We start from the raw sequence: 72,089 nt of genomic DNA, 5'->3' as shown, positions 1-72,089 counted from the left end.
GAATATAATCTTTAGGGGACTCAGTTTCTCAAAGTATGGGTAAGTTTTGCTGGTGTTAAAGATTTTATAATAGGCCCAAATGATGAGCTCTGTGCAGCTGAGCAATATGTGTAAATGTTGGAGGATATCATTTATATGTATCCAAAATCCTCAAACTAGAAGGACAAATGGAATCAACACAAACTGTGAATCCTCCTTTGTGTTGCACACCTTCCTGACTTATATATTGGAACTATATTGTTGTTCCTTCATTGTTGCTGGGTCAACCCTGGAGCCCCTTTCTTAACAATAGTGTGGGTATTTCTCTCTGCCTGGACTGCTGTGCCGAAGAAGGCAGCTCACCATTTTGGTAAGGACAACTGGGGCTTGGCACCTCATTATACCTTTTGTCAGTGAAGCCCACATCCTGTGATTAATTTTTTAAAACTCAAATCTTTTGAATGTAACAAAGCAAGCCTAAACCTTGGAGTTTGAGGAAGGACTATCAAATTATTATAAATGTGGAAACAATGCCAGAGTGAGTTGGCAGTGAATCAATTGGTAGCAAAGTTATTGTTTAGTATGATATGTATGGAGGTAATTTAACTGCTTCCCATGTGTTTGATGGTTTTTGTTCCCTTGATTAGTTTTTCTCGTTGTTGTTTCTGCAACTAAATTGCTCTGAACAAGGCAAATTTGAAGCTGAGAAATAAGCATTTGATAGAATTCTGCATAACTCCTCCAGTCCGTCAGTGCAGGCGAAATTACGATTTAAAGCTGAGAATATTTTCCTTTCAAGAGGCAAGAGGGGGAGGCTTTGTTAGAATCTGTCCAACTAAAAAGGAAAACCAAGACACAAAAGAAGACATTGAAGTTACTGCTTCCAAAAAAAAGGCAACTCTAATAAATAAATGAATCAGCTCTAAATCCTGTAATGTGGAGCTTTGGCAAGTCGTTAAGCATGATGGTCGTGTTCTACTTAACAATAATAGTCAATGCTTGAACTCCAGCACTCATTTCTGCGACAAAAGGTGGAAATGAAAATTATAGACTTTAATGATTTGGTTAAATTGCTTTTGGAGATGGATTCTGTTGGAATTACTTTTGGCCTCCCTTCTACTTCTCAGATCAAGTTAGCAATTCTGTTTCAATTTAAAGTAAACCTTGAGAAGGTCTGCCATGGAATGAAGCCCCTGTAAATCCATTTAAATTGATCTTTTAGAGGGATAGTATGTGGTACTGGGATGTATTAGGACAAGCTTATGAAGCAATGCCACTGAGGATATATTTAATGGTGCAGCACTTAAACTGTTGAAGCAGTTTTTGAAAATTAGCTGAGTGTCGTTCCCTCGGTGATACCTCATATTCTTTTGATTTCCCACTTCTTAAATATACTGAACAATTAGTTTTGGGGAAAAAAAGTAATATTGGAATGTTCACAATATTACAGTCAAGAGTTGGAACAATATTGACCTAGCTTTTTGCAGAATACAAATGGTTCGTTTTAAAAAAAAAATCAGTGATGGGGGGGGGGGGGGGGGGTGGGGGCGCATGGGGCCTTTGATTTCAGCACACACTGTACCGCAGTTTTCACTGGCATTAGATAGGGATGTGATGAATACCAAGTCTGCACACCACATCCCCAATTTTGCTAGCCCCATTGCAGAAGAAGATATTTCCCACTTGTAGAGTCATAGAGAACTACAGCACAGGGAAAGGCCCTTCAGCCCATTGCATCTGTGCTGGTCAAAGACAGATAAAATTCTTCAGAGACATGCTTCTGTTTGCAGTGAAGCAACATGTTTTTTTTCTATGATCTCGTTTTCAATGATTCAATGTTTATTTTCACAAGATCAAGAAATGTGGAGTGTTTGACCCTTCCATTATTGATGCTTTAGTGATGTCTTGATCCACAATCTATAAGGTTGTAGGAACTATAGCTTTTTCTTGTCAAAAAGTGATTTGTAAATGGGTATATTAATGAGCAGTTCCACACACACTGCTGTTTCTATACAGCTCATGGTTCTATATGTGGAATATATCGGGTGAATGGGCATGGAATGGTGACTAAGAGAGTGGGTGGGGGTCATGGCATTAAGGAGTCAACAGAGATGGAAAGGATATAGCAGGCATTGGTAAGATCATTCCAATTAGCCTTTCAATACTGCTCCTGAAGTCAAACATTGGATCACGACTCCTCTGAGGGCTTGTGAACCGCTTGACATTCAGCGGCTGCCCTGACTCCACTGAATCTACGTGGAAGTAATGTGTGCAGTTCTGAAATCTACATTTCCAACAGAAGGTGGTGTGAATCTGGAACTCACTGACCATGAGAGTTGTAAAGACATAAACCTTCATAACATTTAAGCAGTGTTTCGATGCGCACTTGTGATACCAAGGCATCAAGGTTATAGGCCAGGTGTTGGAAATGGGATTAGAATAGTGCTGAAAAAGGGTCACTCAATCCAAAACGCTAACTCTAATTTCTCTCCACAGGTGCTGCCAGACCTGCTGAGCTTTTCCAGCAAGCTTTGTTTTTGTTTCTTATTTACAACATCTACAGTTCTTCCAGTTTTTGTTTAGAATAGTTCAATATTGTTTTTGAATAGCGTGGATGCAGTGGGACAAAGGATTTTTTTTTGTGCTGTGGATCTCAATGATTCAAGAGTAGGAAATGTCTCCCCCTGCAATGATGCTAGCAAAATCAGGGGGTGAATAGTGCAGGCTTGGTATCCACAACATGCCTATCCAGTGCCAGTGAAATCTGCAGTACAGTGAATGCTGAAATCAAAGGCCACCCATTGGCTTTTAATGAAGTCAGAGTCATTTGCATTCTGCAAAATCTGAGTAACTGCTAAAATGCCAAATATTAAACAATCGCACCAGAAGAAATGGATGCTGATTAGTCAGAAAGTTGACTCTAATTGGCTGAGCTATTACCATGATGACAGTAAAATGTGAATTACTGGGTCCCCTAAATCCTGGATAATTCAAAAAATGACTGGTGCAAGGCTTGGACATGTTTCTTTCACTTGCAGAATGCAGGTTCCTGTAAGTGAATGCCCACCTTGACAGCTTGATTTAGAAAAAGATAGAGAATACCCAAGCTGCCCTGTTGGATCGTGATTACCCTGGTCAGGTTTTCCTGTGCAGTGTATCTTACAAACTCACAAACGTGACACTAGTTTTGGCCCTGAAAAAGAATCTGGTCTGCTTCAAATCATTCTAACAGATGAAGTATTTTTTCAAAAAAAAAAAATGCAAAATATGTAAGTAAGCTCTCAAATAAAATCAAAATACTGTGGATGATAATGATATGGAATAAAAACAAAAGTAAGTGAGTCCTTTCTTTCTAGGGGCTGTTTAGCTCAGTTGGCAAGACTGCTGGCTTGCATCACAAATGATCAATTCCCACACGAGTTGAGGTTACCATGAAAGACTCTTTTCATACTCTCCCCTCACCTAAGGTGTGGTAACCCTTAGGGTAAACTATCACCAGTCATCTCTCTCTCTCTCTCTCTCTGTAATGCAAGAACAGCTCAATGGCCTGGTAGGTGTGTGGGACTTCATTGTTGCAAATGTACTGCAGCATTGTTTCCATGTCTGTTACATTGAATGGGAGGAAGGATTGCACGCTGGCTACATAGACAAAGAATCATCAAAATTAATCTTTTAATACTTCAAAACTGAAAGCTAAGAAGCAAATCCTGGTCTATGTGAGGTATCTATGCAATATGTTTTGGTGTATGAAAGCTTTAATTGCCTGCACAATCTCAATGATTTTCTGAAGTACGATGAGAAAATGTATGCCAAACGCCTTGAGGATGTTTACTGCATTGAAAGTGTTATATAAATTCAAGTTGTTATAAGTGTATTCCATTAAATTTTAGTATAGGACTAATCAACCATAGCCAAAAGCAATTCAATTGATCAAGATTTAAATAGAGAAACAATAACTGAGCAGTGATTTAATAGCCATGCGATTTATTCAATGCTGTATGCATGGTAATATTCAGGTGCTGCATATTAGAAAATGTAACAGCAAAAGTTGTTTGAAATGAAATGCAGCATTTTTCAGCCTCCTGTACAGGGTCACTGTTAGCATCACTGATGCAAGGTTTTGCTGGGCTCAAAGAAAGCTGTCCTAACAAATGGAGTGATCTCTCACGATGGTGTGGATTTGCCCTTTTCTAATAATCTATTGCCACGTCCTAGGGATCTCTAGGCAACTAGCAATGATAATGACATCAAGCGGGGTAAACAGCCAATCACATCAAAGTAATCCATCAATCACAGACAGCAAACCAGGAAGCAACATTTACGCAAAAATTGCAGATACTGAAAACCTGAAATAAAAGCAGAATATGCTGGAGTATTTCCAGTGCTGTCTATTAATGTTTTTGATTGAGGGAATAAACTGACCAAAAGACTGTAACTACAAACTGGAAGAGACCATTCAGTGCCTCGAGCCTCCTCTGCCATTCAATAAGATCTGACATTCCTCCCATCCACTTTCTGGCCTCTCTCTGTAATCCTTGATTCCCCAATTGATCAAGAATCTCTCTATCTCAGCCTTAAATATGCACAATGACTTTGACCCCACAGCTCTCTGTGGCAATAAATTCCAAAGACTCTCAACCTTCTGAGCGAAGAAATTCCTCCTCATCTCAGTCTTAAATTAGCGCCCCTTTATTCTGAGACAGTGCCCTCTGGTCCTAGACTTTCCCATGAGGGGAAATATCCTCTCAGCATTGACGCTGCATTTAAACTGCACTGAAATTTCTTCACTTTGCACAAATTTAATGGAAAATGAAATGTGTTTAGTCATTTATCTGTTGTGTGGTTAATCACAGAGCCAAGCTGTAACCTTGTTACCGATTAGATGACTTTCTTTAAGCCCACCTTCAAGTTTAGTTCAGCTTAAACATCAGACACCCTGTGACAATGTGCGTTATTGTGTGGAATGCATCACAGCTGAAGGCTGAATGGTCTTGGCAGTCCCACTGCTGCTGGGGATCACATGGAGAGAGGAGGCATTTCAGAAAGACTTTAAAAAGGCCCACGATCAGCCAACGAGATTGATGGGGGGTGTGGACTACAATGGACTACAAAGCAGGGCTGGAAATGTGTTGCTGGAAAAGTGCAGCAGGTCAGGCAGCATCCAAGGAACAGGAGAATCGACGTTTCGGGCATAAGCCCTTCTTCAGGAATCTACAAAGCAGGGCAGTAATTAGAAAGCAATTCCTGGTTTTTGCTTTTGCACACCAACTCCCCTGGCATTGGTTGTTAGCTGTTGTTCCTCAGTGGAGTGCGTGACAAGGAGTGTTAATGGACTGAGTGCATCAGTGAATAACTGCAGACTTGGGATTAGCATAGATCTTCTCCAGTAGCTTGCTGCTGCAGTTACCTTCCTGACATGGGGGATGGGGCAACATTGTTCAGGATTGGGAAATGAGGGGAGATGAGTTTTTCTCAGTGTATCTCTGATACTGTGCACTTTTGAGTTTTACCTCAAAATGTTTAGGATTAACAGGTAAGTACTGAACTCCATGACGTACCAGACAGTTTACTGTAGATGTCCTTACCAAACAAAGAACTACAGACACTGGAAATCTTAAACAAAATCAGACATAGTTGGAGAAACTGAGCAGATTTTAAGGAAGGGCTACAGGAGCCAAAATATTGCCTCTGCTTTCTCTCCACAGATACTGTCAGACCTGCTGAGTTTCTTCAACAATTTCTGACCGAAGAGTTTGCTGTGAATTTTAATTTTTTTCTAGTTCTGATGAGGTGTTGTCTATGAGAGAGTCCTGTCAAGGGACACACCTAGGTAAATAGAGTGGGATAGTGTGTTCGTCTCCGGTCATCAAGGGCAAAGTTTAATTCTCTCTTAATAGTGGCGTGATGACAGTGACATTTATGAGAAATTATTTCATAGAAAACAAAATGAAAGCATATCATGTGGTTTAGGAGATAAAATACTCTGAACATACTTAAGGGATATAATTAAACAATGATATTTAGAAGAATATATTTTTATCAGAATAAACTAGCTTTTTTAGAGCCAGAGAGGTTATTTGGAAGTTGGCATAATGTAATATTCTATTAAATTGCTGTAGGAAGGATGTTGTGAACCCTGGAATGATTTAGAAAAGATTTACAAGGATGTTGCCAGGATTGGAGGGATTGAGTTATAGGGAGAGGCTGAACAGGCTTGGGCTGTTTTCCCTGGAGTGTCGGAGGCTGAAAGGTGACCTTATCGAGGTTTAGAAGATCATGAGGGGCATGGATAGGGTAAATAGACAAGATCTTTTCCCCTGGATGGGGGAGTCCAAAACTAGTGGGCATAGGTTTAAGTTGAGAGGGGAAAGATTTAAAAGGGACTTAACAGGTGACTCTTTCATGCAGAGGGTGGTGTGTGTACAGAATGAACTGCCAGAGGAAGTGATGGTACAATTACAACATTTCAAAGGTAACTGGATGGGGATATGAATAGGAAGGGTTGAGAGGGACATTGACCAAATGCTAGGAAATGGGACCAGATTTATCCAGGATATCTGGTTGGTAAGGACATGTAGGACCAAAGGGCTGTCTCATTGCTGTACATCTGTATGACTCTAAAAACCTCATTACAAGGCCATTAACATGGCAGAATGTTTTCACAGACTAAATGAGCAAGCACTCATCAGTCATAAGAACAGAACATTCTGGAAATATTTGATAACATCTGTGAAGAGAGAAATTGTGTTAAGGTTTTGTGTCCATTTTGACTATCAGTCAGAGCTACATCCATTTGGATGCAACACAATAACTAACAGTTTTACCCTTCAAAGACATTACCAGAACTGCTTAGCTTGTCCACTGCTTCCTGTTTCCTATTTCAAATTTGCAACACCCACAATATTTTGTCTTTAGTTCTTCTCAGAACATTGATTTCACACTGCAGGGAGTTCAACGGTCCATCTTCTGCAGAATTGTAAATTCATTGGCAGCACCTTTCAAACTTGGACATTTAACTACACGTACACCAGAAGGCACTGCTAGTTTCAGAGCAGTACTCAGCTTGAACATTGACATTTTCACTATTATTGCAGCCACAAAATCTGGACCATAGTGTTTCAGAAAACTCCTGAGTCAAACCTAAATCAATAATATATTTGATAAAAGAAAATAAATTGTGATCAGGAAGGTGAACACATCTTGCTTGTAATTCTTTATCTCATTCTTATGCTGGAATATAGATTTAAGTTTTGCTAGGGGTCTTGGCAGTGTACTGAAAATGTCACCTGACCTACAATCCTGAGGCTTAGTCTGAAGCTCGGGGGAAATGGATTCAAACCCCACCTTGGCAGATCATGGAGTTTAAATTCAAACAACAAAATCTGGAATTGGAAACTAGTCTCAGAGATGATGACTGTGAAACTCAAAGATCATTGTCCAAAACAATCATCTGGTTCATTAATGTCATGAAGCTATCTGCAATCTTTATCCAGCCTAGTCTAGATGTGAGTCCAGCTATGTGGTTAACTATTAACTGCATCAGAAAGGGCCCAACAAGCCAATCATTTTGGGACATGTCGTGGTGGGAAATCCTCTTGGCATCCACCCTCCACTCTGGCTCCTAACAACCTGGTATTACTCACCATCTGGCACCCTACCATCTCAGTTAGTGCCCCTCAGTTAGCTTTGAAAATGGCTTGTGAACCATTATACTTCAGTGCATGGCACTTACTGCTACAACACAGGGGCATAGTTTCAGCACCAATCACTCCACTGTTAACTCTGTGGATCCCAGACCTGCCTGTGCTGCTTCAGCTCGGTAAACATCTGACCCAGTGTTTCAGCCAGATCACACCTCTGAAGGTAAATGGGTCAACTTGAAGTTTGATCTGGGCTTGAAATAGGGAGCCAGACTGGAATGTTTATATTTTCCCTTCTATTGTCATTCCATTGCAGAACTGACGTAACAAACCTGTACCTATCCATTGATTTATTTCATAGTTTAAAGAAAAAATTGCAGCACAAATGTGCTATGAGTGAAATATAATGACTTTTAAGCCTGTAGATTCAAAGAATCCTAATGTGTTTTAAAATGCATCTGTTTACTTACTATCATAAATGTTTTGAACATTATTATTCCTTCAGACAGCAATCTACATTTAAATGCTTTTGAATCACATTGACAGTTAGTTGTTAATCTGGCACAACATTAATAAAATGATCTACTTTTTTCAGTCTGGTGTTTTGTATTATTAAAACCAACTGAACCAAACAAAATGAATAAGTATTGGTAATGAATTAGGAACATCTTCTGAAATCTATATTTATATTAGAGCATTTTGTTTCGACAAAGGATTACAAAACTACTGCTCAGCCCCTAATCATCTAAGTATGAGAAATCATTTGAAACAGAGTTGAATCACAGTGTATAAAATAATCCAAAGCTCCATTGATGTAGATAGATTCCATTTTCTCAGCTCTTTTACTGATAACTGAGTGGAGTAAATCTCGTGTTTTTAAGAGATGATGAGTTGTTTACAATGGGTATCAAAGCATCACCACTGTTGTTTTGTGGATGACAATCTGTTACGTACAATTTATAGGTTAATTGTATATGAATTTCCAGATCTAAACTGCCAGTTGTGTTAAAAATGGCAGTACCAAATAAGCCATCTACTCTTTTCTTCTCTTTTACTTTAATTCACAGAAGCTATCAACAAACATATGGACCTAGACCCAATACACCGACCACTACAATGAACAACTGGAACTGGCAACTGGAAGCAGCAGGAACGGAACCTAATAAATTCCAGAAGACACAGTACAGCAGTGGTTCGCAGGAGGCTCCAAAGCCCTGAAGATGTTACCCAGACAGGGGACAAAACATCTGCAAATAAACTTCCCAGCTCGGCGACCATACCCACAACTACGACAACTCACAGAAAATTATTGTTCATGCCATTCAGTGTTTGGTTTTTAATTTCTTAAGCACAGCCAAAGATATTCCTTAATGTCTGTGTTTCCTAGGGCACTGTCCAAAATTAAACCATGAACTTTGACTTCAACAACACTAATGATTGCATTATTATCACACTTTCACCACTACTGGAAATCCCGAATACGTTACAGTTGTAATGCATCAAACATCTCAGTTATTATACACACAAACAGCCCTGCAAACAGCTTTGTGATCATTGCAGTATCAGACACTTCATACTGGAAAGAGTTATCTGACATCATGTGATAAGGTCCTCCCATCAGAATGCAAAGGACTGGGGCTGTTTTCCCTGGAGTGTCAGAGGCTGAGCAGCGACCTTATAGAGGTTTATAAAAACATGAGGGGCAAGGATAGGATAAATAGACAAGGTCTTTTCCCTCAGGTGGGGGAGTCCAGAACTAGAGGGCATGGGATAAGGGTGAGAGGTTAAGGATTTAAAAAGGACATAAGGGGCAACTTTTCCATGCAAAGAGTGGTACATAGAGCATAGAAAAAACATAGTACATAGAAAATACAGCGCAGTACAGGCCCTTTGGCCCTCGATGTTGCGCCGATCCGAGCCCACTTACCCTACACTAGCCCACTATCCTCCATATGCCTATCCAATGCCCGTTTAAATGCCCATAAAGAGGGAGAGTCCACCACTGCTACTGCCAGGGCATTCCATGAACTCACGACTCGCTGAGTAAAGAATCTACCCCTAACATCTGTCCTATACCTACTACTCCTTAATTTAAAGCTATGCCCCCTCATAATAGCTGACTCCATACGTGGAAAAAGGTTCTCATGGTCAACCCTATCTAAACCCCTAATCATCTTGTACACCTCTATCAAGTCACCCCTAAACCTTCTTTTCTCCAATGAAAACAGCCCTAAGTGCCTCAGCCTTTCCTCATACGATCTTCCTACCATACCAGGCAACATCCTGGTAAACCTCCTCTGCACCCGTTCCAGTGCCTCCACATCCTTCCTATAGTATGGCGACCAAAACTGCACACAATACTCCAGATGCAGCCGCATCAGAATCTTATACAACTGCAACATGACCTCAGGACTCCGGAACTCAATTCCTCTACCAATAAAAGCCAGTACGTCATATGCCTTCTTCACCGCACTATTTACCTGGGTGGCAACTTTCAGAGATCTGTGTACATGGACACCAAGATCCCTCTGCTCATCCACACTACCAAGTATCCGACCATTAACCCAGTACCCCATCCTTTTGTTACTCTTACCAAAGTGAATCACCTCACACTTACCTACATTGAACTCCATTTGCCACCTTTCTGCCCAGCTCTGCAACTTATCTATATCCGGCTGAAACCTGACACATCCTTCCTCACTGTCAACAACTCCACCGACTTTCGTATCATCCGCAAACTTGCTCACCCAACCTTCTAGCCCCTCCTCCAGGTCATTTATAAAAATGACAAACAGCAATGGTCCCAAAACAGATCCTTGCGGAACACCGCTAGTAACTGCACTCCAAGATGAACCTTTACCATCAACTACTACCCTCTGCCTTCTTCCAGCCAGCCAATTCCTAATCCAAACCTCAATGCCATACCTCCGTATTTTTTGCAGTAGCCTACCATGGGGAACCTTATCAAACGCCTTACTAAAATCCATATACATCACATCTACCGCTTTACCCTCGTTGACCTCCTTAGTCACCTTCTCAAAGAATTCAATAAGGTTTGTGAGGCACGACCTGCCCTTCACAAAACCATGCTGACTATCCTTGATCACATTATTCCTATCCAGATGTTCATAAATCCTATCCCTTACAATTCTCTCTAAGACTTTGCCCACAACACAAGTGAGACTCACCGGCCTATAGTTACTAGGGCTATCCCTACTCCCCTTCTTGAACAAGGGAACCACATTTGCTATCCTCCAGTCTTCTGGCACTATCCCTGTAGACAACGAGGACATAAAAATCAAGGCCAATGGCTCTGCAATCTCCTCCCTTGCTTCCCAGAGAATCCTCGGATAAATGCCATCAGGCCCAGGGGACTTATCTATTTTCACCCTTTCCAGAATTTCCAACACCTCTTCCCTACATACCTCAAAGCCGTCCATTCTAATTAATTGTGACTCAATATTCACATCAGCAACAATGTCCTGTTCCTGAGTGAATACTGACGAAAAGTATTCATTCAGTGTCTCCCAATCTCTTCAGCCTCCACACGCAACTTCCCACTACTATCCTTGACTGGACCTATTCCTACCCTAGTCATTCTTTTATTCCTGACATACCTATAGAAAGCCTTAGGGTTTTCCCTAATCCTACCAACTAAGGACTTTTCATGTCCCCTCCTTGCTGCTCTTAGCTCTCTCTTCAGATCCTTCCTGGCTTCCTTATGACTCTCAATCGCCCCAATTGAACCTTCACGCCTCATCTTTACATAGGCCGCCCTCTTCCATTTAACAAGGGATTCCAATTCCTTATTAAACCACGGCTCCCTCACACGACCCTTTCCTCCCTGCCTGACAGGTACATACTTATCAAGGACACTCAATAGTTGCTCCTTGAACAAGCTCCACATATCAATTGTGCCCATGCCTTGAAGCCTACTTTTCCAAGCCACGCATCCTAAGTCATGCCTCACCACATCATAATTTCCCTGCCCCCAGCTATAACTCTTGCCCTGCAGTGCACACTTATCCCTCTCCATCACTAGAGTAAAAATCACTGAATTGTGATCACTGTCCCCAAAGTGCTCACCTACCTCCAATTCAAACACCTGGCCTGGTTCTTTACCCAGAACCAAATCCAGTATGGCCTCACCTCTTGTTGGCCTGTCTACATATTGTGTCAGGAAACCCTCCTGCACACATTGGACAAACACTGACCCATCTAACGAACTCGAGCTACAGCTTTCCCAGTCGATATCTGGAAAGTTAAAGCCCCCATAACAACCACCCTATTACTTTCACTCTTCTCCTGAATCATCCTCGCAATCCTTTCTTCTACGTCTCTAGGACTATTAGGAGGCCTGTAGAAAACTCCTAACAGGGTGACCTCACCTTTCCTATTCCTAACCTCAGCCCAAACTACCTCAGATGGCGAGTCTTCATCCATCATCCTTTCCACCGCTGTAATACTATCTTTGACAAGCACCTCTGACACTACTAAAACATTTAAACCCTGGAACCTGCAACAGCCAATCCTGTCCCTGTTCTACCCATGTCTCCGTAATAGCCACAACATTGAAATCCCAGGTACCAACCCACGCTGCAAGTTCACCTACCTTATTTCGTATACTTCTTGCACTGAAGTATACACACTTCAATCCACTTTCCTGTTTACAGGCACCCTCTTTTGAGATTGATGCCATGTTCCTAACCTCCCTACACTCCAGGTCCTGCACACTAAAGCCCATGCCCCTGCAGAGTTAGTTTAAACCCCCGCCAAGAGCACTAGCAAACCTCCCCCCAAGGATACTGGTGCCCCTCAGGTTCAGGTGTAGACCATCCTCTTTATAGAGGTCCCACCTTCCCCAGAAAGAACCCCAGTTATCCAGATACTGGATTCCCTCCCTCCTGCACCATCCCTGCAGCCACGCATTTAACTGTTCTCTCTCCCTATTCCTCGACTCTCTATCACGTGGCACGGGTAACAAACCAGAGACAACAACTCTGATTGTTCTAACTCTGAGCTTCCAACCTAGCTCCCTGAAAGCCTGCCTAACATCCTCAGCCCTCCTCCTACATATGCTGTGTGTGCTGAATGAACTGCCAGAGGAAGTGGTGGAAGCTGGTACAATTACAACATTTTAAAAGGCACCTAAATGGCTATATGAATAGGAAGGGCTTAGAGGGATATGGGCTAAGTGCTGGCAAATGGGACTAGGTTTAGATAGGATATCTGGTCGGCATAGACCAATTGGACTGAAGGGTCAGTTTCCATGCTGTACATCTCTCTGATTCTATGGCTGTTCCTTGCAGGAGCTAACCAGTTCTAAGAGGTCCAGAGAGCAATATTGCAGGAGCAATTGTTCCACTGCTATGTCCATGTAGATTGAACTAGATAGCTCACCAGACACAATTATATATCTCAGATGTTATGTAATTAGTTATTAAGCATGACATAACAAAGCTTCACTGTTTATCAAAGTTCAGCCTGTCATCTGCTGTACATCTCATCAGAGCATTCTTCCCACAGGATATTAGTAAGTTAGAAGAAAGCAAATAAGAAGGAATAGTGGCAATGGGAAAGTGTGATGTGGCAGGAATGGATTCCTGGCAATTGTTCTGGGATAGAAGAGAGTTGTTCCACTAGGATGGGCTTAAGCTGTGCTAGGATTGTTGTCCTTGCAAATTAAAAAAACTAGGATTATAGAGAGGCTTTATCTAATTAAATTGGGGGAGGGAACAGGAGGAAGCAACATAAGATCACAAAGCAAGAAGAGATTGTGGCATTGCCAAATAACTACTTTGATAATGAGAACCTGGAAACAGCAGAGTTTAGAAGCATTAGAAAAAAGAAAAATTGGGTTATAAATGAAGTAAAATGCTGCCATGTCCTATGGAACTAATGGATTGTGTTCTATGATTTAAAAAAGTAGTGACGAACATATCTGATGTGCTGTGGTGAATCTTCAAGACTCCTTACATTATAGAAAAGTCCCAGAGGATTGAAAAATTGCTAATGTAACACCCATATTTAAAAAGGGAAGAGGAGAAAAAAACAGATAACTATTGACCACTTAGCTCAACATGAGGCAATTGGGAAATGTTAGAGTCTAAAATAAAGGATTTAAAGCAAAACGTTTAGAATTACATAACACAGTAATCAGAGTTAAAATGGCTTCATTAAGGGAAGGTCATGCCTGATAAATTTCTTCTTTCAGGAAGTAGCAAGCAGACTAAACAAAAGGAACCAGTAAACATAATATGCTTGCATTTCCAAAAGAGGTTCAATCAGGCGCTGCTCATAAGACAAGAGCCTGGTGTTACGGGAGTTATATCAGCATGGATAGAGGATTGGTTAACCAAGAGAAGACTAGCTGGGATAGAACAGGGTATTTTCAGGATGGCATTCTGTTACTAGTGGAGTGCCGCAGGGAACAGTGCTGGGGACGCAATTATTTACAATATATGTTTATGACGTGGATGTGGCAAGTGAATGTACCAAGCCATGTTTGTGGATTACACAAAAATAGATGAGAAGAAATGGTAAGGATGAACAACTAATCTACAGAGGAATATAGGCAGATTTAGCATCTGGGGACAAAAACTCGACAGATACAATGTAATGTGCGGATTTGTGAATTAATTCACTTTGGGGCAGGAAGAATAAAAGATTTGAATATTATGCAAATAAACAATGACTACAGAAAGCTTCAGCACTGAGGGATTTGGGAGCATAAATCACAAAAACCTAACATCCCAGTTCAACAGATGATAGGGAAATAATGGACTTTGGCCTTTATTTCAAAGGAAATGGAGTATAAAAATAAGGAAGTCTTGTGAAGGCAATATAAGGCACTAATCTGATCATATCTGGAATACTGTGATTTGTTATGGGATGAGTTAGCAGGAAGAAGTTCCCTTTGATAGAAATTCAGGAAAAGTCAAGGAATTTTAGATAAAAAAAGTCAACCACAGAACTCATTGGAGCAATATCCTCAATGAAGGACATGTAAGAGATAGAAGATGTTCCAATGGATTTAAAACAAAATACTATGGATGCAGGAATTCAGAAACCAATTAGGAGAATGCTGGAGAAGCTCACAAGTCTGGCAGCACCTGTGGAGAGAAATAGAATGGATGTTTCAAATCCAGTTTCACTCTCCTTCGGAATTGTGGAGAAATAGTTTACTGATCATTTAAGGTCAGGATCAAAATCAAGGTCAACAAAATGAAAATTTGCATAATAAAGACCTATCAACTTGCGATGTTTCTTTCTAATGGGTCTGTTTGATCGAATGGGATCAGTTAAAATTAGCCTCTTTGCGCTTTTCATTCAATGACTATTCTCTTTCTGGACTGTTGCATCTTTTCTCCCAACTTTACCAAAAGGGACGAGCAGCGTTTATCAAAATAGCAGATGGATGTGGGAAAACACTTACTGAAGGCAGCTAATTTCAGCATTTTAATATGAACTGATGTAGCTCACATGTTAAGAAACAGTTTACTTTACAAATGTAGTAGGAGTGAGATACAATGAATTTGAAGCTTAGTGGTTCATGGAACTATTATGCATTTTGTAAAATACACTTTCTTCTGCTATCTTGTATGTTTTTGACTGTGGTTAGCCCCAAAAAATCATAATTCACATTTAAATATTTTTCAACCATGTTGATAGTCAGTAGATTATTTGGTGCACAATGAATATAATGACATGTTTCTCAGTCTGAGACTTGAGGCAAGGCCCAGCGCAGACTGAAGGCCAACATAGAATCATCTGCTCCATCTGCTCGGCACGGAAGGACTGTAATTCTGAACTTTTTATCTCTTTATTTGTCTAATTTATTCCTAAGATTTTATACCTCAATACCTTTTATACATAAGATGGCATGAAGGTCTGCAATGCTGGACTTTTATTTCTTTATTTTTCTAATTTATTCTGAAGTATCGGTAGCTAGAGTCCTTTGTACCTAAGATGACGCCGTAAGTGGTGACTTGTAAACTTGCCACAGTATTCATGTGAGATGACTCAGTGGTTAGCCTTGCAGAACTAGGGACCTGGGTTTGATTCTAGCCTCAGGTGACTGTCTGTGTGGAATTTGCATATTCTCCTCCGGGTGCTCTGGTTTCCTTCCACAATCCAATTGTGTGTAGGTTAGGTGAATTGACATGGGAGTTGCAAGGTCAGTTTGGTTGGAATGGCCTGCATCTACACTGTAGTGATTCTATGCTTTTGTTTGAGTACATATGACAAGAAATATAACTCTTAAACTGTGTCATTAAGGTCAACTGAACCAAAATAAGTCATTAATTAGGAATGCCATTAGAAATTGGTATGTATATTAAAGCATTATGTTTTGACAAAGGATTATAAAGCTCATCCCCTGTCTTCTCAGTACAAGTCATTAATTGTAGCTTTTAAAGCAGAACTGACCTTGCTTGCATTAAGCAAAGTAAATTGAAAGCTCCATTCACAGTGATAGTATCATCTTAACTAGTTTTCAGATAGTTAAGTGAGGTAATACTTGTGTGATAACGTGATGACAAGCTACTGATAATGCATTGATAGTAACTTCAACAACAAATTGTGGTTCTTTGGTAAATTTGACATTGTTAAAAAAAACTCCTTCATGAGAGTGTCATCGAGCAAAATGTGACATCAAACCAACTAAAGTTAAGGCAGATAATCCAAAAGAAGTTGGATTTTAAGCAGCTGTAGAGGAGAGAGATATAGAGGTGGAAAGGTTTAGATACAGAGTTCCTGAGCTTAGCAATGTCACATCTGAGCTTTCACTTCTATTTTACTAGCAGAATCCCTTGACATTTATTTTCAGCTGTTTCTCTTCCTTCATTTTCGACTAAGTCATGACTCTTAGTACTGTGTGCCATTGATTTTCACTTGCTCAAATGAGTTGCATTTCATTATTTAATTTCTGTTCACAATGTGTAAGAATTACTGTGTAGGCTGGCAGTCATTAACTATCTCTAACTAATATTGAGAAGCTGGTCATGAGCTACTGCAAGAAAGATAGGGACTAATTACACTCATAGTTTTGATAGGAAGAGAATTCGAGGGTTTGGACTCAGCAACACCGAAAGAATGGTGTTACATTTCCAAGTCAGGATGGTGAATGATTGGGGAGGTGGGAACATGGAAATGGGGCGTTTCTATGTATCTGCTGCACTTGTCCTTCTAGATGGTAGAGGTCACAGGCTTGGATATCCACTGCTGAAAGAGCCATAATCTGTTAAATCTGTTGTGAAGGGCCTCAATTAATTTAGGATATGTGGTTGGTATGGATGAGTTGGACTGAAAGGTCTGTTTCTACACTGCACAGTTCTATGACTCTATATCTGAATGACTTTCAAGCTCACAATATTTGAAATGATGTAGATTGCCCATATTCTTCATAATCAATTACCCACCTTGAACACTCCTGATACTTAAAACAAAATCAAGAACTGTGGAAGCTGGAAATTTGAAACAAAAACAGAAATGCATGAATGAAATAAGTGCACAGAGGCTGGTACCCCATCACCAAGTCATCCTTTATTTCCATGTGCACAGCACACTGGCTGTGACCAGCCAATTCAGAGTCAGTCCCTGAAATCAGGAGATTCTCTGAATCCCCTGTCAGCCAGGGTTCCCAGCTTGGCCCAGGTTAACAACCTCAATCAAGAACCTCATCCACTTGGTTCCAATCACTACAAATGAGAAAGTCAATACATCTGTAGAGAGAAAACCAGTTGATGTTTTGAGTCCATGATATTTCATTAGAACAGATCCCTGGATTTGAAAAGTTAGCTCTGTTTTTTTCTCCATAGATACTGACAGGCACATTGAGTTTCTCAAATACTTTGTTCTTGTTTTGCATTTCCCAAACCTGTTCCATGCCTCTTCAATTCCCTCCATACCCCAGTTGCACCACCACCTCCAGCTTTACTCATGCACCCAATGACACCTTCATATTCACGTTTGATGGTCCACTATGGGCAGATGTCAGGAGCCACATGAAGGATAGAAAATTAAATAAATAGACAAGAATTTAAGAAAATTCTCATGTATACACTCTTAATATAGAAATAAATCTCCTCAAGTGGGTAATCTAGTATAAAAACAGACTTAAATTCAAGGACTGTGAGCTTCTTATAGCTCCTTAAAACTGTCAATCAAACTGTGAACTCAGTGCCACGCTGTGTCTTTTAGTGATGTGGAGATGTTGGTGTTTGACAGGCGTGGGCAAAGTTAAAAATCACATGACACCAGGTTATAGCCAACAGGTTTAGTTGAAAGCTTGTACTCTCAAATAAACCTGCTGGACGATAACCCGGTTAGAGACAGAAAAAAAAACTACAGATGCTGGAATCCAAGGTAGACAAGCAGGACTATAACCCAGTGCCATGTGAGTTTTAACTTTGTCTTTTAATGGCTTTACAAAAATGGAGAGGTGGAGTTCTTGCTGGTTCTCTAATCAGTGGGCAAGACACTTATTATTTACTCTAATATCGCCCAAGGAGCTGCAATATTGTTACAATGTAACCGTTGATGTGTATCAAAACATCAATTCATTTTTGTCTTTCTACCTGATTGCTATTTGATTAAAAGAGTGAAATTCTCATCAGTACCTCACTTTCTCGTCTGTAACGAGCTCATGTGATATTCTTTGGCACTAATAATTTGAGTTGAAGTTTTGGATCAGATCTTACCAAGGTAGTTTTGTAAAGCTCCACTTCTCTAGGGTAGAATGCTGGACACAAAGCTTGTGTGTTCAATTCTACTCTGCGACTGACTTCTCATTTTGTTCCCAGAGCTAGGCTCAATCCACATTGTGAGATTTTTAATCTGACTTTTCACATCGATATGCATTGTTTTGATTTATCGTAGACAGTTTCACAGAGTCAGTTTACATGCCTTGTGGTCTATTTCACTTTAACAGCGGTGTTCAGCTTGGCTGCGTGTGCTGGCAATTGTTTGGAGGAGGTTACACAGAGCACAGCGCACACCTATACATCAACTGTGTGCCTTGACTGATTGGTATTGCCCTGTAGCTACACTTTACTCACTCCATACAGCTTTGCCTGCCATATTTTTGAAATGTGCCTGTGTTTGACACATAACCCTGCAGATATGGATTCCCTGCTGATATTAATCGACAATCCTGATGGACCTGTGAGAAGTATTGTACTATGGATTGGAAATTGAGTTGAAGGTCTTTCTATCTTTTTCTCAAAGATTACTGATTAGTTTTTTCATTAGCACATGTAAGGAAATTGGGATGGTAGCATGTCTGGTAAGTTAGAAGTAATCAAAATCCTATCCCTGATCATACATTAATCCTAACCACTGTAATTAATGCAATGCACTTATGAGAGTGTTGTGCTGAATCCAATCAAATTTGGCTTCTCGACATGTTCCTGTCCTTATTGGAATTGGCAGTAATTTACTGGTGCCACATGCCAAATAGCTGTACAATGAAGCAATTATTTAAGAGCTTCTTTTAGAAAGACAACCCATATTGGTGAACTGAGAAGAGAGAACAAGATGATTTATAGATAATTTTTAATCAGTGTTTTAAGGTCTGAAAGCATAAGAAATCGGAACAGGAGTAGGCCATTCGGCCCCTCGAGTCTGCTCTGCCATTCATTAGGATCATGGTGATTCAGCATTCCTCATGGCTACTTTCCTGCCCTTTCCCTATCACCTCCGATTCCCAAACATCAAGAATCTATCTATCTAAGCCTTAATTATACACAAGGACTCTGACCCCACATCTCTATGTGGAGAGGAATTTCAAAGATTCAAAATCCTCTAATAAAAGAAAGTTCTCTTCATAAAGTCATACAGAATGGAAACAGACCGTTCTTCATATTGAATTGGCGTCTTTTTATTCTGAGGCGATACCCGGTGTTCTTAGACTCTCTCGTGAGGGAAACATCCTCCCTTGATATTTACCCTGTTAAGCCCCTTAAGAATCTTATTAGAATGATTACTCCAGTGAGTAAAGTCCCAACCTGTTTAGCCTCCAATGAAATTATATCGCTTCTTAAATAAGTGGAAAAAAACCTTTCACAATACTTCAGATGTAGTCCCACCAAGCACCTTGTACATTTGCAGTAAGACTTCCCTACTCTTACATCCCAAACTCGCTTGAAATAAAAGCCAACATTCATTTAGCCTTTCTGATTTCCTGCTATGAAACACATCTGGAGCAGGTAAGACTTGAAGTCAAAACTCCTGTATCAGAGGTAGGGGTGCTACCATTGTACATAGGAGATTCTCATGTGACAAATTCTAGATATTTTTAATTATCTTATTCAAATGTCTTATGACACATCACTGAAGCAGGTGGGCCTTTGACTTGGGTCTACCACTGTACCAAAAGAGCTTTCCAAACAATTTAGCATGAAGTAGATTACTGAGTAGGTAATTTGGAGTCAATAGGGACAAAATTGATCAGCACGGTGACACAAAATAAACTGATAGTAAACCAGTAGCTCATTTTACACCTCGTTCCATTTTTATTTCCATAAAAAAAGCGCAGGGAGTGATAATTAGTTACAAAGCAGGAAACAAATGGAAATTCTAAAGCTGCATTATGAGTGTGTGCCACCCTGGTCTGGTTAATATAGGGCAGATTAATTATTTTGCTTCACATCCAATTCTCCAGCCGTTTCATTATTGTAACTTTCTCATGTTTGGAGAAAGATCTTTTTTTAAAAAATCCTTGTAATTACTCCAAAGAGAAAACGGAAAAAAATACTGTGGAGAAGAAAATGAAAAATTCTCCAAATCTATGTCAAATATTGAAATTGCGCAATAGGTAATTGATTGCACCTACTAAGAAACTCAGTTAGACCTAACATACAGTTTGCGTTTTCAATATATTGTCCTACTTCAAATTTAAATTCAAAATGGTTAGTGTTTTTTTTATATCAATGTTACTCCAAGGTTAATGCTTTAGCTAGAGTAGATATTATTTCAACCACAAAGAACTACCTGAAAAACTGAGTGACAGGTAAACTTGTGAATAGAAAATTATGAACATAATTAAACTCCAGATAAATTCATAAAGGTAGATGGTTAACTTTAAAGACTCAAAATAGATAGCAACATACTTGACTACTTGAAGTGAGTCAAAACAAAGACATTGGTTTTGCTGGGTGACTGCATAGTATAGCAGAATTACAAGGAGCTGACTAAATATGTTCTGCCACAGGATGAAAGAGTTATAATAAATTGAAATATAAATTTTGTTTTTTTTTGGAAGTGACCAGATGTGGAAAATACTAAGTCCTTGTGAATTTGGGATGTGAGCTTGACCTGACAAAATGGTTGCTGTGAGGGCTGCCTTCACCATGGGAATGACTCTGAATAAAAATAATAAATTAACTCAGTACACAATAGGCAATAAAGCATTTCAAATCTGAGTGCCCTTTTCTCAGTTTGATGCCGTTGTGGAAAAAATTGTGATTCCTAACATCTCAGCGAGTGAAGATGAAATAAATTCTGACTGTATGATAGCTGCTTGAACCTGAAAGCTATCATGCAACCTTAGCTACAGGATGAAAAAAACAAGTAAGTCATAAAAAGTCAACAATGGCATCTTCACATAAATTATGCTAACACCTTAGAAAGTTTAAAGATTGAAATGATGTGCTGAATATTGAACACATTTAAATCATTTTATTGTCCAAACCTCATTGCATTTCTTAAAAAAAATCACTCATGAGATGTAAGCGTCACGGGCTGGGCCAGCATTTATTGCCCATCCCTAGTTGCCCTTGAGAAGGTGGGGGGTGAGCTGCCTTCTTGAATTGCTGCAGTCCATGTGCTGCAGACAGGTGCACAATGCCGTTCAGGAGGGAGTTCCAGGATTTTGTCTTGGCAATACAGAAGGAACGGAGATAGATTTCAAAGTCAGGATAGTGACTGTCTTGGAGGGGAACTTGCAGTTGGTGGTATTCCCATGTATCTGCTGCCCTTGTCCTTCTAAATGATCGTGATCATGGATTTGGATATAGTTGTGGTGAATTTCTGCTGCTGCTTCTGAGCATCGATGGTGGAAGGAACGAATGTTTGTGGATGCTGTACCAGTCAAGTGAGCTGCTTTCTCCTAGATGGTGTCAAGCTTCCTGAGTACTGTTAGAACTACACTCTTCCAGACAAGTATGGAGTCACAGTCCATTACATTGTTGACTTGCATCTTGTAGATGGTGGATAGGCTCTGGGGAGTCAGTGGGTAAGTTACTTTCTGTCAATTCTTAACCTCTGACCTGCTCTTGTAGGCAGTTTATTTATATAGCTCATTCATTTTGGGTTCTGGTCAATGGTAGCCCGTAGGGCATTAATTCTTGATCACTGATCCTTTACGAAACCACATTTAATGATATTTTAAGTTTAACTGCAATAGAAATCACTGTTAACACGTAAAATCAAACAACTGCCTGACATATTATCGAAACTCAAGTCTTGTAGTGCTTGTCCCAGTTAAATTTGATTCTGTTTCACTGTGTAGAATGCCATTAAAGATTAAACTCTTGGCTCAAGTTTTGTTTTTAAAAACTTGTGTATTTTAATGATGTGTTGGAACTAGCATGACTGAGAAATTTTGCAATCTAGCAGATTCCAACTGAAGTCATAGAATAGAATCCCTACAGTGTGGAAGCAGGTCATTCAGCCCATCAAATCCACACCAACCATCTAAAGAGCACCCCAACCAGATCTACTCTCCTACCCTATCTCTGTACATCCCATAGCCCATCCACCTCACCTGCACATAATTCCACTATGGGAGAGAAACTGCACCACTCGTAGGCAACCCACACAGACACGGGGAGAATGCGCAAACCCCACACAGACAGTTATCTAAGGATGGTATTGAACCTGGGGCCCTGAGGCTGTGAGGCAGTAGTGCTAACTGCTGGAGCCACTGTGCCCTTGGAAACAAAATTGAAGAGAAAAGATGGGGACTTGACAATTGCACTCAAGAGGTTGGAGTGTGGGCTGTGGAATCTCTTTTGACAAGAACTCCACTGACCAGCACAGAGGAGATGGGGCAGAGGAACAGAAGCACAGTTCCAGATCATCTTGCTCTGAAAAAATTGTCAGAGGTTGTCAAAGTGAAATAAAAAGACCAAAGTTCCTGCGTGAAACAGAGAGCACAATCTGTGTAACTGAAGCTATAGGGGCAGCATCATAGGATTCTATAGAGTCTGCACATGCCATCATTCAAAAAGTAGTATCTCTCACGGTGTGGCACTCCCTCAACAATTGACTGAAAGTGAATTTAAATCAGATGGACGAAGTCTCCAGAGTGCAGGTTGAACATAAAACTTTCTGACTTTCAGACAAGTGTGTGGTGAGTGAATAAAGGGATGGCACCCAATTATTCATTCTGACAGTTACAATCATCTTTACTCCCTGTTTCGAAAATATTCCGCCTATCATGAAATCACAGAGAAGGATGGTTGTTGCACTCTGTAATAATCAGTACGTTATTATATCCACAGCATGTGGTCTTTTGGGTACGTCTGGAACAATGTTAACTGGACTTTGACCCAAACATCAAGCAATCAGTTGGTTTAAACAGAATCTGTCTGACGTTTTGCTATATTCCTATAGGCTTCAAGGATTCAGCCTTCAGTTAGCATTTCAGAGCTCTGGAGAGGTGCCATCAGCAATGTCATTACAAGGTGTTCCAATTGTAGTAGCATAGTCCAAAAGCAGTATCCTTTCTTCAGCCAAATTGCCCAGCATCAAAGTGTTAATCTCTGATGCTTAGCTCTGCTGAACAGGTAATGGAGTGTGTACAACTTACACCAGAGTCCCAAAGCAACTGTTCTACAGGGAACTCGATCAGAGCAGGAGACTGCCAGGAGGACAATGGAAACAATTTAGGGATGTCCTCAAAGTTTCACTGAAGAGGAAGACATCCCTATTGTTTCATGGCAGACCCTGATTGTCACAAACCAGAATGGAGAAGCCGTATTCCCAGAAGACACCAAACATAATGAGAAGCATCATTGGGAAGGTGCAGAGGCAAAGTCAAGGCATCAGATGGAACACACAAACTTCCAAACAACTCATTCATCCAACCCTTCAAAAACCACCTTCCTCGCATTAGACAGAATCTGCAGAACACAAATTGAACTTATCAGCTATCTCATGACCTGTCAGACTGGAGTAGAAGCAAGTCATTCTCAACCTTGAGGGACTAAGGGTCTAAGCTGAAGAAGGAAATGCTCTCATGGTCACATGCTGATCTAATATGTCTTAATGCATAGCATTGCAAGAGGACATCCCTGTGTCTCTGACACTTATTGCTTTCATTTTTGTGACAGTCCCAAAGAAAATGAAGACAGCTCATTGACAATAACAAAAAGGCTTTTTTATTACATACAATTTAAAATTCATTTATGCAATGGAACAGTTCCATTCTTGTCCAGCCAGTTGCTTTTCTCATGAAGAATCTTATCTGTACAAATGGTTAATAACTGTTTGACCTCTTGACAAATGGTTCTGTTTGTTTGCCCATCTTGGACAAAGCATTAACATCTGGGTCTTTGTCAAACACTGTGCATATGTAATTAATTTACTTTCTCATCATTTTTGGATGACAGATCCATAATGATAGATTATTGTATTTGCTGCAAAGTGAGAAATATTGGAGCTGATGTTTATTTTCTTAATTTCAAGGCTCCCACGGGAGGTAGGATTATCATTATATGTAACACATGCTCTTGCATATGGATGTAACAGCTCTTTCCTTACAAAAGCAGAAATTGCTGGAGAAACCCAGGAGGTCTGAAAGCATCATGTGGAGAGAAAGCAGACATTGTGTTTTGGTTCGAGTGACCTATCTTCAAAACTCCTTATGTCAGAAGATTTGGTCAGGAAACATTTTTAAAACAGTAGAGTGGTAAAGTGTATTGAATTTGTAAATATTGTCAATTACCTTCATTAACCTTTAGAAATATGTATACGCTAATCTATTCAACTGCTTGAAGTTATAGGAGCAGGGTGCAGCGTTAGAATTCAGTAACAGCTGTGGGTTATGTAATTAAAGCATTATAAAGTATATGACACCAAAGTTTCCACTTGTGCATCTTCTCCCAGCAGTGACCAGTGGTTGCTGAAGCCCTTATATTTTTTTGTGACTTGCTCATGGGTCAAGGCCATAGCTTGTTGGGTAATCATTTATTGCTTGTCCCCAGTTGCCCTTGAGAAATTGGTGATGAGTTACCTTCTTGAACCATTGCAGTCCATGTAGGTAGACCCATAATGCCCTGAGGGAGGGGTTTCCAGGATTTTGACCCAGCAACACTGAAGAACAGAGATACATTTCCAAATCAGGATGGTGAGTGGCTTGGAGGGAGTTTATAGCAGGTGGTGTTCCCATGTACTGTGACTGCTTCTCTTGTCCTTCTAGATGGTAGTGGGCATGGGTTTAGAAAGTGTTCCCTAAGGATCCTTGGTGAATTATGTCGTGCACCTTGTAGATAGTACACAATGCTACTACTGACATCAGTAATGGAGGGAATGGATGCTTGTGAATGTAATGAATGTGATACCAATGATGTAGGCTGCTTTGTATCAAGCTTCGTGAGTGTTGCTGGAGCTGCATTCATCCAGGCAAGTGGGGAATATCACACAAGTGATTTACTCATTACTCCGGTGATAGCCTATATTAATCTCACTTTGTTAACATTCCCATGAAGCACTTTGGGACATTTCATCAGGGCTCAGGAACACAGATATATAATGGCTCAAGACTGAGTGCTAAAGGTCTAAGGGGAACCACTGTACTCATGGGTGGGATCAGTGACTCAAGCCAGGAGTTATACCAGGTCTCCTGAATTCCCTTCCTGCCCCTAGATTTCATTATATGAAAAATGCTATATGAATATAAGTTGTTGTTGTAGAACCCAGAGGCCAGATGCACTCTGAGACAGTGAAATCATGTTACCGTAAAGTTCCCACCCCACTGCCATTCAAATAAATCCACTCACATTGTCAAGTAAATTCTGCACACTCTTGAACAGACACTTACACAACATGCATCATTTGAACTGAAATTGGGTTTATACCATAAATGTCCTGATCTTTCTTGAATTTAACTCTGTTCTTATGCAATTCCTTTCAAACCTTCACCAATGGGATGCTGCTACTTAAGGCAGCTGTAACAGGATGACAGCGACAGAGATAATGCCATTTCTGTCAGCAATAAAGCGTATTCAGCACTTAGCTTTCTTCAACAAAGCAGCATTGTACAATCATTGGAAAAGTGTATTTTATTCCATTTCTTTGCAAAAACAGTATAAATTCTTTGCTCATATTTATTTTCTAACTGAGCACTCCATTGCAAACTGAAACCTTCAAAGAAATTCATCACTAACCTTCCGGTTTGTTTACTAAGTATTTCTTACCTATTCAATGGGGCACTCTGCAATTGTTTAATTGGCTTTCTAGTGTTTCACACCTGAAAATAATTAACTGGGATGTGTTTCACGAATGCAATTCTCTCTTTGGTCTTGATTCTTCTTATCTGCGTGGCTCCAGGACACAAATCACCAAATTCCTGATGAATCTGCATTGATAGAACTGTTTATCTGATAAATAATGCATACTTTCATATATTTATTTCAACTCAACAATGCAAGTTGGGAAAAAAACACGATTGTTGACATTCGAACGTGTGTAGGACCCTATCCAGGAGAAACATCAGAACAGAAGGAAGTTGCTGTTCCTCTTCCTCCTTACCTTGAGTCATAGAGTCAGACAGCACAGAAACAGATACTTCACTCTAACAAGTCCATGGTGAACATAAAGGAGGAGAAAGTGAGGACTGAAGATGCTGGAGATCAGAGCTGAAAATGTGTTGCTGGAAAAGCGCAGCAGGTCAGGCAGCATCCAAGGAACAGGAGAATCGACGTTTTCGGCATAAGCCTGAAGAAGGGCTTATGCCCGAAACGTCGATTCTCCTGTTCCTTGGATGCTGCCTGACCTGCTGCGCTTTTCCAGCAACACATTTTCAGCTCATGGTGAACTAAACCCAAACTAAATAATCCCACCTGCCTGTTCCTAGTCCATATCCTTCTATACCTTTCCTACTCATGTACTTATCCAAATATCTTTTAAACTTGCAACTGTATCCACATCTACCACTTCCTCTGGAAGTTCATCCCACACACGAACCACTCTGTCTAAAAGCGTTGCCCCTATCTTTTTAAAATCTCTGTCCTTTCATCTTAAAAATGTGCCCCCTATTCTAGAAGTACTCCATCTTTGGAAAAAGACAACTCATATTAACCCTACCTATACCCTTCACTATCTTTAGAAACTATCAAATCCATGCTGATCATTGAACAGCTCCCCTCAGCCTGACCCAACTATTCCACACTGGGTTTGCAGTTTTACAGTTTACAGCACTTCAAGCACATAATGTCATTTAGAGCATTGGCTGGCAGAGGAGTGTGAAGATTGGCCAATAGGCTCATTGCTTTTGATTCTACTTCAATAGGGAGGGATGGTTAACTAGGTGACCATTTTATTACAATCATTCCTCCTTATCCATGAGGGGTCCATTCCTGAAAACCCCTGCGAATGATGAACTTGCAAGTGAAAAGCTAAATAAATTATGATCGAAATAGGCTTAGGTTCCCAGACGCCAAGATTATGACTTTTCACTACTATTTGTTTCACCTTTTGAAATAAAATAATAATTGTTCCTGAAATTATGTTGCTAACTATGTAGAATATTTATAGAATGCGGTAGACTCATTGAGGAGCACAGCATTAGCCAACTCACAACTTCGAAACTACTCCAACACTTGCACGTTTTTTCTGAGTTTCATCACAACCTTCTTGGGTTTACGTACACCAGCACTACCATTTCACTTGGAAGCCATCATGAGAACACAAAGGACATAGGGGCAAGATGTATAGAAACAACTTTAATGAGACAAAGCAGGAGAAGGGAAAGGGAGGGTGATACTGAGAGTATCCAAGCGTGGGTTAGACGGAAGGGGTGAGTGAGCAGGTCCCGCAGTTATATTCATTTCTGCCCCTCTTCAGTAAGGCGGGATATGCCCACTGCGCACTATTTAAAATTATACCATGATAGTGGTCATGGATATGAAATATTTGCTTGTGGATCGTGATAAATTGTTTACTTATTTTTTGCAACAGATAGGCAAGCTTGTGAAAACTGACTTTGTGGATGCAGAGGGATGATTGCACAGTCGGTTCAGCTATAGCACAGTACTTCTGTTATTGTGCAATTCCATGTTATAAGAAAGTTGCGTAATAGCAGCACCATTTAAACTAATGATTTGGAGATGCCGGTGTTGGACTGGGGTGTACAAAATTAAAAATCACACAACACCAGGTTATAGTCCAACAGGTTTAATTGGAAGCACTAGCTTTCAGAGCATCACTCCTTCATCAGGTGGTTGTGGAGGACACAATTGTAAGGCACAGAATTTGTAGCAAAAATTTAAATTCTGTGCCGTACAATTGTGTACTCCACAACCACCTGATGAAGGAGTGATGCTCTGAAAGCTAGTGCTTCCAATTAAACCTGTTGGACTATAACCTGGTGTTGTGTGATTTTTAACATTTAAACTAATGGGGCTGCGATCATGTTATAATCAATACATGCTTTAAAACTTCATGCTTTAGCAACAGTGTCCCCATTTCATCAATAGTGTTATAGCGAATTTGCGTTAATGAAATGAGCATTATAGCAGAACAAACTGTATTTCCATTTTAAACAATTGCTCAAAGACTAAACTATCCTCAGCAGTCAACAGCTTTTGATAAATTGCTGCATTGAATTCACATCAAGGGCTCGATGTGCCCTTCAACATCTTCTATGATACTGCTGCTCAGCTTTCACTAAGTTGTACGTCTGTACGTACTCATCCGAGAATCATGTAGTCACCAAGACAAGGGAATAAAGCTTCCAACTGTATCCATGTATCCTGCAAAGCTTTCAGATCAGAGTAACCATGAGCATTTCTTACCTTTGTTTGAATCCCAAAGTCAGCAATCCACCTTTGTTCCAAACTGTCTGCCCCCCAAACCCCAACAATGTAATCACACTTCAGGGCTGTGCCTTTATCCAAGATGCTATCAGTTTTAGCACCTACATCCAGCTATTTGTCAGATTTTTGAAGATTTCCCAATCACCTAAGAGCATAGGTGCTGCTCGACACCGTTTGACTTATGAGCCGACTTTATCATTTAACAAGATTGCGGCTGATCTTTCTCATTAACTTTACATTTCCTCATTCTATTCATGTCCTTCAAGTCCCTCAGGTTCCAGAAATCCATCAATATCGGTCTTAAACACACTCATCAACTCGGCATTCATAGCTCTCTGGGGTAAAGAATAAATAAATATGTGCATAAGATTATCTTTTCCTCTTGTCTATATGACCGACCTCTTACTTTGACAAAGTGAACCTGTGCCTAGATTTTTTGACAAGTGACACTTTCTTAGCATTTACCCTGACCAGTGTAGAAATGTGAGGTCTGCACTGTTATGATACCAGCTGATGGTAATACTGGAGAAATCAGATCCCAAAGTGAAACCTGGCTGGATAGACCATGGTTGTTTTTTTTGAAAAACGATGACCATGGTGATCAGTTACTTTATTTCTTTTAATGAGAATGCCAATATACTTCTATATAGGCATGACCTCCTCAATTACACTGAACTGGACAATTCCCTCATTACAGCAACTGGTCTAGCAAAGCCCTGTTGCAATCCCTCTCAGGCTGATACATCCTTCCTTTGGTAAAGAGATCAAAGCTGCACGTGATATTTCAGATGTGACTTCACCGATGCCTTCTGCATTTGTAGAAGGATGTCTTTATTCACATATTCTAATGGTTGCTAACAGAAGTTAACATGACATTTGCCTTTGTCATTTCTTTCTGTACTTACTTTGGAACTTTGCATGATTCACTCATTCATCGTTGATAGGATGTGATAGTCCTATGTACTTTCCTTATTAAAATATAAATTGGTAAGAGAGAACTTGGGTATCGCTGGGGATAAACAGGCATGATTAGCTGAAACCTTTTACCTTGCACTCATCAGGATAATTTGCAAGAATAACAATTCAAGGAGAAAGCCAAAATATATACAGCATGAGACGAGAGTAGTTGCTATGTGGGTGTGCTTTCTTTTAGCATGACTCATATTCTTATAAGGTCTTTATGTGTAAAATATACTAAAGGCAAAATTAGTATTAGTTCAGGGAAATAGGGTTCTAATGCAAGTAGCAACAATGAAGATGAGATTAGCTGCAGAACAAGTTGCTGTTTTGCTATCTCACAATTAATTTAATTGCACAAAGAATTCATCAATGTGTTATTGAAATACATTCATCTTTACTTCAATATTCCTCAGGAATTTACAAACCAGCACTCCTTAATGTTCCACAGTTTGAGGACTCTTACTCGCAATCAGTCATTGAGCATCCTGTGATAAATTAATAGCTGTCACACAGTGCTACAAAAATCCACAGGCCAGTTTCCATTGGTGGCAGATAATCTAAATAAGTGAACAAAAATTAATTGAATTGATTAGTGACTCTAATGCCGTTTGCATATTTTATAAGATTAACTGCCTCTTTCATTATTAAAATCCACTTTATTTCATTTGGCTAAAAATATCTGCAAAAATGCAGCTCACTCCTTTGTCACTAACATCTACAGCCAGTACCTTGATTTTTAAAATTCATATGCAAATTAATTTTGATTAAATAATCCAGAAAGAAAACTATTAAAGCCAGGAAACACATAGCCTACATGAACATGTAAACAACATTTATGAATCACCTATAGTCCAATAATGTAAAACATGATATGGAGATACACGTGGAATAACTAAGTAAGATAACATCAGGAAGCTTATCCAAAACTGGGGATTGATTCAGGGTCTGTTGCAACTCCTTTCAATGGACAAACTGAACAAACAGGGGTGAGCATGAGAAACAGATTGAGGTACAGGTGCACAATCCTTTATCTGAAATGCTCGGGACCAGTTGGTTTTCAGAATTCAGAATTTTTCGAATTTCAGAGTAAGTGACAGTTTGATGGTGAAATTTTTTAAAATCTTACCGGAGGAACACACTCACTAAGATAACAGGCCTTGAGAGAGAATTCAGGCCTGGCGGCACTGGGCCATGCCCCCCATGTCACATCTGAGTGACATGCATTGAGTGGGTGTTGATTTGGGTTAACTGTTTACATGCTAAACAATGTGTTAATGAGAGAAAAAAACTTTGTACTTTGGAGCTTTTTGAATTTCAGAATTTTTGATAAAGCATAGTCTACCTGTAATTGGTGTGCACTGCCCAATAATGGAAAGGAATTCAGACAGGCATAAATGCTCTTGATGAATCCTGTATTCATTTTAAATTATTTTCAACCTTGTTCGCTCCTGTTGGAAATGAATGTACCTGATGACAGACACATGCCACGAGCAGGCTGCCACAGCAGAATGTTTTTTGCGACACAAACTGGATGGGTATAGTTGAGTTTTGCTTTACAGATAGAGCGGGTCTTCAGAATATTCCCTCTTCAAAAATATATACAGTGGATTCTGTGATCAAGCCATGTACAAAGCATTAGGATATAAATAAAGCATTTATGCAGCATTGTCTATGGAATTAGCAAACTTACTGTAATGCAATGCTTTTTGTTTAATAACTCCATACTCATGTACCTTTGCCTGTTTCTTTCGATTTGCAAAGTTACTGTCACATTCAGGAACCTGGTTCCAAGGGGTAATTTTCTGATGCCCGGCAAAGTGACCTTGTTTAACGTGTGAATTTGAGAGTTTGCATTGTAATTGATTTCACCTTTCACCTGCCAGTCATTCCAATTGCATTTTCTAAATGGAATATCACATTCGGATTGAACATTGTTCAAAAATGGTTGAACTGGGCTATCTTTTCATGGTCACCCACTACCTGTTGGATGTGAATAGTTCAATTTGATTCTCCTGAGAGCTGGATTTCTGATCCCTATTAATCCCATACAAGACTTTCAAGGTTCCTGCACAATATTTCATGGTGTCTCCACTAATCATGGTACTGAAACTCTGCTGGGATTAATCTGGAATTTAATTAAATGAGCCTCGATTACAGAGCTTTGTGATCACTTTAATTATGACCACTACTGGAGACCCTAAAGACCAACCTAATTTCCTCAATGAAAAGTAGTCTTTACGGGGATTTGACCATAACAAGGTTGAAAGTAATTTAAAATGAATACAGGATAATACCACAACTCTCAAAAGATGTGGTCTCAACACAACAAATTGCAATCATTTTGGCTTTACGTTTAATGACTGTTGCTGAGAGTTTCGATCATACAGTTTGATGTTATCTCTTTAACAAACCTGCAAACATTTGTAAATTGTAAACTGTTTCTTTAAAAACATAACAATCAAAATTTCAGAAACAAATAAAAAATTAATAAGAAATCAGCCCGCTATGGTGACTGGAGTACAGTGGTAATGTTCCTATCTCTGAGCTATGAGATAGGATTCAAGTCCTGCCTTAGATCCATACAACATGGAAACAGACCCTTCAGTCCTACTCATCCATGCTGGCCATGTTTCCCAAACTAAAGCAATCCCAGTTTCCTGCATTTGGCCCATATTCCTCTAAATTAAGGTGATTAATAAGGCAAATTGAATTTTGCCCTTCATTGCTAAATAGATTGAGTTTAAAAGTGGGAACGTTATGCTGCAGCCACACCTGGAGTACTGCGTTCAGTTTTTGGTCTACTTACTTGAGAAAGGATGTACAGAGGAGGGGATACAGAGGAGGTTGACTAGGTTGAATCTGGAGTTGAGGGGGTTGGTTTATTAGGATAGATTGAATAGACTGGGATTAATATTCATTGGAATTTAGAAGAATGAAGGGGAGTCTTATAGAAACATATAAAATTATGAAGGGAATAGATAAGATAGAAGTAGAGAGGATGTTGCCACTGGCAGGTGAAGCTAAGGCAAGAGGGCATAGCCTCAAGATTAGAGGGAGCAGATTTAGGACTGAATTGTAAAGGAACTACTTCACCCAGAGGATTGTGAATCTTTGGGATTCCATGCCCAGGGAAGTAGTTGAGGCTTCCTTATTGAATGTTTTTAAAGCTAAGAAAAATAATTTTTTGAACAGTAAAGGAATGAAGGGTTATGGTGAGAGGGCGGGTAAGTGGAGCTGAGGCCACTAAAAGATCAGCCATGATCTTATTGAATGGCAGAGCTGGCTCGAAGCTGGCCTACTCCTGTTCCTAGTTCTGATGTTCTTATGTTCTAAACTCTCCCTATTCATGTACCTATCCAGATGCCTTTTAAATGTTGTAACTGTACCTGTATCTGCCACTTCCTCTGGCAGTTAATTCCACATATGAAACACCCTCTGTGTTAAAAGATTGCCCCCTCAGGTTTCCTTTTAATCTTTCTCCTCTGAGCTTAAATATATGCTACCTGGTTTTGATCTCCCCCACCCTGAGTAAAAGACCCTTGCTATTCACCTTATTTATGACCCACATGGTTTAGTAAACATCTGTAAGGTCACCCCTCAACTTCCTATGCTCCAGTGAAAAAGTCCCGATCTATCCAGCCTCTCCTTCTACCCTCTATTCCTGGCAATATATTTATAAATCTATTCTTAACCCTCTCAAATTCAATAATATCCTTCCTATAGCAGGGTGACCAGAACTGGACACAGTAGTCCAGAAGTGGCCTCACCAATGTCCAGTACAACTGCAGCTGCTCAGGACGTGTATAATAATATAATAGGAAATTGTAATGGGCAATGACCTAGTGATATATCACTAGACTATTCATTCGGTGACCCTGGTAATAATCTGGGGACGGTAGATGATGGAATTTGGATTCAATTAAAAATCTGAGATTAAGAGTTTGATGATGACCATGAAACCAGTGTCAATTGTCAGGATAAGCCCATCTAGTTCACTAATGCCCTTGAGGGAAAGAAACTGGTCTTGCCTACTTACAACTCAAGACCCGTACAACATGGTTAACTCTTAACTGCCATCTGGGCAATGAGGGTGAAATATCTCCACAGAGGCTAATTTGCTGTCACCAAGTCACCCTTTATTTACACATGGAGAGTCCTAGACCCTGATTCAGCTCCCTCAGAGCCAGCTGTCAGAGTGAACAGAACCTCTGACACTCCTGTCTGTCAGCCAGGGCTCCCTGATTGGGTCAGGTTAACATCCCCAATCAGGGGATTCATATCGTTTGAGGTCCACCTGGCTGACCTCGTTACAATCACTACAGAGGAATGGATAATAAATGCTGGCCTAGCCACAGTAATGCCCACATCCTGTGAATAAATAAGAAACACTCTGAGCAGGTTAATGAGATATTGATGATCTTATGGTACAGCAGTAGTGTCCCTATCTCTGAGCCAGGAAATTTGGGTTCATGACTTATCTGCTCCAGAGATAGCAATCTCTCTGAGCAGGTTGATTTGAAAATATCTAAAGCAGGCTACTCAATCAATGCCTCTCTATCTCTTCACACAAACATTAATTCCATTCCCTTTGCTATTGGTGTACTGTAATATCAATGTATACCTTCTGTAGGATTCTCTACAGCGACTCATTAAAGTTGCTTCAATACCTCTCAAGCCCATAACCTCTACCATCCAGAAGGACAAAGATTTCTAGGAACACGACCACACCCAGGTACCCTTCCAAAGCACTTACCATCCAGACTTAGAAATATAACAGCCATTCCTTCATTGTCACTGGGTCAAAATCCTCAAACTCACTTCTTAACAACACTTTGGGTCTGCTCACGCCTCATGGACTGCAGCTTGTCAAGAATCTTAAACTTATGCCATGCAGAAGAGACCCTTCAGAACATTAAGTCTGTAACATCAAAATAAGCGTTTGCCCACACTAGGTCCTCTTTCCCACACTTAGCCCACCAACACCTTAAGAGCGATTTTAGATAGGAAATGATTTCTGTCATCAATACTAAATTCAGGTACGCAATCCTTTATCCATAATTCTAAAATACGAAAAGGTCCGACATCCAAAATAGGTTTTGTGGAGTGTGCAGCATTGTTTTGGTATGCAAACATGTGACCCAACTCCACACCCACTCAAATCACATCACTCAGCTGTGATATGGCGGTGTGGCCTAGCAATGGCAGGCAGCAATTATATCTCAGAGCTCGTACTATTCACTCATGCATCTAATGTTAGGTTTTTTATTATTTCATTGTGAAAATGCCATTTAATTCAAAATCCGAAAAAATCCAGATTCCGAGAAACAACTGGCCCCAATGATTTCAGATAAAGGGTTGTGTACCTGTATTAAAACTTTAAAAGTATGCATTCATGGTTTCAAAATAGCACAAATTCAGAAGGTGTCATGTGAAGTGATCACAAAAATCCTGAGATTAAGTTCGAGTATTGTGCTTTTTCAAAATTAAGTCATTGGGGGACAATATTCAACACTTCACATGTGTGTTTACTTGGAAGATCAGCTCCAATAATCCTTTTCAAAAATCTGATTTAAATTTAAATTTATGTAGTCAGATTCAATTTTGGATTTTCATGTTGTGTGACTCACTTTTGGCAGACCTGACAGGGAGCAGATTGTTGAAAAACAAGTACCTTCTTAATGACTGTAGTTTGAAGAAAAATAATTAAAACAGATTGTGTGGCAATCAAGCTCTTCAGCATTCAGTTTAAGCTTGACATTCAAAACTTAAATCTGATTTTACATCGTAAGATATTACAGTGCATCTTTAACTTGCAAATAATGAGCACTCCCCTGTTAGTTGCTACCAAGTGATTATTTTCTCTGGTTTGTTTTCACAGTTTGCTCAGAATAACCCTCCACACTAAACTGAGAAAATGCTAATATTCATCTCCCAGTGATCATTAAAAAGTGCTTACAAATGCTCCATCTAGCGACTAAATGGTCAAGATGTGGAGGTGTCGGTGTTGGACAGGGATGGGCAAAGTCAAAACTCACACAACACCAGTCCAACAGGTTTATTTGAAACCGCACGCTTTCGGAGCACTGCTCCTTCCTCAGGCAGCTGGTCAAGCATAAGGGATACACGTAGATGCAAAGGCTTCAATGGAAAACTTGATTGATGGGGTCACAGTCTGGATGAGTCTGCCAAAAAAAAAACCTATTCATTTATTGTTCGAACCCAGGTCTCTGGTGCTGTGAAGCAGCAGTGCTAACCATTGAGATACCATGTCATCCCATTGCTATTTTGGAAGGAAACCTTCAGATGGTGATATATCACATGGCTTGGATACATGGAAATCAAAATTACACTAATGAATGTTACCCGTATCACAGAATGGTTGTGGTGCAGAAGGAGGCCATTTGGTCCATCATGGCTGCACTGGTTTGGACATAAGAATGTGAGAAATAGGAGCAGGAATAGGCCACAGTGCCAGATGAGACTGCTGTGTAATCTGAGAAGACCGTTGTTCAATGTAACCGTCTTGTCTATATTCGTGGATTCGCTTATTGTCAAACCCCAAGATATTTAATTCTCTTTCAAGGCATGGGATAGAGAAAAGTAAAATCCTACAGTAATAACCTAAGACAGTTCTGCTGCTGCTGGAGATCTGAACTAAAAATCAGAAAGTGCTGGAGAATCTCAGCTGGTCTTGCATCTATGAAAAAATTAACAGTTCGCATTTCAATATGACTCTTCTTCAGAACTGAAGAGAGCTGAAAAAAAGGATTGGTTTTATTCTGTTGAAATCAGTAGGGAGGAGCAAGTGGAACAGAGAGAAGTTGAGGGGAAGGTTTGAGGGTGAGAGAGAGTCCCATCAGTCCCCTCAGGTGTTTTGAATGGTCCTACGGCACTATACTAATACAAAGGATAGCCTGGTGAGTGTGTCTCCTTCAATAAACATTATCGAATCCACACATTGTGAGATTGCAGTTTGAGTGAGCCAACCGTGTGAAAATTGGCTGTTGTTCTTCCAACACTGCAGCAGTGGTGACTGCACGATGCCTTTAAAATGCAATCCAGAGATCATTAAAGCTGTATGAGAAATGTAATTCTTCCTTCTGAGAAGATGATGAAAGACAATGCTGGACTATTCTTGTAACACCAAAGATCTTTTTGAATTATAAAATATTGAACACTATCCAACCATTGGTCTTCATGTCCAGTTATTGGTTGAAGAGGAAGATTTGGTAAATTTTGTGTATAACACTGAGTTAGATTCAATATTATGATGGAATGATTTATTTATTTCAATTGCCTGCTGCATTTTTAATGAAAGTGCAAACTTGATCCCCTGATGAAATATTGACTTGGTTAATTTAATTGATTGAAAAATTAATTGATGGGTGTCGAGAGAACTAATTTAAAATGTATTTTTTTCAGCCTGTTCAGTAAATTCAGTAAAGTAACACAATGTGCAAAGCCTCTTTCAACAGATCCATGAATAGAATCTGACCTCTGTTCACTGTTGATGCTAGTTAACACAATGAGAATTGGTAACATTATGAATTAAGCATAATCATCTCTACATCCCTAATTATCTCTCCATTCCTAATCTCTTATAGGTGTTTCTTTCCCGGCAAGGTAGCCCTATTGAAGTTACCTTTAACATTTCATCTAGAAACCAGATTAGAGTCAAAGAGTCATAGAGATGTACTGCACGGAAACCTTCGGTCCAACTCGTCCGTGCCGACCAGATATCCCAACCCAATTTCGTCCCAACTGCCAGCACTTGGCACATATCCCTCCAAAACGTCCCTATTCATATACCCATCCTTTTAAATGTTGTAATTGTACCAGCCTCCACCACTTTCTCTTGCAGCTCATTGTACACACACACCACTCTCTGTGTGAAACATTTGCCCCGTAGGTCTCTTAATAATCTTTCCCCTCTCACCCTAAACCTATGTCCTCTAGTTCTGGACTCCCCCACCCCAGGAAAATACCTTGTCTATTTATCCTATCCATGGCCCTCATGATTTTATAAACCTCTTTAAGGTCACCCCTCAGCCTCCAACGCTCCGAGGAAAACAGCCCCAGCCTATTCAGCCCTTCCCTGTAGCTCAAATCCTCCAACCCTGGCCACATCCTTATAAATCTTTTCTGAACCCTTTCAAGTTTCACAACATCCAAGGTAAATATCAAGGTAAGCAATTCTCCAAAATGCTGAACACTGAAAAAATAAAGTCTGCACTCAAGACTGCAGGGCATAAGGAACACCAAGAGGAATTACCGTGAAGCTATTATCTCAGCCCGCTTGGCACACCAGCCTCATTCCTGAAGAAGGGCTTATGCCTGAAACGTCGATTCTCCTGCTCCTTGGATGCTGCCTGTCCTGCTGTGTTTTCCAGCACCACATTTTTCAACTCTGGTCTCCAGCATCTGCAGCCCTCACTTTCTCATGTGGTCTGCCCAATATCAATGTCTGAGCTCTGACATGAGGAGTTTGCCACATGAGGCAGCACCACAATGATTATCCCATTTATTACCTGGTGATCATGTGCATTCATATCTAACGGACCCTGGATAGGGCTCAGCGTCAGAAACTCTCTGACATAGGCACACTGTTAACTCTCTGACAGGTCCAGTTGCTGTCTAATGAAGTGTTGCAGACCAAAGTTTGGACTTGGGAATATTGGTATTTAAAACATATAGATTCTTGATCCTTGATGACGGCCAGGCCATCAGGGTATGCTGGCCAGTAATATTGTAAAATTATAGTTCCATAAATAATACAGAGAGCAGTAAATTCAGGTTAATATCCTGGACTCTATATAATGTGTCAATCAACCTTTATTGCTTCATTCCCCAACCACACACCCCCCTCCCCCCCCCCCCCCCCCACCCCAAAAAATCCTTCCATGTCATAATTGTAAAGAATGTGTGAGGGGTTGCACTTTGGAAGAAGTAACAAGATGGTGGAAGACCCGATGAATGGCAGGACATGATAAAGGTCAAAGGAGCAGAGGAATCTTGGGTTCCTGGGACAGGTTCATAGGGTTAGTTAAGAAGGAATATGGGGCATTTGCATTTATCAGTCAAAGCATAGATTACAAGAGCGGGGCGGTTATATTGGAGCGATGCAAACTTTGGTTAGGGCACAGCTGGAGTATAGGAAGAATGTGATTCCATTGGAGGAGGTGCAGAGGAGATTCATCAGGATGTTACCTGGGATGGAGCTTGTCAGCGATGAAGAGAGTTTGGATAAGTTTGGGTTGTTTTTTTTGTAGGGAAGGTTGAGTGGGGATCTGGTGGAGGTTAATACATTTATGAGGGGCATGGAGAGAGGTGAATGGAAAGCAGCTGTTTGCCTGAGTTGAAGGGTCAGTAATGAGGGGGCATAATTTTAAAGTGAAAGGCAAGAGGTTTAGAGGGAATTTGAAGAAAGGCTTTTTCACCCAGATGGTAGTAGGAATCTGGAATGCTCTGCCTGGGAGGGTTGACACAGAAAACCTCTCAACCTTTGAAATGTATTTGGATAAGCACCTGAAATGTCATAACATTCAAAGCTATGGGCTTAGTTTAGGAAAGGGGGACGAGTGCAGTTGGCCTTGCAGTCTTGATGGGTTCAAGGGCCTCTTCTGAACAGTACAACTCTATGAACACAAGTATCAGATTGGTAAGTGTGTTGCCTTCAAATAACTCTAATTTTCTGAACATAAGAAGCTGCATTTTAAAACTGTACAATGCCTATCTCAAGTCTCTGTCCCGCATACCCTGCTTTAATATTCCCCAGAACTGAAACAAATGTTATTGCAGGAGGTACATGGTAATTCTGATACTGAATTTAGCTCATAGATTGATGTAAAAAATTGTTAACAGGGAGCAGCTCCGAACTGACATTTGGTATTAATCCAAATGCTGACTAAAGTATTCTCACATCTATGTTACAAATGTTTGATTGGTTCTAATCTGCAGCCCAAATAGATACAGGAAAAGACAGTCTCAATATTTTAAACCCATCCAATTCACCTCTCCTGAGCTGTTGCTGCTCTGAATCCAATTGATTTTTTTTAAAAGAGTGTGCTGACATGGCTGAGTTGAATTTTGAGATTATGCGGCACCTTTATTCTTGAATACAGCAGATAGACACGATGGGGATTAACTGGAAAATTAAGCCATTCCTGCAACTTGGGATAGAGACCACTCTGCACGTTTTATGAAATCAGCAGAAAACACCAATTCTATCCCATGCCTCAAACATTCTCATCTTTTATTTTATTGCAAGCATCATAATTATATTAAGGTTCTAGGTGCCTTATAAATCAGATTTGCACAAACAATGAGAAGACAGCACACACCTTTAGGGAATAAAATGTGGCTGATGCTCTCACCTAATATTATAAAAGGATTACTTTCATTTTGTATATCCCAAGACAGCTGATTGCAATGATTAGCACAAAAATGAAGGTGTTCCTGTTTATTCCTTTAAGCATTTCATCACAGTTACTTCAAACCTGTTTATTTTTTACACAATAGAAATGTGTTTTGAAAGCTGAAGAAATACATTTTGTACTGAAAGTTTCAACAACATTATGACTATTGCCACGTTTTCACTTCATTTTAAAATAGCAAGATATTGCAAGATAGCAAGAAAGTGAAGTCACATGTTCTAGCTAGGTGGATAAAGAACTGGTTGAGCAATAGGAGACAGAGAGTAGTAGTTGAAGGGAGTTTCTTGAAATGAAGAAAGGTGCCCAGTGGTGTTCCACAGGGGTCAGTGTTGGGGCCACTGTTGTTTTTGATGTACACAAATCATCTAGAAGAGGGCACTGTTGGTATGATCAGCAAGTTTGCAGATGACACAAAGATTGGTGGAGTAGCAGAAAGTATAGGGGACTGTCAAAGAATACAGGAGAATCTAGACAGACAGCTTGCAACATGTCCAGATTACAAGAGGAGGAAGTGTTGGATAAAAGGATTAAAGGTCGATAAATCCCCAGGACCTGATCAGGTATACCGAGAACTCTGTGGGAAGCTAGATAAGTGATTGCTGGGCCTCTTGCTGAGATAGTTGTGTCATCAATAGTCACAGGTGAGGTGCCGGAAGACTGGAGGTTGGCAAACGTGGTGTCATTGTTTAAGAAGGGTAGTAAAGACAAACCAGGGAACTATAGACCGGTGAGCCTGACCTTAGTGGTGGACAAGTTGTTGGAGGGAATCCTGAGGGACAGGACGTACAGGTATTTGGAAAGGCAAGGACTGATTAGGGATAGTCAACATGGCTTTGTGCGTGGGAAATCATGTCTCACAAAATTGATTGCGTTTTTTAAAGAAGTAACAAAAAAGATTGATGAGGGCAGAGCAGTAGATGTGATCTATATAGACTTCAGTAAGGCGTTCGACAAGGTTCCCCATGGGAGACTGATTAGCAAGGTTAGATCTCATGGAATACAGGGGAGAACTAGCCATTTGGATACAGAACTGGCTCAAAGGTAGAAGACAGAGGGTGGTGGTGGAGGGTTGTTTTTCAGACTGGAGGCCTGTGACCAGTGGAGTGTCACAAGGATCGGTGCTGGGTCCTCTACTTTTTGTCATTTACATAAATGATTTGGATGCGAGCATAAGAGGTACAGCTAGTAAGTTTGTAGATTACACCAAAATTGGAGGTGTACTGGATAGCGAAGAGGGTTACCTCAGATTACAACAGGATCTGGACCAGATGGGCCAAAGGGCTGAGAAGTGGCAAATGGAGTTTAATTCAGATAACGTGAGGTGCTGCATTTTGGGAAGGCAAATCTTAGCAGGACTTACACACTTAATGGTAAGGTCCTAGGGAGTGTTGCTGAACAAAGAGACCTTGGAGTGCAGGTTCGTAGCTCCTTGAAAGTAAAATCACAGGTAGATAGGATAGTGAAGAAGGCATTTGGTATGCTTTCCTTTATTGGTCAGAGTATTGAGTAGAGGAGTTGGGAGGTCATGTTGCGGCTGTACAGGACATTGGTTAGGTCACTGTTGGAATATTGCATACAATTCTGGTCTCCTTCCTATCGGAAAGATGTTGTGAATCTTGAAAGGGTTCAGAAAAGATTTACAAGGATGTTGCCAGGGTTGGAGGATTTCAGCTATAGGGACAGGCTGAACAGGCTGGGGCTGTTTTCCCTGGAGCTTCGGAGGCTGAGGGGTGACCTTATAGAGGTTTACAAAATTATGAGGGGCATGGATAGGATAAATAGACAAAATCTTTTCCCTGGGGTCAGCGAGCCAGAACTAGAGGGCATAGGTTGAGAGTGAGAGGGGTAAGGTATAAAGAGACCTAAGGGGCAACATTTTCATGCAGAGAGTGGTACGTGTATGGAATGAGCTGCCAGAGGATGTGGTTAAGGCTGGGACAATTGCCACATTTCAGAGACATTTGGATGGGTACATGAATAGGAAGGGTTTGAAGGGACATGGGCTGGGTGCTGGTAGGTGGGACTAGGTTGGGTTGGGATATCTGGTCGGCATGGACGGGTTGGACTGAAGGGTCTGTTTCCATGCTGTACATCTCTATGACTCTAGAGAGTTGGGCAGAGGAGTGACAGATGGAGTTCAATTCAGGCAAATGTGAGGTGATGCATTTTGGGAAGTCTAATTCAAGAGCGAATGATGCAGTAAATGGAAGAGCCTTGGGAAAAGTTGATGAGCAGAGAGATCTGGGAGTTCAGGTCCATTGTACTCTGAAGGTGCTGCACAAATGGATAGTGTGGTCAAGGTAACATATGGTATGCTTGCCTTCACTGGACAGGGTATTGAGTATAAGAGCTGGCAGTCATGTTAAAATTGTACAAGACATTGGTTCGGCTGCATTTAGAATACTGTGTACAGTTCCGGTCGTCACATTACCAAAATGATGTGGACTCTTTGGAGAGGGTGCAGAGAAAGTTTACAAGGATGTTGCCTGATATGGAAGGTGCGAGCTATGAAGAGAGGTTAAGTAGGTTAGATTTGTTTTCATTAGCAAAAAAAAGGAGATTGAGGGGGGGAACCTGTTTGAAGTCTACAAAATCATGAAGGGTATAGAAGGGTAGATAGAAATAAGCTTTTTTCCATGGGTGAAGGATTCAATAACAAGAAGTCACACATTCAACGTGAGAGGCAAAATGTTTAAGGGGGATACACATGACAAGTACTTTACACAGAGGGTCGTAGATGCCAGGCACGGTAGATTCATTTAAGATGTGTCTGGACAGATGCATGAGAATCATAGAGTCATAGAGATGTACAGCACGGAAACAGACCCTTCGGTCCAACCTGTCCATGCCGACCAGATATCCCAACCCAATCTAGTCCCACCTGCCAGCATCTGGCCCATATCCGTCCAAACTCTTCCTATTCATATACCCATCCAAATGCCTCTTAAATGTTGCAATTGTACCAGCCTCCACCACTTCCTCTGGCAGCTCATTCCATACACGTACCACCCTCTGCGTGAAAAAGTTGCCCCTTAGGTCTCTCTTATATCTTTCCTCTCTCACCCTAAACCTATGCCCTCTAGTTCTGGACTTGCTGACCCCAGGGAAAAGATTTTTGTCTATTTATCCTATCCATGCCCCTCATAATTTTGTAAACCTCTATAAGGTCACCCCTCAGCCTCCAAAGCTCCAGGGAAAACAGCCCCAGCCTGTTCAGCCTCTCCCTGTAGCTCAGCCCCTCCAAACCTGGCAACATCCTTGTAAATCTTTTCTGAACCATTTCAAGTTTCGCAACATCTTTCTGATAGGAAGGAGACCAGAATTGCACACAATATTCCAACAGTGGCCTAACCAATGTCCTGTACAGCCGCAACATGACCTCCCAACTCCTGCACTCAATACTCTGACTAATAAAGGAAAGCATATCAAACGGCTTCTTCACTATCCTATCTACCTGCGACTCCACTTTCAAGGAGCTATGAACCTCCACTCCAAGGTCTCTTTGATCAGCAACACTCCATAAGACCTTATCATTAAGTGTATAAGTCCTGCTAAGATTTGCTTTCCCAAAATGCAGCACCTCGCATTTATCTGATTTAAACTCCATCTGCCACTTCTCAGACCATTGGCCCATCTGGTCCAGATCCTGTTGTAATCTGAGGTAACCCTCTTCGCTATCCAGTACACCTCCAATTTTGGTGTCATCTACAAACTTACTAACTGTACCTCTTATGCTCGCATCCAAATCATTTATGTAAATAACAAAAAGAAGAGGGCCCAGCACCGATCCTTGTGGCACTCCATTGGTCACAGGCCTCCAGTCTGAAAAACAACCCTCCACCACCACCCTCTGTCCTTTGAGCCAGTTCTGTATCCAAATGGCTAGTTCTCCCTGTATTCCATGAGATCTAACCTTGCTAATCAGTCTCCCATGGGGAACCTTGTCGAACGCCTTACTGAAGTCCATATAGATCACATCTACTGCTCTGCCCTCATCAATCTTCTTTGTTACTTCTTCAAAAAACTCAATCAAGTTTGTGACACATGATTTCCCACGCACAACGCCATGTTGATATCCCGAATCAGTCCTTGCCTTTCCAAATACATGTACATCCTATCCCTCAGGATTCCCTCCAACAACTTGCCCACCACTGAGGTCAGACTCACCGGTCTATAGTTCCCTGGCTTGTCTTTACCACCCTTCTTAACAGTGGCACCACGTTTGCCAACCTCCAGTCTTCCGGCACCTTACCTGTGACTATCGATGATACAAATATCTTAGCAAGAGGCCCAGCAATTATTTATCTATTTCCCAGAGTTCTCGGGTACACCTGATCAGGTCCTGGGGATTTATCCACTTTTAACCATTTCAAGACATCCAGCACTTCCTCCTCTGTAATCTGGACAATTTGTAAGATGTCACCATCTATTTCCCTACAGTCTATATCTTCCATATCCTTTTCCACAGTAAATACTGATGCAAAATATTCATTTAGTATCTCCCCCATTTTTTGTGGCTCCACACAAAGGCCGTCTTGCTGATCTTTGAGGGGCCCTATTCTCTCCCTAGTTACCCTTTTGTCCTTAATATATTGGTAAAAACCCTTTGGATTCTCCTTAATTCTATTTGCCAAAGCTATCTCATGTCCCGTTTTGCCCTCCTGATTTCCCTCTTAATTATACTCCTACTTTCTTTATACTCTTCTAAGGATTCACTCAATCTATCCTGTCTATACCTGACATATGCTTCCTTCTTTTTCTTAACCAAACCCTCAATTTCTTCAGTCATCCAGCATTCCTTATACCTACCAGCCTTCCCTTTCACCCTGACAGGAATATACTTTCTCTGGATTCTCGTTATCTCATTTCTGAGGGTGGGGAGCAGAGGGATACAGATGCTTACAAATTGGGCGACAAGTTTAGACAGTAGATTTGGATTGGTTCAGGCTTTGTGGGCCGAAGGCCTGTACTGGGCTGTAAATTTTCTTTGTTCTTTGTCAAAAAAGAGCCACTAAAACACCTTAGGGCTAGATGACAAACTCTATTTTTATTAACAATAAGTATATAGATCACTTCTGTATTTTAAAATAATGTACAGAAAGATATATTTGTTTTATAAGGATTTAAGGTCTGAAAGAGTTAACACCAAGGGGTACTTTAAACATCCCAATATTCAATGGGCTTGTGGTCAGAACACTTTAGTGACACATCTCACAGCATTAGTGCACTGGAAATCAAACTCCATTAATCATGGAAAGGGGTTACAAATATGAAAATCTGACTAAACCAACAAATTGGACAATTTCAGCTACCAGGTTTAAAGAATATGCCAGCTAGGTTTCTTCATTGACGAGAAAATAATTATTCATTGCAACCTGAAATAACTGCTCAGAGGCCAGTATCCAGTCACCAAGTCACCCATTATTTGCTTGTGCACGGTATACTGACTGTGGCCAGTCAGCTCAGCATCAGCCCTTGAACTGAGGAGATTCTAAATCCCCTGTTTATATTTTTTTCTTTTTTTTTCCTTACACTGTCGCCTAACAGTGGTAGTGCTTATTTTTAACAAAATGTTCTTTTTTTTGTTTTTTTTAATCCCTGTTTATTTTGATCACCCAGGGGTCCCTGACTGGCCCAGGTTAACAACCCCAAATTGAAGTTCTCATAATCAATAAGCTCCACCTGGTTCCAATCACTACATAATCGAACAGTTTTTAACAAATGACAGAATGTAGTCAAGTTGAATTGATAATCCATAACTGTTCAACAAACAACACACCTCCCCTACCCCCAGGTCGTCCAAACATCCTGCCTGCTGGTCTGTTCAGGCAACTTTATGGATACAAGTCATTGTGCTACAGTATCTTGTCTTTTTTAAAGCTGTAAAAGTCTTCTTACACAGCTTCCTCTCATTAAAGCAGTGTCTTTTCCGATTTTTAGTCCATATTCCAAGAAGTAAATAAACATATTCTTTACATCAGAATCTCGTAGTTTTGATACCTAAGATTCAGGTCTTTCTCACATTCTCTGAACAGTGCCTATTGCATCAATAACAGCTGCAGCTTATTGCTATTACGCACTAAATGATTGAATGTTCAACTCAAAGGCCTCTTGGAGAGAGCAGTAAGTAGTTTCTCCATGACCACACTAGACCAAATAGGCCATGTAGGTCCCAACACTTGATGATGGTGGCAACAATTTACCCAATGACGAGATACAGACACAGTTCAACTGCACTGATAACACCAGTAAAAGTTAAATAAATTCTGGGATGAGTTTTAAAAGGTGATCTTTTGGAGTGAATCCAAGTTATACAGCATCCCTTATAGTCTACTGAGAAGAATGAGGAAACATAGAAACATGGAAACATAGAAAATATGTGCAGGAGTAGGCCATTCAGTCCTTCAAGCCTGCACTAACATTCAATATGATCATGGCTGATCATGCAATCTCAGCATCCCATTCCCACTTTGTCTCCATCCCCATTGATCCCTTTTTCCTCAAGGGCCACGTTCAGCTCCTCCTTGAAAAATTGAACAAACTGGTTCCAACAGCTTTCTGTGGGAGAGAATTCCACAGGTCCATAACTGAGTGAAGAAATTTTTCCTCATCTCAGTCCTGAATGGTTTACCCCTTATTCTGACACTGTGACCCCTAGTTTTGGACTTCCCCAACATTGGAAACATTCTTAACTTTACATTGAATAGAAAAAGTAGGGATGGAAGGAGATGATGGCTGAGACATAGAATCATAGAGATGTACAGCATAGAAACAGACCCTTCGGTCCATGCCGACCAAATATCCTCACCCAATCTCGTCCTACCTGCCAGCACCTAGCCCATATCCCTCCAAACCCTTCCTATTCATATACCCATCCAAATGCCTTTCAAATGTTGCAATTGTACCAGCCTCCACCACTTCCTCTGGCAGCCCATTCCATACATGTACCACCCTCTGCATGAAAAAGTTGCCCCTTAGGTTCTTTTATATCTTTCCCCTCTCACTGTAAACCTGTGCCCTCTAGTTACGGACTCCCCCAACCCAGGGAAAAGACTTTGTCTATTTATCCTATCCATGCCCTTCATGATTTTATAAACCTCTATAAGGTCACCCCTCAGCCTCTGACCCTGCAGGGAAAACAGCCCTAGCCTATTCAACCTCTCCATATAGCATAAATCCTCCAACCATGGCAGCATCCTTGTAAATCTTTTCTGAACCCTTTCAAGTTTCACAAGGAAACCAGAATTGCACACAATATTTCAAAATTGGCCTAACCAATGTCCTGTATAGTGCAACATGACCTCCCAAACTTCTGTACTCAATACTCTGACCAATAAAGGAAAGCATAACACACACCTTCTTCACTATCCTATCTATCTGCAACTCTGCTTTCAAGGAGCTATGAACCTGCACTCCAAGGTCTCTTTGTTCAGCAACACTCCCTAGGACCTTACCACTAAGTGTATAAGTCCTGCTAAAATTTGCTTTCCCAAAATGCAGCACCTCACATTTATCTAAATTACACTCCATCTGTCACTTCTCAGCCCATTAGCTCATCTGATCAAGATCCCATTGTAATCCGAGGTAACATTCGTTGCTGTCCATTACACCTCCAATTTTGATGTCATCTGCAAACTTACTAACCATACCTCCTATTTTCACATTCAAATAATTTATATAAATGACGAAAGACAGTGGACCCAGCATCGATCCTTGTGGCACTCCACTGGTCACAGGCCTCCAGTCTGAAAAAGAACCCTCCACAACCACCCTGTGTCTTTGACCTTTGAGCCAGTTCTGTATCCAAATGATGAGTTCTCCCTGTATTCCATGAGATCTATCCTTGCCATGGGGAACCTTGTTGAATGCCTTATTAAGGTTCATATAGATCATGTCTACTGCTCTACCCTCATCAATCCCCTTTGTGACTTCTTCAAAAAACTCAATCAATTTTGTGAGACATGATTTCACATGACAAAGACATGTTGACTGTCCCTAATCAGTACTTGCCTTTCCAAATACATGTACGTCCTGTCTCTCAGGATTCCCTTCAACAACTTGCCCACCACTGACATCAGGCTCACTGATCTATAGTTCTCTGGCTTATCCTTACCACCCTTCTTAAACAGTGGCACCACATTAGCCAACCTCCAGTCTTCTAGCACCTCACCTGTGACTATCAATGATACAAATATCTCAGCAAGGGGCCCAGCAATCACTTCGTTACCTTCCCACAGAATTCTCGGGTACACTTGACCAGGTCTGGGGATTTATCCACTTTTATGCGTTTCAAGACATCCAGCCTTTCTCCTCTGTAATATGGACATTTTTCAAGATGTCACCATCTTTTTCCTTACATTCTATATCCAGTAAACAGTGATGCAAAATACTCATTTAGTATCTCCCCAATCTCCTGCGGCTCCACAAACAGGCTGTCTTGCTGATCTTTGAGGAGCCCTATTCTCTCCCTAGTTAACCTTTTGTCTTTAAAGTATTTGTAAAAACACTTTGGATTTTCCTTAATCCTATTTGCCAAAGCTTTTTTATGTCGTCTTTTTGCCCTCCTAATTTCCCTCTTAAGTATACTCCTTTTGCCTTTGCACTCTTCTAACGATTCATTTGATCTCTGCTGTCTATACCTGACATACACTTCCTTCCTTTTCTTGATCAAAACCTCAATTTCTTTAGTCATCCAGTGTTCCCTATCCCTACCAGCCTTTCCTTTCACCCTAACAGGAATATTCTATCTCTGAACTCTTATTACCTCATTTTTGAAGTCTTCCCATTTTCCAGCCATCCCTTTACCTTCGAACATCTGCCCCCAATCAGCTTTTGAAAGTTTTTGCCTGATGCTGTCAAAATTGGCCTTTCCCCAATTTAGAATTTCAACTTTTAGATCTGGTCTATCCTTTTACCATCACTATTTAAAAACTAATAGAATTATGGTCGCTGGCCCCAAAGTGCTTCCCCACTGACACCTGCCTTATTTCCCAAGGATAGGTCAAGTTTTGCATCTTCCTTAGTAGTGAAATGCAATGTCTTGGCACTCATCCACTGTCACCTTGGAAATATTTTTGATGTGGAGGTGCCAGTGTTGGACTGGGATGCACAAAGTTAAAAATCACACAACACCAGGTTATAGTCCAGCAGGTTTATTTGGAAGCACTAGCTTTCATAGCACTATCCTTTTATCAGGTGGTTGTGGAGTATATGATTGTAAGACACAGAATTTATAGCAAACGTTTACAGTGTGATGTAACTGAAATTATATGTTGGAAAAGACATGGGTTGTTTGTTAAGTCTCTCATCCTTTGGAATGACCTTGTTAGTTTCAGTTCTTTCATATGTCAATTGCAGAACTTTTTAAAAGTTATGTTCTCAAGATAACTTTAACATTTGGTGTCATGTCAGCCCAGATAATGCATTTAAGGTGTGAGGTGCTCTGCGTGAGACTGTCTGTACCACAATGTTCAGACTGATTCTAATCTAAAAAATGGATTTACAGAATCTTACATGGATTTATGCAGTTTTTGAGCAAAATAAAATGGAATTCTGCAAGCACAAATTCATGCCACACACTTATACTTGTATGTGTGCATGGGTGAGTGTGTGTGTAGCGGGGGTGTTATGAGTGTCTGTGAGAGTGTGTGTGTGTGTATGAATGTGAGTGTAAAGTGATATAAGTCTGTGAGAGAGCGTGTGTGTGTGTCTGTGTGTGTAATGCAGTGTGGTCACCTGTAGTGTGACATGAACCCAAGGTCCCAGTTGAGGCCATCCCCATGGGTACTGAACCTGGCTATCAGCCTCTGGGGGCCAGTCTTTAAAGGCAAACGTTTTGAATGTTACTTTTCTATGTAAAGAAATTGCAAGCTTGGCTAAATGGCAATGGATTGTTAGACTTGGTCTTGTTCTATGTTTTTAAACTGAATATTTAGTGGTGAAATTTTATGGTGTACTGTTTCTAATTGAGAAATGAAGTTATAAAGTGAAGGTAAATCAGCTGGAATCAGAAAATTTTGAAGTACTATTAAAGTCTGATAAAGTCGGTTCCAATTTAGTCACATGGATTATTGAATTAGACATCTATATTGACTGGATTTAAAAGAACTATAAACACACTGCCAAGAACAAAATGGGATGGGTCAGTAACCTGGAAATTTATTTTATTGATAAATCATGGATAAAGAATGTTATTTCATTCAATATGAGTTACCTTTCCTCTGAGTAAGTTAATGATATCCTTGTGCAGAAAGATATTTAGAGAGAGGGTTATTGAAGGTACTGAAAATACACAATGACTATGTTCTTACTTTGTTATTATTTCCTGTCTTTTGTTCTCCAGATACCCAAATAAAATGTAATTCAAATAGATCACAGAGAATTATTCTTTCTCTGTAACAGTGTAATGATTGGAGCAAGGTTAGCCAGGTGGATCTCATTGAGTATGAGTTCCCTGGATGTTAACTTGGGCCATTCAGGGAGCCCTGGCTGATGGATATGATATAGAATCCCTACAGTGTGGAAACTGGTCCTCGGCCCAACAAGTTCACACTGACACTCCGAAGAGTAGCCCACCCAGACCCATTCCCCCACTTTATATTTAGCCCTGACTAATGCATCTAATTTATACACCCATGAACAGCATGGGCAATTTAGCATAGCCAGTTCACCCAATCTGCACATCTTTGGACTGCGGGAGGAACCCAGAGCACTCGGAGGAAACACATGCAGATACGAGGAGAATGTGTAACCTCCACATAGTTGCCCGAGGCTGGAATCAAACCCAGGTCCCTGGCACTGTGAGGCAGCAGCGCTAACCACCATGCAGTCCCAGATATAAACAGTAGTCTCAAAGATCTTCCTCACTCTAGTGACTGCCTCTTAGCTAGCTGGTCAGAGTCCATGTGCTGTGCATGTATAAATAAAGAGTGAGTTGGTGATGGGATACCTACCTCTGTGGAGGTAGGTATCCCATCACCAACTGTATATAAGGATAGTGGAATAGATCCATATCGTCATAAAGCTCTGGTTGCAAGGAATACCAATCAGGAATTTTGTGCACAGGATGGCAGAATTCGCCATCTGTTGATCTTTCGAAAATTCATAAAGATAGAAACCTTAAAGATGTTTCCTCTTATGGATTAGATTAAAACTAAGCAACAAAGTAGAACTGGTTTCATTTGTAAAATAGAGATAAGGAAACTTCTTTTCTCTCTCTGGTAGTGATTAGTCCTTGGAATTCTCTTTTCCAGAAAGCAATGACCACTGGACCTTCAAATTTACTCAAGGTTGAAGAAGAATGAGGGGAGATCAAATTGAGATATTTAAGATGATAAAAGGTGAAGGTAAAACAGACATGGAGTGGGTGCATCCCCTTGTGGGGCATTCTGGGATGAGAAGTCAGAGTCTGAGGATAAGGCGTAGTAAATTTAAAAGAAAGTTGAGGAGAAACTACTTCTCCCAATGGGTTGTGAATCTGTGGAATTCGCTATTCCAAAGTGTGATTGGGAAGCAAGGGAGGAGATTGCAGAGCCATTGGCCTTGATTTTTATGTCCTCGTTGTCTACAGGAGTAGTGTCAGAAGATTGGAGGCTAGCAAATGTGGTTCCCTTGTTCAAGAAAGGGAGTAGGGATAACCCTAGTAACTATAGGCCGGTGAGTCTCACTTCTGTTGTGGGCAAAGTCTTGGAGAGAATTGTAAGGGATAGGATTTATGAACATCTGGATAGGAATAATGTGATCAAGGATAGTCAGCATGGTTTTGTGAAGGGCAGGTCGTGCCTCACAAACCTTATTGAATTCTTTGAGAAGGTGACTAAGGAGGTGGACGAGGGGAAAGCTGTAGATGTGGTGTATATGGATTTTAGTAAGGTGTTTGATAAGGTTCCCCATGGTAGACTACTGCAAAAAATACGGAGGTATGGCATTGAGGGTGAGTTGGAGGTTTGGATTAGGAGTTGGCTGGCTGGAAGAAGACAGAGGGTAGTAGTTGATGGCAAAGGTTCATCTTGGAGTGCCGTCACTAGCGGTGTTCCACAAGGATCTGTTTTGGGACCATTGCTATTTGTCATTTTTATAAATGACCTGGAGGAGGGGTTAGAAAGTTGGGTGAGCAAGTTTGCGGATGACACGAAAGTCGGAGGAGTTGTAGACAGTGAGGAAGGATGTGGCAGGTTACAGCGGGCTATAGATAAGCTGCAGAACTGGGCAGAAAGGTAGCAAATGGAGTTTAATGTAGCTAAGTGTGAGGTGATTCACTTTGGTAAGAGTAATAAAAAGATGGGGTACTGGGCTAACGGTCGGATACTTGGTAGTGTGGATGAGCAGAGGGATCTTGGTGTCCATGTACACAAATCTTTGAAAGTTGCTACCCAGGTAAATAGTGCGGTGAAGAAGGCATATGGCGTACTGGCTTTTATTGGTAGAGGAATTGAGTTCCGGAGTACTGAGGTCATGTTGCAGTTGTATAAGACTCTGGTGCGGCCACATCTGGAGTATTGTGTGCAGTTTTGGTCGCCATACTATAGGAAGGATGTGGAGGCACTGGAACGGGTGCAGAGAAGGTTTACCAGGATGTTGCCTGGTATGGTAGAAAGATCGTATCAGGAAAGGCTGAGGCACTTGGGGTTGTTTTCATTGGAGAAAAGAAGGTTTAGGGGTGATTTGATAGAGGTATATAAGATGATTAGGAGTTTAGATAGGGTCGACAGTGAGAATCTTTTTCCTCGTATGGAGTCAGCTATTACAAGGGGGCATAGCTTTAAATTAAGGGGGGGTAGGTATAGGACAGATGTTAGGGGTAGGTTCTTTACTCAGCGAGTCGTGAGTTCATGGAATGCCCTGCCAGTAGCAGTGGTGGACTCTCCCTCATTATGGGCATTTAAGCGGGCATTGGATAGGCATATGTAGGATAGTGGGCTAGTGTAGGTTAGGTGGGCTTGGATCGGCGCAACATCGAGGGCCGAAGGGCCTGTACTGCGCTGTATTCTTCTATGTTCTATGTTCTATGTTCTATGTTCTATGTGATGGATGCTGGGACAGTAAATACATTTAAGGAGGAGTTAGACAGATTTTTAATCGGTAATGGGTTAAAGGGTTATGGGGTGAAGGCAGGAAAATGGGGTTGAAGAGCATATCAGCTATGATCGAATAGTGGAGCAGACTCGATGGGTCGAATGGCCTAATTCTGCTCCTATATCTTATGAAATTATGAACAAAGGTAGATTTTTGATCGAATGTGGGGTCAAAGGTTAGGTACAGCAGAAAGGAAGATAAATCTGAGATTACAGCTAGATCAGCTATGATCTTATTGAAGTGTGGAACAGGCTCAATGGACTAAATAGTCTTGCTTCTCAGACCAATGTTTATCTGTCCCTTGAAGCTGACTTCATGCCTGTACTTCCAATGACCATTTCGGACAGATGAAGATCCATTTTGGAATTGTTCCCTGTAGCTGAAGGGTCAATAACAAGAGGGCATAATTGTAAGTGAAAGGCAGGAGTTTAGAGGGGATTTGAGGGAAAAAAGAGAATTTTACCAGAGAGTGGTGGGAATCTGGAATGTACTGCCTGAGGGATGTAAAGCCTCACAACCTTTAAAAAGTACTTGGAGATGCACCTGCAACATTGTAACGTTCAGGACAATGGGACAAGTGTTGGAAAGTGTAAATTTAGAAAAGATTTCAGTCAGTGCAAGACTCAGTGGGCTGAAGGGCCTCCGTTGTACTGTACAGTTCGATGATTCTGCATTGTGCCCTAGCGAACAGATGGATGTTAAAATACAGAGGAAAACTCATTAGTCTGTTGCATCCCCATCAAATGTCTACAGACATACTGCCAATCTCATAAGATGTTGAAAAGAAGGAATCATTAATAAAATGGTGCGAGTATCGACATGTAAAGCCCCAGCATCACCGATCCCAGCTCAATGAAAACTAACTCATCTTTCTCCGATTGCTGCATCCAGTGTTTTTATTTTTCACATGATTCCAGGACTTCCACATTCCCAAAATGGTTACGTACAGCATGAGGCTATTCGGCCCATCAATATTGCACTGGTTCTCAGGAGCAGTGTCTCAACATTGCCTGAACATGTGGTAGAGGCAGGTTCAATTGAAGCATTTGAGATGGCATTGGATGATTATTTTGGATAGAACTTGTGTGCAAGGGTCTGGAAAAAAGGCAGGAGATTGGCACTGGGTAATGATGCTCATTTGAAGAACCAGTTTAGGGCCAATGGCCTAAATTGCCTTCTTCTACAGCATAGCCACTCTGTGATTCTATGATCTGGTCCCACTGCCTGCCCTTCTTCTCCCGATCCTGCACACACTTTGTTTTCAGGTGATATATGGGTAGGTTAAAAAGCATCTCAAATGACAGAGCATTGCTGAAAACAGAATATCATTAACATCTGTGGTGAGTGCAGGAACACCTCCTGAGGCTAGACTGAATTTATCTCTTTGATCTCTGCCTCCTACACACTTCCAATTTTCCCTCAAGTTGGAGTAAAAGGATCTCACTTTCCCAAGAGACTGCCCTTCAATCTCAACAATTAGCAGAACAATTTTACACCTTAATCACCTTTTCTAGTTTCTGCAAAAATGTTCCTCATGTCTGGATCTCTCTTGTTTCTCTAATTCCCACATCATCATCCATTTTGCTTTGCACCATTATTCCTGTGTTAGCTAGTTGTTCCTGCCTTCCACCTTATTGTAGAACTTTTTGTTCTCTCTCAGCCTCATACCCTTTCCCTGTCTCCATATTTTCTTCAAACTTGTTAAATCTCTTGCACTTTCCAGCACTAATGAAACACCACTGGTGGGTAACACAGGATTTAAGATGGGCTTTAATACTCCGTGGTGTTGGTGATGTTGGTGGTGATGGTGGGGTTGGGGGTGGTGGGGTTGATGATGGGGATGGGGTGGGGATGGAGGTGAAGTGGAGATGAAAATGGGATTGTCTGGTTTACAACATTCTCTGCAGAATCACATTGCAGAGCTCCTTTTGGTGAAGGTAGCATCTATAGGCAGCTGGTGGACAGGTCTGAGGTCCTAGAGGTAAGAAGCTGCTTCACAGGAGTGAGGTTGATGAGTGCAGTCAGAAGTGGGTGCAGAAGAGAGTTTATTAAAGAAGATCCTGATTAAAGGGAAGTATTCTATTCCTGAAAAGATCTCAGAAAAGATCTTTAAAACAGTTCGATGGCATCATCTCATGTCAGATTGGATTCAGGGTAATCGAAAATGGAGAATGGGAAAAAGATCATGACTGTAAGAGCTGGTCCTTTTTTGAAGTTTTTTAGGTGTTGGAGGTGATTTCCTCAAATTCCAGGAGCAGTAATTACTGTTTTATCAGATGCTGCATTGTTTTGGAACTTTGGGAGAAAAAATATCAAAACAACAGCACTTTCTGGCTATTGAGGGAGTGCAGCATAGGTTCACGAGGTCAATTCCTGGAATGGCGAGACTACCTTATGCTGAAAGACTGGGGCAAATGGGCTTGTATACCCTTGAGTTTAGAAGACTGAGAGGGGATCTGATTGAGACATATAAGATTATTAAAGGATTGGACACTCTGGAGGCAGGAAACATGCTTCCGCTGATGGGTGAGTGCCGAACCAGAGGACACAGCTTAAAAATAGGGGGTAGATCATTTAGGACAGAGATGAGGAGAAACATCTTCACCCAGAGAGTAGTGGCTGTGTGGAATGCTCTGCCCCAGAGGGCAGTGGAGGCGCAGTCTCTGGATTCATTTAAGAAAGAGTTGGATAGACCTCTCAAGGATAGTGGAATCAAGGGTTATGGAGATAAGGCAGGAACAGGATACTGATTAAGGATGATCAGCTATGATCATATTGAATGGTGGTGGAGACTCAAAGTGCAGAATGGCCTACTCCTGCACCTCTTGTCTATTGTCTATTTAAAAAGGAGGAAGAGAGACAAAGGCAGAGACCACATGGTCAGAGACAGAAACCTACCCGGTTGTCTGACACAGCAGTGAATCTGCACAGTTACTACCTTTGCTGTTTGAGTTCATGTATCTCTGTACATTGAAGTGTGTCTTGGAAGAATTAGCAAACAGTAAAGTTCACAGCTGACTAGGGAGGAACCTGTGTGGGAGAGCTCACAGCACAGGAAAAGCTAAGTGCATAGATTTTAAATGTAACCTGACTGTAAATCTGAGCAGGGTGGGTTCATTTTTGATGATGGATCTTATTGAGATCTGTCTCTTGATTAAATTTTAAAAATATGAAACAGAGAACTAAGTTAGCCAAGAGCAGTGCCTTTTAGAGCAGTAAGACCATGCTATTTTCTGAGTTTGGAGATTGTGAAGGAGCAAAGATGGCCTTTAGTAGAGTGATGTGCTTTTCCTGTCGATAAAGAAGAGTTTCCATGTTACTGATGATTATGTATGCAGGAAGTGTGTTTGTTTGCGAATCCTATCAGATTGCATGGATTGAGTGGAACGGCAGTCAGAGGCAATGAGAAATTTACAGGAGCTGGGGCTGTGATTGATGGCAGTTATAGGAAGGGAGAACAACCATAGATATAGTCAGGTAGATGTGTTAACTCCAGGAAAGGTAGGAGAGGGAGGCAGGTAGCGCAGGAGTGTCCTATGGCTATCCCCATCTCAAACAAGTACATTGTGGTGGAACATGTACAGGATGATGAACTCTCAGGGTATGTAACGCAAAATGCCAAGTTTCTGTTATCGAGACTGGTTCTAATGAGGGGTACATTAGATTCCAAGCAATGAATTGTGATAGGGGACTCTCTATTTGGAGGCACAGTCAGACATTTCTGTGGTTGGCAGTGAGAAATCAGAAGGTTGTGTTGTCTCCCGGGTACCAGGATCAAGGATATCTCGGAGAGAGTGCAGAATATTCTCAAAAGAGGAGAGGAACCAGTAGGAGGTCATTGTGCAATTGGAACTAATGACATAGGAAGGGAAAAGGATGTGATTCTGAGGGGAGAATCTAGAAAGGCAGGAATTTAAAAAGGAGGTCCTTGAAGCTCGTAATGTCCGATTATTCCAGGTGCTATGAGCTAGTGAGGGCAGGAGTAGAAGGATTGAGCAGATGAATGCATTGCTGAGGAGCTGGTGTGTGGGAGAAAGGTTCACATGTTTTAAATCATTGGAATCTCTTCTGGGGTTGAAGTGACCTGTACAAGAAGGACGAATTACACATGAATTGGAAGGGGACTAATATACTGGCAGGGAGATTTGCTAGAGCTGCTCGGGATAATTTGAACTAGTAAGCTGGGGGGTGGGGGGAGGTGGGACCCAGGGAAATAGTGAGGAAAGAGATCAATCTGAGACTGGTACAGTTAGGAAGAGGACCAAGTCAAATAGTCAGGGCAAGACGGAAAAAAGCAGAGAATGAGGGAGGACTGATAAATTAAACTGTATTTCAATGCAAGAGGCCTAACAGGGAAGGCAGATGAACTCAGGCACGGTTAGGAACACGGGACTGGGATATCATAGCAATTACAGAAACATGGCTCAGGGATGGGCAGGACTGGCAGCTTAATGTTCCAGGATACAAATGCTACAGGAAGGATAGAAAGGGGGCGCAAGAGAGGAGGGGGGGTGGCATTTTTGATAAGGGATGGCATTGTAACTGTGCTGAAGGAGGATATTCCTGGAAATACATCTAGGGAAGTTATTTGGGTGAAACTGAGAAATATAAAAGGGATGATAACCTTATTGGGGTTGTACTATAGAACTCCCAATGATCAGTAGGAAATTGAGAAACAAATCTGTAAGGAGATTTCAGTTATCTGTAAGAATAATAGGGTGGTTATGGTAGGGGATTTTAACTTTCCAAACATAGACTGAGACTGCCATAGCATTAAAAATTTAGATGGAGAGGAATTTATTAAGTGTGTACAAAAAAGTTTTCTGATTTAGTATGTAGATGTACCTACTAGAGAAGGTGCAAAACTTGACCGACTCTTGGGAAATGAGGCAGGGCAGATGACTGAGGCATCAGTGGGGGACCACTTTGGGGCCAGCGACCATTATACTATTAGATTTAAAATAGTGATGGAAAGGATAGACCAGATCTAAAATTTCTAAATTGGAAGGAGGCCAAATTTGAAGCATTAGATATTGGACAAGAACTTTCAAAAGCTGATTGGGGCAGATGTTCACAGGTAAAGGGATGGCTGGAAAATGGGAAGCCTTTAAAATGAGATACTGAGAGTCCAGAGACAGTATATTCCTGTTAGGGTGAAAGGAAAGGCTGGTAGGTATAGGGAATGCTGGATGACGAGAGAAATTGAGGTTTTGATCAAGAAAAAGAAGGGAGCATCGGTCAGGTATAGACAGGATAGATCAAGTGAATCCTTAGAAGAGTGCAAAGGCAAAAGGAGTATACGTAAGAGGGAAATCAGGAGGGCAAAAAGTGGACATGAGATAGCTTTGGCAAGTAGGATTAAAGAGAAGCCAAAGGGATTTTACAAATATATTAGGGACAAAAGGGTAACTGGGAAGAGAATAGGGCCCCTCAAAGATCAACAAGGTGGCCTATGTGTGGAACCATAGGAGATCGGGGAGTTACTAAATGAGATTTTTGCATCAGTGTTTACTGTGGAGAAGGACATGGAAAATATAGAATGTGAGGAATTAAATGACATCTTGTTAAATGTCCATATTATAGAGGAGGAAGTGCTGGATGGCCTGAAATGCATAAAGGTGGATAGATCCCCTGGACTTGATCAGATGTACCCTAGAACTTGGTGAGGAGCTAGGGAAGTGATTGCTGGGCCTCTTACTGAGATATTTGTATCATCAATAGTCACAGATGAGGTGCCGGAAGACTGGAAGTTGGTTAACGTGCTCCCACTGTTTAAGAAATGTGGTAAGGAAACGCCTGACATGGTGAGCTGTTGCGCATCCTGACAGACAGGATTTCATATATTTGGAAAGGCAAAGACTCATTACGGATAGTCCAATGGCTTTGTGCTTGTGAAATCATGTCTCACGAACTTAACTGAACTTTTTAAAGAAATCACTAGGAGGATTGAGGAGAGCAAAGCGGTGGACATGATCTATATGGACTTCAGTAAGGTGTTTGAGAAGGTTTCCCGTGGGAGACTGGTTAGCAAGGTTAGATCTCATGGAATACAGGGTGAACTAGCCATTTGGATACAGAACTGGCTTAAAGGTAGAAGACAGAGAGTGGTGGAGGAAGGTTGTTTTTCAGACTGGAGGCCTGTGACCAGTGAAGTGCCACAAGGATCAGTGCTGGGTCCACTGTTTTTCATCATTTATATAAATGGTTTGTATGTGAAATTAGGAGGTATGGTTAGTAAGTTTGCAGATGACAGCAAAATTAGAGATGTAGTGGTCAGCAAAGAAGTTTAACTCAGATTATGACTGGATCTTGATCAAATGGGCCAATGTGCAGAGGAGTGGCAGGTGGAGTTTAATTTAGATAAATGTGAGGTACTGCATTTTGGAAAGGCAAATCAGGGCAGGATTTATGTACTTAATGGTAAGGTACTGGGGAGTGTTGCTGAACAAAGAGACTTTGAAATGCAGGTTCATAGGTCCTTGAAAGTGGAGTCTCAGGTAGATAGGATAGTGAAGGCAGCATTTGGTATGCTTTCTTTTATTGGTCAGAGTATTGAGTACAGGAGATCGGAGGTCATGTTGCAGCTGTATAGGATATTGGTGAGGCCAATTTTAGAATATAGTGTGCAATTCTGGTCTCTCTCCTATCGGAAGGATCTTGTGAAACTAAGGGTTTTGAAAAGATTGACAGGAATGTTGTCAGGTATGGAGGGTTTGAGCTATACGGAAAGGCTGAGTAGGCTGGGGCTGTTTCTCTGGAGTGTTGGAGGCTGATGGGTGACCTTTTGAGGTTTATAAAATCATGAAGGGCATGGATAGGATAAATAGACAAGGTATTTTCCCTGGGGTGAGGAGTCCAGGACTAGAGGCCATATGTTTTGGGTGAGAGGAAGAAAGATTTAAAAGGGACCTAAGGGGAAACATGTTCACACAGAGGGTGGTGCATGTCTGGAATGAGCTGCCAGAGGAAGTGGTGGAGGCAGGTGCAACGACAACATTTAAAAGACATCTGGATGGGTATATGAATAGGAATAGTTTGGAGGAATATGGATCAAATGCTGTAAAATGGGACTAGATTATTTTAGGATATCTGGTTGGCATGGCTGAGTTGGACTGAAGCGTCTACTTCTATGCTGTACAGCTCTGTGACTCTATGACACCATCACTCTGATATCAAATGTCTCCATCTTATTTGCTGTTTCATCAGTCAGCAGTTAAACAAGCACTCAGTCTGCTCATCAGTCATTCAGTCAGCCAGTCAAATATTTGTAATATAATAATAATTTAAGCATATAACCCAGATTGTATGAGCAAATGTAAGATAACATACTGGTATGCATAGCTAGTTATCAATAAACTTCTAGATATCATCCTCAACAAGATTCTGCATCACATGGTTAATGTATAGAAAAACGCAAAAATATATGAGGAGAAGATCAGATAATGATTGGAAAGGATCTTTCGGTCATGATGCAGTGGACGACCATTTCCAGGACATGTGGAGAGTTATTTACGGGTATCTATTGATATTGGAGGAAACAGTGCTGCTACACTTGGCCTATGAGCAATGCTGGGAAGGCAAGGTACCAGATGGATTTAGCCTGGCTTTTGTCCTTTCACCCATCTACTCTCTGAAGGTCACTAATGGTTCAAAATGAAATGACTATGAAAATAAGGGCACACCACCACATTGCAACATTTCCATAATAAATGCACACCCAGTAAGCTGATTGGTCACCGGCCTCTTATTAAAACTAGCAATAGCTGGATGTGAATGTGTGCATGGTTCCTGGTAAAAAGGTCCCAATTGTAACTCACTTCCTGATATCAGGGCTTTTACCCGAAACATTGATTTTACTGCTCCTCGGATGCTGCCTGAACTTTTCCAGCACCATTCTAATCTAGACTTCCTGATATCAACCAACCCAAGTTTTGGAAGGGAGGTTACACTTATGAATTGTTCTTCTCTCAGATGCTTCCTGATCTCTTAAATATTTCCACGATTTTGCTTTTCTGGATCTGATTTCCAACATTCACATGATTTTGCTTTCACTAGACCTACCACTGGTTTATATGGAAGGCATGTCATTGTCTAGTGCTGCCTTTTAGAGCAACAAATCTAATTGAGGTTTTCAAAAATGATGAGAGGGTCAGGATAGAATTGATAGGGAGCAACTGTTCCCTCTCCCGCCCTCACATTCTCAATTCCTTCACAAGTTTAAAGTGATTGCCACAAGAAACAAAAGAGACATGAATGAAAACGTGTTCCTGCAATTAGTTATTGGGGTCTGGATTGCTTCACCTGATGGAGTGGTAGAGGCAGGTTCAAATATTCGTTACTTGGAAACAAAGGATGCGAGGATGTATGGGCAGAGGGTCAGACTCTACACTATGTAAATTCTTAATTTTTTATTCTGTTATGGGACATGGGTATCATGAGCTGGGCTAGCATTCTAAAGTGTTTTCTTTAATTCATTCACTTGAATGTTGCTGCCCAAGCCAATATTTATTACCCATGCCTATCTGCCCATTAAGAATCAACCACATTGCTGTGGGTCTGGAGTCACATGTAGGCCAGGTCAGGGATGGATGGCAGATTTACTTCTCTGAAGGATATCAGTGAACCAGATGGATCTTTTCAAACAATTGGCAATGGTTTTATAGTTATCATTTGACTTGTAATCCTGGAGTTTTATTAAATTAATGGCAGAATTTGAACCCAGGTTCCTGCATTAATAGGGTGAGTGGTGATACCACTAGGCCATTGGCTCCCCAACATGGCAGGTTACCTTCTTGACGATTAATCCAGAGACCCAGGTAATGTTCAGGAAACATCTGGTGCATATCCTGCCATGGCAGTAAATCTGAATCTAATGATGACCATGAACTCATCACTGACTTTCAGAAGAAATAATTTGGTTCATTATTGTCCTTCCTCAGTTTGATCTACCGGTGACTCTAGACCCATAGTAATGTAATTGACCCTTAAATGTCTTCTGGCCAATTTGGGGTGGACAACAATTGTTGGCCAAACCAGAGATGCCACTTCCTGTGAATGAATTAAAGAAAAATGGATTGCTCGCTCAGATGGCTGGTGCAAAAATGATCAGAGAAATGGCCTCCTTCTGTGCTATAACAATTCTGTGACTCTGTGCCCTCTGGATCTCTGTATTGTTCATAATATTGTGCAACTTCATAACATCTGCTTCAGTCACCTTCCATCACAGTTGGCCAAAATGTATCAAATAAGATTCAATGCCATGACACTACAAGCAGATTCTCATGATGCTGACATTCCTGACCACATGGTCAGCACTTTTACCATTTCAGGGAAGAATAAGGAAGTTTTAAGCCAGGGGAATTACTTTTCTTCTTATTCGCTATGCTTCACTCTGACAAATCCTCCCAACCATATCCTGCTAACAAGTCTATGAAAGCAGAGCAGAATATAATATAGATGAAAGGTTACAGCAGAGTTAAGTTATTAAAAGATTGGACTCAGCAGTGTAAAAAAAATGCTACTAGAAATAATTACTATTTAAATTTTCCACATTAGGAATCAATAATATATGGGCTGATTTTTCATTTGGTACATCAACCATAAAATGATGTTTTTCAAAAAAAAGCTGCAAGTATGAGATTGCGTTTCAGAGATGCTACACAGCCGTTATCATTTAAGGCCAATGAAACCACCATAAGCTTCAATACATTGGAAAGCTCATGACTCCTTTCTGAAGAGTCACTAATAAAATATGATTTGATTGATGAGAAACTCTTCAGGCTTTGTTACATTGCTGCTGACCTTTGCTGCTTCTCACCCAGCTAAAGAAATTAATATGAACCCAAAGCAATGGATCATCCAATACCTTTATGACAACATTTTTAAAAGAGATGGACTTTCATCAGAATGCAATTTTAACATGAATGAAATCTTCCAGAGCCTGGCAGGACTAACTGAATTATAACATTCCAGTTTAGATACAGTTCGTTAAATTATTATTTTAATCATTATTCTCCCCATCATCCCCAACACAAACCTTTCAAAGATGGGTTCTGAAGAAGTCAATTTCTGAAGAAGGGTCACCAGACTCGAAACGCTAACTCTTTTTTCTCTGCATAGATGCTGCCGGAGCTGCTAAGATTCTTCAACACTTTCTGTTTTGTTTCTGATCTCCAGCACCTTGTTTTATTCTTTCAAGGGTGGGTTTCTTTAAAACTCTTTTAGATATCTTCTAACCAACCTGTTCCGAGATGTTAAACGAATAAAATATCAAAAACTGCAGATGCTGGAAATCAGAAATTGCTGGAAAAGCTCAGTAGATCTGGCAGCATCTGTGGAGAGGTAAAAAAGAGTTAATGTTTCAGGTCCATTGACCCTTCTACAGAATGCTCAGACATTACATTTGGATTAGGTGGAACTTGAACCTGAATTACCTGGTTCAAATTTAGGGATAATACCGCCATACCATGGAAATCCTGAGACTCATAATACTTAGTTACAGATGATAGTCTTTTGCCATAAGATAGACATGAATCATTGAGTGAAATCTACATTTAATTTTAAATCAATCTGCCCAGGGATATTATGTGACTCTTCTGGTTGAATTTGGGACTGAAACCCAGGCTTCCGAGCTCAGAGTAGAGGCATTACCACTGTACCATAAGAGCCCTTCTCCCCTATTCCCTCCTATTATACCTGACATTCCGAAAGGGACACATTAAAACTAAGGAACTCTCTTCCCTAGAGAGTGGCTGAGGTAGGGTCATTGGTCATTTCTGAGGCAAACATGGATGAATTCTTCATTGACAAGGAGGAGTGGATTGAGGGTAGGCAGGAATGTGAAGGTATGGTCACAATCGGATCAACCAAGACCTTATTGAATGGTCAGAGGGGCTGACTGGCCATGTCAAACCTCCAATTTGTAATTAGCTGTTCTGACTGACATCCAGGAACATGCACACTAGCACTGACAAGGAGGTGATAACCGATAGATACTATTGCTGTTAATCCAGAGTACCAGGTAACGTTATGGGGACCTGGGTTCAATTACCGCCATGGCAAATGGTGAAGTTTGAATCCAAAAACAACCTCTAATGAAGAGACTAATGATGACCATTGTCGATTGTTGGGAAAACCCATCTGGCTCACTTACATCGTCTTAGGGAAGGAAACTGTCATCCTTACCTGGTCTGGCCTGTATGTGACTCCAGACCCACAGCAATGTGGTTGCCCTCCTGGGCAATCAGGGATGGGCAAGAAATGTTGGCCTAACCAGCGATGCCATCATCCTGAATGAAAAACAAAGTGCAATCTGTCATGAATATTTATCAAAGATTGATACAGACTTAATAAACAACTAAAAATGAAAAAAAAAGGACTCGTGAAGACAATAAAATAGAATATTTATTAGTTTTTTTCAAATATTAGCTATTGCACAGGTACAGTCTGAAAAAAACTGGAGATAGACTTATGTCCTGGATTGTTGGTGTCAACAGACATTCCCTTCATAGATCCTCCTTAAGAAAGATTCCAGGAAAGAGAAACTTCAGTTCTAAAGTTAGATTGAAGAAGTTGAGATTTGGAGACGTCAAGGCAGAGAGGAGATATAAGACAGATTTTCAAAATCTTGAGCAGGCTGGATAGGGAGAAATGTTCCGCTTGTAAAAATTAAAATATAAGCAAGAGGGCATAGATTTAAAGTGATGTGCAAACAAAACAAGGTAATGTAAGGAAAAACATGTTTTCACTCAGCGAGTAGTTGTATATGGAATGTATTGCCTGGAAATGTGATGGAGGTACGTTCATTTGAGGCAATCAAGAGGGACATCAGATGATTATTTGAATAGGAATAGTGCTCAGAAATGCAGGGAAAAGGCAGGAGATTGGTACTGGGCATTGATGCTTGTTTGAAGAGCTGGTGCTGGCAGGATGAGCCAGAAGGCCTCATTCTGCATTGTAACAATTCTGTGATTCTGTGACATGCTCCTTGTGGGAATAGGTTCTGCCTTCTCACCATTCCCAAGACAAAGATGTTTCTCCAGAATTCCTTAATTAATTGTGTTGGTGATTTTAGTTAAGACCAGTGGGCGGCACGGTGGCACAGTGGTTAGCACTGCTGCCTCACAGCGCCTGAGACCCAGGTTCAATTCCCGCCTCAGGCGACTGACTGTGTGGAGTTTGCACGTTCTCCCCGTGTCTGCGTGGGTTTCCTCCGGGTGCTCCGGTTTCCTCCCACAGTCCAAAGATGCGCAGGGTCAGGAGAATTGACCATGCTAAATTGCCCGTAGTGTTAGGTAAGGGGTAAATGTAGGGGTATGGGTGGGTTTCGCTTCGGCGGGTCGTTCTGGACTTGTTGGGCCGAAGGGCCTGTTTCCACACTGTAATGTAATGTAATCTAATCTAACCATAAGACATAGGAGCGGAAGTAAGGCCATTCGGCCCATCGAGTTCACTCCGCCATTCAATCATGGCTGATGGGCATTTCAACTCCACTTACCCGCATTCTCCCCGTAGCCGTTAATTCCTTGTGACATCAAGAATTTATCAATTTCTGCCTTGAAGACATTTAGCGTCCCAGCCTCCACTGCACCCTGCGGCAATGAATTCCACAGGCCCACCACTCTCTTGATGAAGAAATGTCTCCGTATTTCTGTACTGAATTTACCCCCTCTAATTCTAAGGCTGTGTCCACGGGTCCTAGTCTCCTCGCCTAACGGAAACAATTTCTAGCGTCCACCCTCTCCAAGTCATGTATTATCTTGTAAGTTTCTATTACATCTCCCCTTAATCTTCTAAACTCCAATGAATACAATCCCAGGATCCTCAGCTGTTCCTCGTATGTTAGACCTACCATTCCAGGGATCATCCGTGTGAATCTCTGCTGGACACGCTCCAGTGTCAGTATGTCCTTCCTGAGGTGTGGGGACCAAAACTGGACACAGTACTCCAAATGGGGCCTAACCAGAGCTTTATAGAGTCTCAGTAGCACAACAGTGCTTTTATATTCCAACTCCTTTGAGATAATTGACAACATTGCATTCGCTTTCTTAATCACGGACTCAACCTGCATGTTTACCTTTAGAGAATCCTCAACTAGCACTCCCAGATCCCTCTGTACTTTGGCTTTACGAATTTTCTCACCGTTTAGAAAGTAATCCATGCTTCTATTCTTTTTCCCAAAGTGCAAGACCTCGCATTTGCTCACATTGAATTCCATCAACCATTTCCTGGACCACTCTTCCAAACTATCTAGATCCTTCTGCAGCCTCCCCACTTCCTCAGTACTACCTGCCTATCCACCTAACTTTGTATCATCGGCAAACTTCGCTAGAATGCTCCCAGTCCCTTCATCCAGATCATTAATATATAATGTGAACAGCTGCGGCCCCAACACTGAACCCTGTGGGACACCGTTTGTCACCGGCTGCCATTCTGAAAAAGAACCTTTTATCCTAACTCTCTGCCTCCTGTCAGACAGCCAATCCTCAATCCATACCAGTACCTCACCTCAAACACCATGGGCCCTCACCATGGGCAGCCTCCCAAGTGGCACCTTATCAAAGGCCTTTTGGAAGTCTAGGTCGACCACATCCACTGGGTTTCCGCGGTCTAACCTACTTGTCACCTCTTCAAAGAACTCCAACAGGTTTGTCAGGCACGACATCCCCTTACTAAATCCATGCTGACTTGTTCTAATCCGACCCTGCTCTTCCAAGAATTTAGAAACCTCATCCTTAATGATGGATTCTAGAATTTTACCAACAACCGAGGTTAGGCTAATTGGCCTATAATTTTCCATCTTTTGCCTTGATCCTTTCTTGAACAAGGGGGTTACAACAGCGATCTTCCAATCATCTGGGACTTTCCCTGACTCCAGTGACTTTTGAAAGATCTCAACCAATGCCTCCGCTATTTCCTCAGCCACCTCCCTCAGAACTCTAGGATGTAACCAATCAGGGCCAGGAGATTTATCAATTTTAAGACCTTTTAGCTTTTCTAGCACTTTCTCTTTTGTAATGGCAACCATTCTCAACTCAGCCCCCTGACTCCCTTTAATTGTTGGCATATTACTCATGTCTTCCACTGTGAAGACTGACACAAAGTCTTGATCAGCATTTATGGCTTTGCCCTATACCACAGGTGAAAACACGACCATTACTCCATTAGAGCATAGTGGTAGTGTCCCTACTCTGGGATTCAAGGGTTCAAATCCCACCTACTCCAGAGGTGTGCATCTCTGAACAGGTTGATTAAAAAAATAGGTTTAATTTTTTAAAACTTCAGAATTTTAAAGATCTCTTCCTGGCCACCCTGCTAACTTTTCCTTTCAAGAGTAAATGGAGAATCCTTCACTAATTAGTGCAACTTTGCAGTTTGGTATAATCGTGATGAACCATTTTCACATATTCTCAAGTGTCTTCATAACCTTTTTATAATAAAAGTGACAAGAACCATGCACAGGATTCCAAACGTCTCACATAATTATTACAAACTAAAGTCTAACAGCTCTAGTTTATACGGCATTCAATAACTGTGAAAATCAAGAATCCTTTAACAAGAATCCTGAAGGAGGCTGGATGAAAAGATAAAAATGACTGAATTGATGAAATGCGCTCTTACTTCACGTTTTCTTTAGAATTTCTTTGATATTTTTAATCTCTTCCAGAGACCTCCTTGAATTTGTCTAAGATTCTGATGTTGCTATGCCAACATTAATCCTACATTACTTTTTCTTATAGGGAATAACAAAGAAGGAAATGATTATAGAATAAGGATTGAATAGAGACAAAACCATACAAGTTGCTCATTAATAAGTCTATTAAAAATTGACTGAGAGAGTTATCCACTCGCACTGCGTGCTTTCTCACAAAATCTTATGAAAATTATGTCTCTCAAAAGTGAAGTACATGCTAATTAATTGAGAACCTTGTTAAAGTATACTGTTTAAAGTTTAATATTTGATCATAAACTATACTATTCATGAATTCTGTATTGGTTTGACATATAGAACAGTCACAGATGCAGACAGGATACCCTGAATTCCTGGTGATGCGGAATAAAGTAGAAACCCTTCTTTATTTACACACCCCCTCAGATTTATGCTACAATTTTAATCTAAAAAAGGATCCCATCCCTTGTGGATAGATTCCTCCCAGACTCAAATAAACCTCCATTTCAAAATGAGGAGCTTCAAGCAGGCTCTCTTGAATTAACAAAGTTAAAAATCACACATCATTAGGTTATGGTCCAACAGGTTTATTTGGAAGCACTAGCTTTCAAAGCGCTGCCCTTTCATCAGGTAGCTGATCACACTATAACCTGGTATAGTGTGATCTTTAACATTGTCCACTCCAGTCCAACACCAGCAGCTCCATATCTTGAATTAATAAGGAGCGTGTTTATTCGTTACTAAGCACAGGAAGAAATTTGCTACACATAGACTAGAAATAAGGCAAGACCAAAACATTACATTAAAAAATGGAAAGATAGGTCAGTCTTTGAATTGTTTGCAAAGAGCAGATAGTTGAAGTTTGTAGCCATTACAGTTGAGTTTATCAGTACAATTGATGTTAACAATTGAACAGTTGCTTTTTTGAGATTCTTGGTTTTGTAAACTGATCAAAGTTCCTTTGTCATAATTCTTCTTAAAAACAAAACTGGTTTGCAGCATTTGAAGTGAGAAACAGTTTTACTTGCAATATAGGTGTAAATAAAAGATTTGACTGAGACCAACATGTGAACATTCAATTAAAGTTTTACCTGCACATCCACCAATGTCTTTAGGGAACATCTCCGGGACACCCGCATCAATCAACCACACTGCCCTGTGGCCCAACATTTCAACTCTCCCTCCCACTCTGCTGAGGATATGCAGGTCCTGGGCCTCCTCCACCGCTGTTCCCTCACCACTCGACGCCTGGAGGAAGAACGCCTCATCTTCCGCTTCAGAACAATTCAACCCCAGGGCATCAATATGGACTTCACCAGTTTCCTCATTTCCCCTCCCCCAACTTACCCCAGTTCCAACCTTCCAGCTCAGCACCATCCTCATGACCTGTCCTACCTGCCACTCTTCCTTCCCACCTATCCGCTCCACCCTCCTCTCTGACCTCACACCTCCATCCCCACCCCCATCCACCCATTGTACTCTTTGCTACCTTCCCCCACCCTCCACTCTGACCTATCACCTCCATCCTCACCCCCATTCACATTTTGTACTCTTTGCTACTTTCTCCCCACCCCCACCCCCCCTCTCATTTATCTCTCGACTTTGCAGGCTCTCTGCCTCTATTCCTGATGAAGGGCTTTTGCCCGAAACATCGATTTTCCTGCTCCTTGGATGCTGCCTGACCTGCTGTGCTTTTCCAGCACCACTCTAATCCAGACTCGGGTTTCCAGCATCTGCAAGTCCTTGTTTTTACCTTTTGTGAACATTCAAACCCAAGCTGGTTCATACGAGAGTGTTCAGCTCCATTATTCCCCATCAGTAGAGTTGAGGCTCACTTTTTAACTGGGGTCCTTTTGTCTATTCTTCAAAAAAGAAAAACAAAAAAAGTCAGCAATTGGGACATAATCGGGAATGAGGATTGCTGTTAAGAAGGGGTTAGTCAACACTCAGATACTTTTATAATTACAAGAGATCACAGTTCAGTCTATTTGAATTTTCTTTGATACCTATCCCATCGGTCTCACACAGAAGCTTTCATACAGTGTTATCCTGTCTCTGTAGCAATCTTCTTTCAAAAAAAAAATTTGGAATCAGTGAAATGGGGAAAATAGAGGAAATGGGGAAAAGAGGGAAAACGGAGGAATACCTTGGTTCCAAAACAAGGACAAGGAGAAAGTGAGGACTGCTGGAGAGTCAGAATCGAAAAGTGTAGCACTGGAAAAGTACAGCAGGTCAGGCAGCATCTGAGGAGCAGGGGAGTCGATGTTTCAGGCATAAGCTCATCATGAAGGGTTTATGCCTGAAACGTCAACTCTCCAGCTCCTCGGATGCTGCCTGACCTGCTGTTCTTTTCCAGCGCACTTTTCGACTCAAAAGCAAGGACAGACAATATAAAATAAAGGATACCATTCTGAAGGTTTTCAGGAGCAGACAGTCTTGAGTACAATAAAATAAAACAAGAACTATGGATTTCTGGAGAAATTCAGCAGGTCTGGCATTATCTGTGGACAGGAAGCAGAGTTAACATTTCAAGTCCAGTGATGCTTCTTCAGGGCTGAGTCCTGAGTGTATCAGTCTTGAAAGTGAGAAGGTGTGTGGAGATATGTGTTCACAAAATAGACAATACTCTCAGCCTCATTAACAGGTGCATAGAGGATAAGAGTTGGAGGTTAATCTAACCTTGTATAGGACACTGTTTAGACGTCTCTTGGAATAGTGAATATCATTCTGGACATCACACTATAGGAAGGGGTGAATGTGTTGGAAAAATTGTAGAAAATGTTGATGAGAATGGTTCCAAGGATGGGATACTTTAGTTATGAGAAATAATTAGAGACGTTGGTGCTGTTTTCCTTAAAGTGAAGCAAATTGAGTGATGATTCAGCTCTGAGGAAGGGTCACGTGACCCAAAATGTTAAGTCTGCTTTCTCTCCACAGATGTTGCCAGACCGGATGAGCTTTTCCAGAAATTTAAGTTTTTGTTTCTGATGTCGAACATCCACAGCTCTTTGGGTTTTTATGAGGGAAGGTTGTGTCTATTTTTCAGCAACACTCAAATTCCATACAACTAACCATTCAGATTTTTCATGATCTATTGACATTGCCAGTCATTTCCATAAACTAGCGTTCATTCTGAATAAATTCATGCTATGATGGCAGAATTTAATGCAATACTTCTGCTCAGATTGGGAGGCATCAGGAGGCCAGAGAAATGTGAGAAAAGGCACTGTGGAGCATCTTCTGAACACCACAGCATTCTCAGTGAAACAGAAAAGGCCAACGAAGTCCATCACACTCAGAAGCCAAGTGATTCAGTTAATTCACTACTTATTTGTCACATAAGTGCCTCTTCCAGTTACTTCTGGCAGTGATGGATGGGAAGAATGGACCAATAATGGTGACCCATGGTAACAAATGCCAATGCCTCACCAGAACCTTGGCAACCCTCACTATGTTGGCGTCAAGGTGGTATTCATTATGCTGCTCTCGACCAGGTGTTGGCCCAACATTGCCCATCCACTCCTAGTGGTACTGCTGAGACCGATGACCTCTCAATCCTTCAAGGAACCAATAGATCTCAAAAGTAGGATAGTCAGCCTTGAAGTGACTGGAGACCCCACACCATCCAGTTAATTCCTAACTGGGTCAGCACTCCCAGAAATGGCTGAGGCAGGATTGTTGCTAGTTCTCTGGCTCAATATCAGGATTGCTGCTGCCCTGGAAAAAAAAGTCAGCAAATCAGACTTTACGTAAATATATCGAAAGCTTGAAAATCTTACCGCACAGCAAAATAGTTTAGTTTCCCTCCATTGCAAGGTATAACAGAAACAGTACCTGAAACCTGCTGCACCTGAGAAGCCAATGTCTCCTTTAAACATGAAAGCTGATAGTCAGGGAATTGCATGTGAAAATCTATTGGAGCACTGTGATGTGAGTCAAGTGTCTAGAAAAACGAAATACGATGCAAGTTGAAATTGCAATGGCTCCTTGAGTGAAATTTAATTTCTGTGAACTTGAGCAATGAGAAAAGTATTGGGAAACCTTTTGGTATTCCATCATGGCAAATAGATAGAGTGGAAATTAGACAGGTAAACAGATTGATTTGCTGTGTGGATGATGAAGTAAAGGTTACTATCACAACATATTGCCCAACAGATATTGCAAACAGAAAGTAGCTAGAGGGATTAGTTTGATGATTCTTCCACAATCAAATAAATATGAAAATGGAATGTGTCATGAAAGTAGAGACAGCCTATCTTCACTGATTGGGTCAGGAAGCTGAGGATCCAGTTGTAGA

At 41.0% G+C, this 72,089-nt stretch overlaps 1 long non-coding RNA gene across 1 annotated transcript; it reads right to left on the bottom strand.

Moving 5' to 3' along the window:
• Window positions 1-35,579: 35,579 nt before the first annotated feature.
• On the bottom strand, window positions 35,580-71,482 carry LOC148141114 (uncharacterized). The gene is made up of 4 exons (XR_015752771.1): window positions 71,222-71,482; window positions 69,546-69,654; window positions 64,309-64,412; window positions 35,580-35,799 (listed from the first exon to the last, which is right to left on the bottom strand). It is a non-coding gene; the product is annotated as an uncharacterized LOC148141114 (long non-coding RNA).
• Between the last annotated feature and the right edge of the window lie 607 nt (window positions 71,483-72,089).

The sequence above is a fragment of the Chiloscyllium plagiosum genome, unplaced genomic scaffold, assembly GCF_037043375.1.
Source record: "Chiloscyllium plagiosum isolate Xiang-an unplaced genomic scaffold, Cpla_swu_hap1 HiC_scaffold_34, whole genome shotgun sequence".
Classification (NCBI taxonomy): domain Eukaryota; kingdom Metazoa; phylum Chordata; class Chondrichthyes; order Orectolobiformes; family Hemiscylliidae; genus Chiloscyllium; species Chiloscyllium plagiosum.
Note: the sequence above shows the minus strand (reverse complement) of the source record. Positions and strands in the feature narration are given on the sequence as shown.